Raw genomic sequence first — 70,919 nt, 5'->3', positions numbered from 1 at the left:
GGGAAGTTCAGTGGGTAGCACTGTCCATATCATCGACACAAAATTGGGATGGGGTGCAGGGTCAGTGGCCCTTCCCGCATTAAAAACAGAGAACTCTGCTGGGAAGTTCAGTGGGTAGCGTGGTCCAGGTCATAGACACAAAATTGGGCTGGGAAGGTGAGTGGCGGGCACTTCCCGGGTTAAAAACAAAGAACAGGGCTGGGAAGTTCAGTGGGTAGCGCTGTCCATGTCATAGACACAAAAGTGCGCTGGGAAGCTGGGTGGGCAGTTCTTCCCAAGTTAAAAACAAAGAACGGGGCTGGGAAGTTCAGTGGGTAGCGCTGTCCATGTCTGAGACACAAATTGGAGCTGGTCAGCTGGGGGGGGTGGCGCTTCCCGAGTCAAAAACAACGAAGAGCTGGGAAGTTCAGTGGGTTGTGCTGTCCACGTCATAGACACAAAATGGGGCTGGGAAGCTGAGTGGCTGGCACCTCCTGGGTTAAAAACAAAGAACAGGGCTGGGAAGTTCAGTGGTTACTACTTTCCATGTCATCGACATAAAATGGAGCTGGTCAGCTTGGTGGGTGGCACTTCCATCGTTAAAAACAAAGATCGGGGCTGGGAAGTTCAGTGGGTAGCGCTCTCCACCTCATAGACACAAAATTGGGCTGGGAATCTGAGTGCCTGGCTCTTCTTGTGTTAAAAACAATGAAAGGGGGCTGGGAAGTTAAGTGGGTAGCACTGTCCACGTCATAGACAAAAAAATGGAGCTGGTCAGCTGGGTGGGTGGCGTTTCCGAGGTTAAAAACAAAGAAAGGGGCTGGGAAGTTCAGTGTGTACCACTGTCCACGTCATAGACACACAATGGAGCTGGGCAGCCTGGTGGGTGGTCCTTTCCAAGTTAAATACAAAGAAGAGGGCTGGGTAGGTCAGTGGGTAGCGCTGTTCAAGTCATAGACAAAAAATTTGGCTGGGATGCTCAGTGGCTGGCTCTTCCAGCGTTAAAAACAAAGAACAGACTTCGAAGTCAGTGGGTAGCGCTCTCCACCTCATAGACACAAAATTGGGCTGGGATGCTGAATGGCTGGCTCTTCTTGTGTTAAAAACAATGAAGGGGGCTGGGAAGTTCTGTGGGTAGCGCTGTCCTCGTCATAGACACAAAATTGGGCTGGGCTGCTTGGTGGTAGTCTCTTCCCAAGTTAAAAACAAAGAACGGGACTGGGAAGTTCAGTGGGTTGCCTTGTCCACGTCATAGACAAAAAATTGGGCTGGGCAGCTGGGTGGGCGGCTATTCTCAAGTTAAAAACAAAGGAGCTGGGAAGTTCAGGGGTAGGTTTGTCCACGTCATAGACAAAAAATGGAGCTGGAACGCTGGGTGGGTGGCGTTTCCCACGTTAAAAACAAAGAACGGGGCTGGGAGTTCAGTGGGTATCGCAGTTTAAATCATAGACACAATATTAGGCTGGGAACCTAAGTGGCTGGCGCTTCCGAGGTTAAAAACTGTGAAGGGGGCTGGGAAGTTCAGTGGTTAGCGCAGTTCACATCATACACACAAAGTGGAGCTGGGCAGCTGGTTGGGTGGCCCTTCCCGCGTTAAAAACAAAAAAAGGGGCTGGGAAGTTCAGTGGGTAGCGCAGTCCTCATCATATGCACAAAATAGGGCTGGGCAGCTTGGTGGGCGGCTCTTCCCAAGTAAAAAACAATGATCGGGCCTGAGAAGTCTAGTGGGTAGCGCTGTGCACGTCATAGACAAAAAATTGAGCGTGGCTGCTGTGTGGGCTGCGATTCCCTTGTTTTAAATCAAGAGCAGGGCTGGGAAGTTCATAGGGTAGCGTTGTCCATTTCATAGACACAAAATGGAACTGGGCCGCTGGGTGGTGGTACTTCCCACGTTAAAAACAAAAAAGGGGGCTGGGAAGTTCAGTGGGTAGCAATGCCCACGTCATGGACACAAAATGTAGCTGGTAAGCTGGGTGGGTTGCGCGTCCCCCATTAAAAACAAAGAACGGGGCTGGGAAACTCAGTGGGTTTCGCTGTCCACGTCATAGACACAAAATTGGGATGGGAAGCTGCGTGGATGGCGCTTCACAGGTTAAAAACAAAGAACGGGGCTGGGAAGTTCAGTGGGTAGCGCTTTGCACGTCATAGACACAAAATGGAGCTGGGCTGCTGGGTGGGTGTCTCTTCCCATGTTAAATACAAAGAAGGGAGCTGTGTACTTCATTGGGTAGCGCCATTCACATCATAGACAAAATATTGGGCTGGGAAGCTAAGTGGCTGGCGCTTCCTGCGTTAAAAAAAAAGAACATGGATGGGAAGTTCAGTGAGTAGCGCTGTCCAGGTCATAGACACTAATTTGGGCTGAGAATCTGAGTGGCTGGCGCTTCCCCCGTTAAAAAAAATGAAGGGGGCTGGGAAGTTCAATGGGTAGCACAGTCCACATCACATACACAAAATTGGGCTGGGCAGCTTGGTGGACCGCTCTTCCCAAGTGAAAAGCAAAGATCGGGGCTGGGAAGTTCAGTGGGTAGCGTTGTCCAAGTCATAGACACAAACTGGAGCTGGTCAGCTGGGTGGGTGGCGCTTTCCCCGTTAAAAACAAAGAACCGGGCTGGGAAGTTCAGTGGGTAGCACGTTCAATGTCATAGACACAAAATTCGGCTGGGCTGCTTGGTGGGCGGCACTTCCCAAGCTAAAAACAAAGATAGGGGCTGGGAAGTTCAGTGGGTAGTGCTGTCCAAATCATAGACACAAAATTGGGCTGGGAACCTGAGTGGCTGGTGCTTCCCCCGTTAAAAAAAAGAGGGGGCTGGGAAGTTCACTGGGTAGCGCAGTCCATGTCATAGACAAAAATTGGACTGGTCAACTGGGTGGGCGGTTCTTCCTAAGTTATAAACAAAGAAAGGGGCTGGAAAGTTCAATGGGGAGCACTCTCCAGGTCGTAGACACAAAATTGGGCTGGGAGGCTCAGTGGCTGGTGCTTCTTGCCTTAAAAGCAAAGAACGGGGCTGGGAAGTTCAGTGGGTAGCGCTATCCTGGTCATAGACAAAAAATTGGGCTGGGAAGCTGGGTGGCCGGCTCTTCCCAAGTTAAAAACAAAGAACGGGACTGGGAAGTTCTCTGGGTAGCACTGTTCACGTCATAGACACAAAATGGAGCTGGGCTGCTGGGTGGGTGGCTCTCTCCGCATTACATACAAAGAACGGGGCTGGGAAGTTCAGTGGGTAGCGCTGTTCACATCATAGACAAAAAATTGGGCTGGGAAGGTAAATGGCTGGCTCTTCCCCCGTTAAAAACAAAGAACTGGACTGAGAAGTTCAGTGGGTAACGCAGTCCACGTCATAGACACAAAATGGAGCTGGGCAGAAGTGTGGGAGGCGCTTCCCGCGTTAAAAACGTAGAAAGGGGCTGCGAATTTCAGTGGGTAGCGCTGTGCACATCATAAACACAAAATGGAGCTGGGCCGCTGGATCGGTGGCGCTTCCTGCATTAAAAACAAAGAACTGGGCTGGGAAGTTCAGTGGGTATAACTGTCCACTTCATAGACACAAAATTGGGCTGGGAAGCTGAGTGTCTGGCTTTTCCCGCGTTAAAAACAAAGAATGGGGCTGGGAATTTCAGTGTGTAGCGCTGTCCACGTCATAGACACAAAATTGTGCTGGGAAGCTGAGTGGCTGGCGCTTCCCTGGTTAAAAACTTAGAACCGGGCTGGGATGTTCAGTAGTTACTGCTTTCCATGTCATGGACACAAAATGCAGCTGGTCAGCTGGGTGGGTGGCACTTCCCGAGTTAAAAACAAAGAACGGGTCTGACAAGTTCAGTGGGTAACACTGTCCATGTCATAGACACAAAATGGAGCTGGTCAGCTGGGTGGGTGGCATTTCCCACATTAAAAACAAAGGACGGGGCTGGGAAGTTCAGTGGGTAGCGCTGTCCATGTACTAGACACAAAATAGGCCTGGGAATCTGAGTGGCTGTCACTTCCCTGGTTAAAAACAGAGAACCGGGCTGGGAAGTTCAGTGGTTATTGCTTTCCATGTCATAGACCCAAAATTTTCTGGGAAGCACAGTGGCTGGCGCTTCCTGCGTTAAAGACAAACAACGGGGCTGGAAGTTCAGTGGGTAGTGCTGTCCATGTCATAGACACAAAATGGAGTCGGGCAGCTGGGTATGTGGCGCTTCCCGAGTTAAAAAGTAAGAACAGCGCGGGGAAGTACAGTGGGTAGCGCTCTCCACTTCATAGACACCAAAATGGGCTGGGAAGCTGAGTGGCTGGCACTTCCCGAGTTAAAAACACAGAACTGGGCTGGAAAGTTCAGTGGGTAGCAAGGTCCATGTCATACACACAAAATGGAGCTGGGCCGCTGGGTGGGTGGCGCTTCCCCCGTCAAAAACAAAGAACGGGGCTGGGAAGTTCAGTGGGTAGCGCTGTCCACATCATAGACACAACATTGGACTGGGAAGCTACCGGCTGGCGCTTTCCGCGTTAAAAACAAAGAACAGGGATGGGAAGTTCAATGGGTAGCACTGTCCACGTCCTAGGCACTAGATTGGGCTGGGAAACCGAGTGGCTGGCACATCCCCCGTTAAAAACAATGAAGGGGGCTCGGAATTTCAATGGGTAGCGCAGTCCACATCACATAAACAAAATGGAGCTGGTCAGCTCAGTGGGTGGCGCTTCCCGTGTTAAAAACAAAGAATGGGGTTAGGAACTTCAGTGGGTAATCTGTCCAGGTCATAGAAACAAACTGGGGCTGGGAAGCTGAGTGGCTTTCACTTCCCGGGTTAAAAAGAAAGAACAGGACTGGGAAGTTCAGTGGGTAGCTCTGTCGAAGTCATAGACACAAAATTGAGATGGGAAGCTGAGTGGCTGGTGCGTCCCAAGTTAAAAACTAAGAGCAGGCTGCGAAGTTCAGTGGGTAGTGTTGTCCACAGCATAGACACCAAAATGGGCTGGGAAGCTAAGGGGCTGGCGCTTCCCAAGGTTAAAACAAAGAATGGGGCTGGGAAGTTCAGTGGGTAGCGCTGTTCATATCATAGACACAAAATGGAGCAGGGCAGCAGGTAAGGTGGCGCTTCCCGAGATAAAGACAAAGAACGGGGCTGCGACGTTCAATGGGTAGCGCTCTCCATGTCATAGACAGAAACTGAGGCTGGTCAGCTGGGTGGGTGGCGCTTTCCCAGTTAAAAACAAAGAATGGGGCTGGGAAGTTCAGTAGTTAGCACGTTCCATGTCATAGACACAAAATTGGGCTGGGCTGCTTGGTGGTAGTCTCTTCCCAAGTTAAAAACAAAGAACAGGACTGGGAAGTTCAGTGGGTTGCCTTGTCCACGTCATAGACAAAAAATTGGGCTGGGCAGCTGGGTGGGCGGCTCTTCTCAAGTTAAAAACAAAGGAGCTGGGAAGTTCAGTGGGTAGCACTGTCAGCTCATAGACACAAAATGGAGCTGGGCAGCTGGGTGGGTGGCTCTTCCTGTGTTAAATACAAAGAAGGGGGCTGTGGAGTTCAGTGGGTAGCGCTGTTCACGTCATAGAGAAAAAATTGGGCTGGGAAGCTGAGTGGCTGGTGCTTCCTGCGTTAAAAACAAACTCCAGGGCTGGGAAGTTCAGTGGGTAGCGCTGTCCAGGTCATTGTCACAAAAGTGGGCTGTGAAGCTGAGTGGCTGCCCCTTCCCGGCTTAAAAAAGAAAGTACAGGATGGGAAGTTCAGTGGGTTGTGCTGTCCACGTCATAGACTGTAAATTGGGGGGGAGGGGAAGCTGAGTTGCTGTAGCTTCCCCCATTAAAAAACAAAGAACGGGGCTGGGAAGTTAAATGGTTTGAGCTATCCATGTCATAGACAAAGTTGGGCTGGGAAGCTGAGTGGCTGGCCCTTCCCGGGTTAAAAAAAAAAAAGATCGGGGCTTGGAAGTTCAGTGGGTAGCGCTGACCGAGTCATAGACACAAATGTGGGCAGGGAAGCTGAGTGGCTGGCCCTTCCCGGGTTAAGAAAAAAGATCGGGGCTTGGAAGTTCAGTGGGTAGCGCTGACCGAGTCATAGACACAAATGTGGGCAGGGAAGCTGAGTGACTGGCCTTTCGGCATTAAAAACAAAAAACAAGGCTGGGAAGTTCAGTGGGTACCGCTGTCCATGTCATAGACACTAAATTGGGCTGGCAAGCTGAGTGGCTTGTGCTTCCGATGTTAAAAACCAAGAACGGTGCTGGGATGTTCAGTGGGTAGCGCTGTACACGACGTAGACACAAAATGGAGATGGGCAGCACGATGAGTGGCTTTCCCCAGTTAAAAACAAAGAACGGGGTGGGACCTTCAGTGGGTAGCGCTGTCCAGGTCATAGACAGAAAATTGGGCTGGGAAGCTGAGTGGCTGGCAATTCCCGCGTTTAAAACAAAATGCAGGGCTGGGAATTTCAGTGGGTTGTGCTGTCCTCGTCATAGACACAAAATGGGACTGGGAAGCTGGGTGGGCAGCTCTTTCCAAGTTAAAAACAAAGAACTGGACTGGGAAGTTCAGTGGGTAGCGCTGTCCACATCATTGCCACAAAAGTGGGCTGGGAAGCTGAGTGGCTGGCACTTCACGAGTTAAAAACAAAGAAGAGGGCTGGGAAGTTCAGTGGGTAGCACTGTCCCCATCATAGACACAGAGTTGGGCTGGGAAGCTGAGTGGCTAGCACTTCCCGAGTTAAAAACAAAGAACAGGGCTGGGAAGTCCAGTGGGTAGCACTGTCCACATCATAGACACATTGGGTGCTGGTCAGTTGGGTGGATGGCGCTTCCCGCCATAAAAAAAAAGAACGGGCCTGAGAAGTTCAGTGGGTAGTGCTGTCCACGTCATAGAGACAAAATTGGGCTGGGATGCAGGGTGGGTGGCGCTTCCCGCGTTAAAAACAAGGAACGGGGGGGGGGGGGGGTGGGGGATTTAGCTCAGTGGTAGAGCCCTTGCCTAGGAAGCGCAAGGCCCTGGGTTCGGTCCCCAGCTCCAAAAAAAGAAAACGAAAAAAAAAAAAACAAAAAAACAAAAAAAAACAAGGAACGGGGCTGGGAAGTTCAGTGGGTTGCCCTGTCCAGGTCATAGACACAAAAGTGGGCTGGGAAGCTGAGTGGCTGGCACTTCCCAGGTTTAAAACAAAGAACAAGGCTGGGAAGATCAGTGGGTAGCGCTGTCCACGTCATAGCCACAAAATTGGGCTGGGAAGTTGAGTGGCTGGCACTTCCCGCGATAAAAACAAAATGCAGGGCTGGGAATTTCAGTGGGTTGTGCTGTCCACGTCATAGACACAAAATGGGACTGGGAAGCTGGGTGGGCAGCTCTTTCCAAGTTAAAAACAAAAACTGGGCTGGGAAGTTCAGTAGATAGCGCTGTCCACATCATTGCCACAAAAGTGTGCGGGCAAGATGAGTGTCTGTCGCTTCCCGCACTAAAAAAGAAGAACAGGACTTGGAATTTCAGTGGCTAGCGCTGTCCACGTCATAGACAGAAAATGGACCTGGGCAGCTGGGTGGGTGGCGCTTTCCCAGTTAAAAACAAAGAACGGGGCTGGGAAGTTCAATGGGTAGCGCTGTCCACGGCATAGACACAAAATTGGTCTGAGAAGCTGAGTGGCTGGCACTTCCCTCGTTTAAAACAAATCACAGAGCTGGGGAGTTCAGTTTGTAGCGCTGTCGACGTCATAGACACAAAATTGGGGTGGCAAGCTGAGTGGCTGGCCCTTTCTGGGTTAAAAAAAAAAAAGAACACGGCTGGGAAGGTCAGTGGGTAGCGCTGTCCAGGTCATAGACACAAAAGTGGGCTGGGAAGCTGAGTGGCTGGCACTTCCCAGGTTAAAAACAAATGAAGGGCTGGGAAGTACAGTGGGTAGCGCTGTCCACATCATTGACACAAAAGTGGGCGGGGAAGATGAGTGTCTGTCGCTTCCCGAATTAAAAAAGAACAGGACTTGGAATTTCAGTGGCTAGCGCTGTCCACATCATAGACAGAAAGTGGAGCTGGGCAGCTGGGTGGGTGGCGCTTTCCCAGTTAAAAACAAAGAACGGGGCTGGGAAGTTCAGTGGGTAGCACTGTCCACGTCATAGACAGAAAATTGGGGGGGAGGGGAAGATGAGTGGCTGTCTCTTTCCGCCGTAAAAACAAAGAACGGGCTGGGAAGTTCAGTGGGTTGCGCTGTCCCTGTCATAGACACAAAATTGGGCAGGGAAGATGAGTGGCTGTCGCCTCCCATATTAAAAAAAAAGAAAGGGGCTTGCAAGTTCAGTGGGTAGCGCTGTCCAGGTCAAAGACACAAAATGGAGCTTGGCAGCTGTGTGGGTGGCGATTATCCGTTTAAAAATGAAGGACAGGGCTGGGAAGTTCAATGGGTAGCGCTGTCCACGTCATAGACACAAAATGGAGCTGGTAAGTGGGTGGGCTGCTCTTCCCAAGTTAAAAACTAAGAAAGGGGCTGGGAAGTTCAGTGGGTAGCGCTCTCCACATAATAGACACAAAATTGGGCTGGGAAGCTGAGTGGCTGGCCCTTCCGGAGTTAAAAGCAAGAATGGGGCTTGGAAGTTCAGTGGGGAGCACTGTCCACGTCATAGACACAAAATGGAGCTGGGCAGTTGGGTGGTTTGCTCTTCCCAAGTTAAATACAAAGAAGGGGGCTGTGTAGTTCAGTGGGTAGCGCTATTCACGTCATAGACAAAAAATTGGGCTGGGAAGCTGAGTGGCTGGCGCTTCCCGAGTTAAAACCAAAGAACAGGGATGGGAAGTTCAGTGGGTAGCGCTGTCCTCGTCATAGACACAGAATTGGCCTGGGAAGCTGAGTCCCTGGCGCTTCCCGCATTAAAAACAAAGAACGGGGCTGGGAAGTTCAGTGGGTAGCGCTGTCCACGTCGTAGACACAAACTGGAGATGGTCAGTTGGCTGGGTGGTGCTTTCCCCATTAAAAAGAAGGAACGGGGCTGGGAAGTTCAGTGGGTAGCACGTTCCATGTCATAGACACAAAATTGGACTGGGCTGCTTGGATGGCAGCTCTTCCCAAGTTGAAAACAAAGAACGGAACAGGGAAGTTCAGTGGGTAGCGTTGTCCACGTCGTAGAAAAAATTGGGCTGGGCAGCTGGGTGGGCGGCTCTTCCCAAGTTAAAAACAAAGAAAGGGGCTGGGAAGTTCAATGGGTAGCACTGTCAGCTCATAGACACAAAATGGAGCTGGGCAGCTGGGTGGGTGGCTCTTCCTGTGTTAAATACAAAGAAGGGGGCTGTGTAGTTCAGTGGGTAGCGCTGTTCAGGTCATAGAGAAAAAATTGGGCTGGGAAGCTGAGTGGCTGTCACTTCCCGCGTTGAAAAAAAAGAACAGGGATGGGAATTTCAGTGGGTATCGCTGTCCAGGTCATAGACACTAAATTGGGCTGGGAAGCTGAGTGGCTGGCCCTTCCCGCGTTAAAAGCAAGATCGGGGATGGGAAGTTCAGTGGGGAGCACTGTCCAGGTCATAGACACAAAATGGAGCTGGGCAGCTGGGTGGGTGGCTCTTCCCAAGTTAAATACAAAGAAGGGGCTATGTAGTACAGTGGGGAGTGCTCTCCACGTCATAGACACAAAATTGGGCTGAGAAGCTAAGTGGCTGGCGCTTCCCGAGTTAAAAACAAAGAACAGGGATGAGAAGTTCAGTGGGTAGCACAGTCCACATCATATACACAAAGTGGAGTTGGGCAGCTGGGTGGGTGTCTCTTCCCGAGTTAAAAACAATGAAGGGGGCTGGGAAGTTCAGTGGGTACCGCTGTCCACCTCATAGACACAAAATTTGGCTGGGAAGCTAAGCGGCTGGCGCTTCCCGCGTTAAAAACAAAGAACAGGGATGGGAAGTTCAGTGGGTAGCGCTGTCCACCTCTTAGACACAAAATGGAACTGGGCAGCTGTGTGGGTGGCGCTTCCCCTGTTAGAAACCAAGAACCGGGCTGGGAAGTTCAGTGTGTATCACTGTCCACGTCATAGACACACAATGGAGCTGGGTGCCTGGTGGGTGGCGATTCACGAGTTAAAAACAATGAAGGGGGCTAGGACGTTCAGTGGGTAGCAAGGACCATGTCATAGACACAATATTGGGCTGGGCAGCTTGGTGGGTGTCTCTTCCCAAGTTAAACACAAAGAACAGGGCTGGGAACTTCAGTGGGTAGCGCTGTCCACGTCATTGACAAAAAATGGAGCTGGGCAGCTGTGTTCCTGGCGATTCCCCTGTTAAAAACCAAGAACTGGGCTGGGAACTTCAATGGGTAGCGCTGTCCACATCATAGACACAAAATTGGGCTGGGAAGCAGAGTGGCTGGCGATTCCCACGTTAAAACAATGAAGGGGGCTGGGACTTTCAGTGGGTATCGCAGTCCAGGTCACAGACAAAAAATTGGGCTGGGAAGCTGGGTGGGCGGCTCTTCCCAAGTTAAAAACAAAGAAAGGGGCTGTCATAGACACAAAATGGAGCTGGGCAGCTGGGTGGGTGGTTCTTCCCGAGTTAAATACAAAGAAGGGGGCAGTGAAGTTCAGTGGGTAGCACTGTTCACGTCATAGACACAAAATTGTGCTGTGAAGCTGAGTGGCTGGCGCTTCCCCCATTAAAAACAAAGAAGGGGGCTGTGTAGTTCAGTGGGTATCGCTTTCCACGTCATAGACACAAAATTAGGCTGGGAAGCTCAGTGGCTAGCTCTTCCCACGTTAAAAAAAAATACGGTGCTGGGAAGTTCAGTGGGTAGCACTGTCCACGTCAAAGACTCAAAATGGAGCTGATCAGCTCGGTCGGTGGAGCTTCCCGCGTTAAAAACAAAGAAGGGGGCTGGGAAGTTCAGTGGGTAGCGCTGTCCACGTCAAAGACACAAAATGGAGCTGAGCAGCTGGTTAGGTGGCGTTTCCCGCGTTAAAAACAAAGAACCGGTCTGCGAAGTTCAGTGGGTAGTGCCGTCCACAGCATAGAAACCAAAATTGGCTGGGAAGCTAAGGGGCTGGCGCTTCCCCGTTAAAAACAAAGAACGGGGCTGGGATGTTCAGTGGGTATCGCTGTACACGTCATAGACACAAAATTGGGCTGGGAAGCTGAGCGGCTGGCGCTTCCCCCATTAAAAACAATGAAGGGGGATGGGAAGTTCAGTGCGTAGCGCTGTCCACGTCATGGACACAAACTGGAGATGGTAGTAGTGTGGGTGGCGTTTCCCGAGTTAAAAAAAAGGACGGGGCTGGGAAGTTCAGTCGGTAGTACTGTCCACAGCATAGACACCAAATTGGGCTGGGAAGCTAAGGGGCTGGTGCTTCCCGCGTTAAAAGCCAAGAACGGAGCTGGGAAGTTCAGTGGGTAGCACTGTCCAGGTCATAGACACAAAATGCAGTTGGGCAGCTGGGTGGGTGGCTCTTCCCGCGTTAAATACAAAGAAGGGGGCTGTGTAGTCAGTGGGTAGCGCTATTCACGTCATACACAAAAAATTAGGCTGGGAAGCCGAGTGGCTGGAGCTTCCCGCGTTAAAACAAAGAACAGGGATGGGACGTTCAGTGGGTAGCGCTGTCCACGTCATAGACACAAAATGGACCTGATCAGCTGGGTGGGTGGCGCTTCCCGCGTTAAAACAAAGAACGGGGCTGCCAAGTTCAGTGGGTAGCACTGTCCAGGTCATAGACACAAAATGGAGCTGGGCGGCTAGGTGGTTGGCGCTTCCCAAGTTAAAAACAAAGAACCAGTCTGGGAAGTTAAGTGGGTAGCGCTGCCCACGTCATAGACACAATATTGGGCTGGGAAGATTAGTGGCTGGCGCTTCCCTCGTTGAAAACAAAGAACGGGGCTGGAAAGTTCAGTGGGTTGCGCTGTCCATGTCATAGACCCAAAATGGAGCTGGGCAGCTGGGTGGGCGGCGTTTCCCGTGTTAAAAATAAGGAACGGGGTTGGGAATTTCAGTGGGTAGCACTGTCGATGTCATAGACACAAAATGGAGCTGGTCGGCTTGGTGGGTGGGGCTTCCAAAGTTAAAAACAAAGAACGGGGCTGGGAAGTTCAGTGGGTAGCACTGTCCACGCCATAGACACAAAATGGAGCTGGTCTGCTGGGTTGGTGGCTTTTCCCGTTTTAAAAACAAAGATCGGGGCTTGTAATTTCAGTGGGTAGCGCTGTCATCGTCAAAGAATCAAAATGGAGCTGGGAAGCTGGGTGGGTGGTGCTTCCCCCAAGAGAAACAAAGAATGGGCCTGGGAAGTTCAGTGGGTAGCACTGTCCATGTCATAGACACAAAATGAAGCTGGTCAGCTGGGTGGGTGGCGCTTCCCGCGTTAAAAACAAAGAACGGGGCTGGGAAGTTCAGTAGGTAGCGCTGTAAACCTCATAGAAACAAAATGGAGCTGGGCAGCTGGGTGGGTGGCGCTTCCCCCATTAAAAACAAATAACGGGGCTGGGAAGTTCAGTGGGTAGCGCTGTAAACCTCATAGACACAAAATGGAGCTGGGCAGCTGGGTGGGTGGCGCTTCCCGAGATAAAAACTAGGAACAGGGCTGGGAAATTCAGTGAGTTATGCTGAGCACTTCATAGACACAAAATTGGGCTGGGAAGCTGAGTGGCTGGCGCTCACGCGTTTAAAACAAAGAACAGGGCTGGGACGTTCAGTGGGTAGCGCTGTCCACATCATAGAGAAAAAAATTGGGCTGGGAAGCTGAGTGGCTGGCGATTCCCGCATTACAAAGAAAGAACAGGGTTGCGAATTTCAGTGGGTTGCGCTGTCCATGTCATAGACCCAAAATGGAGCTGGGCAGCTGGGTGGGCGGCGTTTCCCGTGTTAAAAATAAAGAACGGGGCTGGGAATTTCAGTGGGTAGCACTGTCCATGTCATAGACACAAAATGGAGCTGGTCGGCTTGGTGGGTGGGGCTTCCCGCGTTAAAAACAAAGAACAGGGCTAGGAAGTTCAGTGGGTAGCGCTGTGCACCTCATAGACACAAAATGGAGCTGAGCAGCTGGGTGGGTGGCGCTTCCCGCTTTAAAAACAAAGAACCGGGCTGGGAAGTTCAGTAGGTAGCGCTCTCCGTGTCATAGACACAAAAGTGGGCTGGGAAGTTGAGTGGCTGGCGCTCCCCCCGTTAAAAACAATGAAGAGTGCTGGGAAATTCAGTGGGTAGCGCTGTCCACGTCATAGACACCAAATGGACCTGATCAGCTGGGTGGGTGGCGCTTCCCAAGTTAAAAACAAAGAACCGGTCTGGGAAGTTAAGTGGGTAGCGCTGCCCACGTCACAGACACAATATTGGGCTGGGAAGATTAGTGGCTGGCGCCTCCCTCCTTAAAAACAAAGAACGGGGCTGGGAAGTTTAGTGGGTAGGGCTGTCCACGTCATAGACACAAAATGGGGCTGGTCTGCTGGGTTGGTGGCTTTTCCCGCGTTAAAAACAAAGATCGGGGCTTGGAATTCCAGTGGGTAGCGCTGTCATTATCAGAAAAACAAAATGGAGCTGGGCGTCTGTGTGGGTGGCGCTTCCCCCGTTAAAAGGAAAGAACGGGGCTGGGAAGATCAGTGGGTAGAGCTGTAAACCTCATAGACACAAAATGGAGCTGGGCAGCTGGGTGGGTAGCGCTTCCCGCGTTAAAAACAGAGAACGGGGCTGGGAAGTTCAGTGGGTAGCGCTGTCCACGTCATAGACACAATATTGGGCTGGGAATCTGAGTGGCTGGCTCTTCCCGCCTTAAAAACAAACAAGGGGCCTGGGAAGTTCAGTGGGTAGCGCTGTCCACATCATAGACACAAAATGGAGCTGGTCAGCTGTGTGGGTGGCGCTTCCCCCATTAAAACAAATAACGTGGCTGGGAAGTTCAGTGGGTAGCGCTGTAAACCTCATAGACACAAAATGGAGCTGGGCAGCTGGGTGGGTAGCGCTTCCCGTGTTAAAAACAGAGAACGGCGCTGGGAAGTTCAGGGCGGTTGCTCAGTGGTGGTGCACCTGGGGATAGGACTGTGGCTGAGTGGTCAGAACAGCACCTAGGACTGGGGAGGGTGGTTCAGTGGTGAGAGCAGCACCGACTGCGGGGCGGTGGGTGGCTCAGTAGTCAGAGTACCCGGGGCTGCCGTGGGTGTCTCAGTGGTTGGAGCAACACCTACTGAGTAGCGATTGGTGGGTATGTTGACAGAGCACCCGGGGCTGGGGGGTGTGGGTCAGTAGTCAGAGCAGTACCTGGGGCGAGGGAGGGTGGCAAAGTGGTCGGAGCAGTAGCTTGGTCTGTGGAGGGTGGATCAGTGGTCAGAGCTCCCGGGGCTGGGTAGCGTGGGAGCAGCACCGACTGGGAGGCGGTGGGTGGCTCAGTGGTCAGAGCAGTACCTGGGGATGGGGATCGTGGCTCAGTGGTGAGAGCACCCGGGGCTGTGGCTATGGTGGTAGCTCAATGATCAAGGCAGGACCAATTGCGGGCCGCTGGGTGGCTCAGTGGTTAGAGCACCCGGGGTTGGGGAGTGTGACGCAGTGGTTGGGGCAACAACGACTGGGGGCGGTGGGTGGCTCAGTTGTGAGAGCACCCGGGGCTGGGGAGGGTGGCTCCGTAATCAGAGCAGTACCTGGGGCTGGGGATCGTGGCTCAGTGGTGAGAGCACCCGGGCTGGGGCTGGGGTGGTAGCTCAGTGGTCAAGGCAGCACTGACTGTGGGGCGATGGTTTGCACAGTGGTTAGAGCACCCGGGGCTGGGGAAGGTGGCTCAGTGGTCAGAGCATTATCTGGCGCTGGGGATCGTGGTTCAGTGGTCAGAGCAGTACCTAGGGCTGGGGAGGGTTGCTCAGTGGTCAGAACAGTACCCAGGGCTGGGGAGTGTGACTCAGTGGTCAGTGCAGTACCCGGGGCTAGGGAGGGTGGCTCAGTGGTCAGAGTAGTACCTGAGACTGGGGATCTTAGCTCAGTCATGATAGCACCTGAGGCTGGGGCTGGTGGTGGTAGCTCAGTGGTCAAGGCAGCACCGACGGTGGAGCGATGGGTGGCTCAGTAGTTAAAGCACCCGGGGCTGGGGAGGGTGGTGGAGTGGTGAGAGCAGTACCTAGTGCTCGGTAGGGTGACCCAGTGGTCAGAGCAGTACCCCCGGCTGGGGAACTTGGCTCAGTGGTGAGAGAATCCGGGACTGTGGCTGGGGATGTTCGCTCAGTGGTCAGAGCAGTACCTGCGGTTGGGGAGGGTGGTTCAGTGGTTAGAGTACCTGGGGTTGGGGAGGGTTGCTCAATGGTCAGAGCAGTACCTGGGGCTGGAGAGGGTGGCTCAATGGTCAGAGCAGTACCCGGGGCTGGGGATCGTGGCTCAGTGGTGGGAGCACCAGGGACTGGGACTGGGGAGGGTGGCTCAGTGGTCAGAGCACCTGGGGCTGGGGAGGGTGGATCAGTGGTCACAGCACCCGGGTGGGTTGCTCAGTTGTCAGAGCATCACCGACTGCAGTGGTGCGTGGCTCAGTGGTGAGAGCAGCACCTACTGCGGGGCGGTTAGTTGCTCAGTAGTCATAGCACCTGGGGCTGGGGAGGGTGGCTCACTGGTCAGAGCAGTACCCGGGGCTGAGGATCGTGGTTCAGTGGTTAGAGCACCCGGGGCTGGGGGTGTTGCTCAGTGGTTGGGGAAACACCGACTGCGGGACAGTGGGTTGCTCAGTGGTGAGAGCACCCAGGGCTGGGGAGGGTGACTCAGTACTCAGAGCAGTACCTGGGGCTAGGGACGGTGGCTCAGTGGTCGGAGCAGTACCTGGATCTGGGAAGGGTTGCTCAGTGGTCAGATCACTCGGGGCTGGGTGGGGTGGGAGCAGAAGCGACTCCTGGGCGGTGGGTGGCTCAGTGGTTACAGCAGTACCCGGGGCTGGGGATGGTAGCTCAGTGGTCAAGGCAGCACTGAGTGTGGTGCGATGGGTTGCTCAGTGGTTAGAGAACCCGGGGCTGGGGAGGGTGGCTCAGTAGTCAGAGCAGTACCTGGGGCTGGGAAGGGTGGGTCAGTGGTCAGAGCAGTACCTGGGGCTGGGGAGGGTGGCTCAGTAGTCAGAGCATTACCGGGGACTGGGGAGGGTGGCTCAGTGGTCAGAGTGGTACCTGAGGCTGGGGATCGTGGCTCAGTGGTGAGAGAACCCGGGCCTGGGGCTGTGGTAGCTCAGTGGTTAAGACAACACCGACTGTGGGCCAATGGGTTGCTCAGTGGTTAGAGCACCCGGGGCTGGAGAGGGTGGCTCAGTGGCCAGAGCAGTCCCTAGGGCTGGGGAGGGTGGGTCAGTGGTCAGAGCACTATGGGGGGCTGGGGATCGTGGTTCAGTTGTGAGAGCACCCGGGACTGGGGCTGGGGATCATGGCTCAGGGTTCAGAGCAGTACCTGGGGCTGGGGAGGGTTGCTCAGTGGTCAGAGCAGTACCTGGGGCTGGGGAGGGTTGCTCAGTGGACAGAACTGTACCTGGGTCTGGTGAGGGTGGTTCAGTGGTCAGACCACCCGGGGCTGGGTAGCATGGGAGCAGCAACGACTGGGGGCGGTGGGTGACTCACTGGTTAGAGCAGTACCCGGGGCTGGGGTGGGCGGCTGAGTGGTCAGTGCAGTACCTGGGGCTGGGGATCGTGGCTCAGTGGTGAGAGCACCCAGGGCTGTGGCTCATTGGTCAAGGCAGCCCCGACTGCGGGCCGATGGGTGGTTCAGTGGTTAGAACACCTGGGGCTGGGGAGTGTGGACCAGTGGTTGGGGCAACAACGACTGCGGGGCGGTGGGTAGCTCAGTGGTGAGGGCACCCGGGGCTGGGGAGGGTGGCTCCGTATTCAGTGCAGGACCTGGGGCTAGGGAGAATGGCTCAATGGTCAGAGCAGTACCTGGATGCCTCAATGGTTAGAGCAGTACCCGGAGCTGGGGAGGGTGGCTAGTGGTCAATGCAGTACCTGGGGCTGGGGATCGAAGCTCAGTGGTGAGAGCACCCCGGACTGGGGCTGGGGTGGCTCAGTAGTCAGAGCACCCGTAACTGGGGAGGGTGGCTCAGTGGTTGGGGCAACAGTGACTGCAGGGCAATGGGTGGGTCAGTCGTCAGAGCACCCGGGCCTGGGGAGGGTGGCTCAGTGGTCAAAGTACCCACGGGTTGGGTAGGGTGGGAGCAGCACGGACTCTGGGGTGGTGGGTTTCTCAGTGGTCAGAGCAGAACCTGGGGCTGGGGAGGGTGCCTCAGTGGTCAGAGCAGTACCTGGGGCTGGGGAGGGTGGCTCAGTTGTCAGAGTAGTACCTGGAACTGGGGATCATCGCTCAGTGGTGAGAGCACCCAGAGCTTGGGAGGGTGCCTCAGTGGTCAGAGCAGTACCTGGGGCTGGAGAGGGTGGCTCAGTGGTCAGAGCAGTACCTGGGGCTGGGGGAGGGTTGCTCAAGGTTCTGGGCAGCACCGACTGCGGGGCGGTGGGTGGCTCAGTGGTCAGAGGACCAGGGCTGGGGAGTGTCGCTCAGTGGTCAGAGCCCGGGACATAAGGATGGAGAGTGGTGGCTCAGTGGTCAGAGCGTGGGACACCATGATTATTATTAAAGCCAGGTGGGGGATGTGCTCAGTGGTTAGAGTAGGGGACACCATAATTATTATTAAGGAGGGGGCGTGCCGCTCAGTGGTTAGAGCAGGTGACGCCATTATTATTAAGGATGGAGAGAGGTGGTTCAGTGGTCAGAGCGCAGGACACCATGATTATTATTAAGGCTGGGGCGAGTGGCTCAGTGATTAGAGTGGTGGGGGGCGCAATTACTATTAAGGCGGAGGACTGGGTAGCTCAACGATCAGGGGTCCCGACCCCCACCCTCGATCCCAAAGGAGAGGGTGGGGTAGGTCAGTGGTGAGAGCAGGAGACGCTATTATTATTAAAGGTGGGAGGGGCGTGGGGTGGGCTGAGTGGTCAGAACTGGGGGACGCCATTACTATCAAGGCCGAGGACTGGGTACTCAGTAGTTAGAAAGGGAGTGGTATGCCATGATTATTAAGGATGGGGGGTGTGGCTCAGTGGTCAGAGCACCCGGGGCTGGGCAGTGTTGCTCAGTGGTTGGGGCAACACCGACTGCGGGGCGGTGGGTGGCTCAGTGGTGGGAGCTCCCGGTGCTGGGGAGGGTGGCTCAGTAGTCAGAGCAGTACCTGGGGCTAGGGAGCGTGGCTCAGTGGTCGGAGCAGTACCTTGGTCTGGGGAGGGTGGCTAAGTTTTCAGACCACCCGGGGCTGGGTAGGGTGGGAGCAGCACCGCCTAGGGGGGCGGTGGGTGGCTCAGTGGTCAGAGCAGTACCTGAGGCTGGGGATAGCTGCTCAGTGGTGAGAGCACCCGGAGCTGGGTAGGGTGTGAGCAACACCGACTGTGGGGCCGTGGGTTAATCAGTGGACAGAGCAGTACACAGGCTGGGGAGGGTGGCTCAGTGGTCAGAGCAGTACCTGGGGCTGGGGAGGGTGGGTCAGTGGTCAGAGCAATACCTGCGGCTGGGGATCGTGTCTCAGTGGTCAGAGCAGTTCGTGGAGCTGGGGATGGAAGCTCAGTGGTCAGAGCAGTACCTGTGACTGAGCAGTGGTCTGGGCAGCACCGACTGCGGGGCGGTGGGTGGCTCAGTGGTGAGAGCAGCACGGTCTGCGGGGCGGTGGTTGGCTAAGTAGTCAGAGCGCCTGTGGCTGGGGAGGGTGGCTCAATGGTTGGGGCAACAGCGACTGCGTGGCGATGGGTGGGCCAGTGGTCAGAGCATCCAGGGCTGCGGAGGGTTTCTCAGTGGTCAGAGCAGTACCAGGGGCTGGGGATCGTGGCTCAGTGGTTAGAGCAGTACCCGGGGCTGGGGATCGTGGCTCAGTGGTCAGAGCAGTACCTGTGACTGAGCAGTGGTCTGGGCAGCACCGACTGCGGGGCGGTGGGTGGCTCAGTGGTGAGAGCAGCACGGTCTGCGGGGCGGTGGTTGGCTAAGTAGTCAGAGCGCCTGTGGCTGGGGAGGGTGGCTCAATGGTTGGGGCAACAGCGACTGCGTGGCGATGGGTGGGCCAGTGGTCAGAGCATCCAGGGCTGCGGAGGGTTTCTCAGTGGTCAGAGCAGTACCAGGGGCTGGGGATCGTGGCTCAGTGGTTAGAGCAGTACCCGGGGCTGGGGATCGTGGCTCAGTGGTCAGAGCAGTACCTGGAGTTGGAGAGGGTGGCTCAGTGGTCAGAGCAGTACCCGGGGCTGGGGAGGGTGGCTCAGTAGTCAGAGCAGTACCCCGGGATGGCGAGGGTGGCTCAGTGGTCAGACCACCCGGGGCTGGGTAGGGTGGGAGCAGCAGCGACTGGGGGGCGGTGGGTGGGTCAGTGGTTAGAGCAGTACCCGGGGCTGGGGAGGGTGGCTCAGTGGTCAATGCAGTAGATGGGGCTGGGGATTGTGGCTCAGTGATGAGAGCTCCCGGGGCTGGGTAGCGTGGGAGCAGCACCGACTGGGAGGCGGTGGGTGGCTCAGTGGTCAGAGCAGTACCTGGGGCTGGAGAGGGTGGCTCAGTGGTAAGAGCACCCGGGGCTGTGGCTATGGTGGTAGCTCAATGATCAAGGCAGGACCAATTGCGGGCCGCTGGGTGGCTCAGTGGTTAGAGCACCCGGGGTTGGGTAGTATGACGCAGTGGTTGGGGCAACAACGACTGGGGGGCGGTGGGTGGCTCAGTTGTGAGCGCACACGAGGTTGGGGAGGGTGGCTCGGTAATCAGAGCAGTACCTGGGGCTAGGGAGGGTGGGTCAGTTGTCAGAGCAGTACCTAGGGCTAGGGAGGGTAGCTCAGTGGTCGGAGCAGTACCTGGATCTAGGGAGGGTGGCTCAGTGGTCAGACCATCAGGGGCTGGGTAGGGTGGGAGCAGCAGCGACTGGGGGGCGGTGGGTGGGTCAGTGTTTAGAGCAGTACCCGGGGCTGGGGAGGGTGGCCCAGTGGTCAATGCAGTACCTGGGACTGGGGATCGTGGCTCAGTGGTGAGAGCACCCGGGGCTGGGCCTGGGATGGTAGCTTAGTGGTCAAGGCGGCACTGACTGTGGGGCGATGGGTTGCACAGTGGTTAGAGCACCCGGGGCTGGGGAAGGTGGCTCAGTGGTCAGAACAGTACCCGGGGTTGGTGAGTGTGACTCAGTAGTCAGAGCAGTACCCGGGGCTGGGGAGGGTCGCTCAGTGGTCAGAGCAGAACCTGGGGCTGGAGAGGGTGGCTCAGTGGTCAGAGCAGTACCCGGAGCTGGGGAGGGTGGCTCAGTGGTCAGAGCAGTACCTGGGGAGCAGAACCTGAGGCTGGGGAGGGTGGCTCAGTGGTTGGGGCAACACTGTGGGTCAGTGGGTGGATCAGTGGTCACTGCAGTACCTGGGGCTGGGGAGGGTTGTTCAGTGGTCAGAGCACTACCTGGGGCTGAGGATCGTTTCTCAGTGGTCAGAGCAGTACCAGGGGCTGGGGAGCTTGGCTCAGTGGTCAGAGCAGAACCTGGGGCTGGGGAGCTTGGCTCAGTGGTCAGAGCAGAACCTGGGGCTGGAGATGGGGGCTCAGTGGTCAGAGCAGTACCTGGGGCTTGGGAGGGTGGCTCAGTGGTCAGGGCAGCACCTATGACCCGCCCCTCACTGCCCTCTGGACCCTGATCCCTGCAGAGCCGGGCGTGACTTTCTGGAACCTTCCACGCAGGACACAGCCTCACTGAGACTCACACTCAGACTCACACTGAGACTCAGGGACACTGACACTCAGACACACACTCACAGACACGCTCAGACTCACTCAAGACACTCATAACACTCACACTCAAACACTCACACACTCATATATTCAGACACTCACACTCAGACTCACTCAGGCAGACACTCACCCACACAGAACACTCCGCTTCGCACACCAAACACGAGCAGCCTCGCGGAGTCGGATAAACCGGGTTTATTTTTTTTCCTTTTTTTTTTTTTTTAACAAACTTTTCTTAAAAAAATGGAGGGCAGGCCAGGGCCGTCTGCGGTGTCGCTCAACATGGCCTCCGGCGAATCGCCGCGGGCGGTCGTCGGGGGCTCAAGTGAGTGGAGGGGTCAGTGGTGGAGACCCCGTTCCTACGCCTCGCGTCCTTAAAACAGGACGGGATGGTCGCCGCGTGGGGGTCGGGGGTAGTCGCTAACCACTGAGCTCCTCTGCCGCCCTTGCCTTCTTCTTCTTTTTCTTCCTTGTGGCGTCGCCGTCCTTGGGGGTAAGGGGGAGAGGTGGGAAAGCTCAGTGCATGGAACACGCGCACCGGCGCAGCTCCCAAGGTCGTTCTAGGTAATGGCGACCGAGTGTGTTCAGAGTGTGAGTCACACGCATCTTGCACACTCACCCTACCCCTCCCACACTCACCCCTTGCACACTCACCCCGTCCTCCGCAGCCTCCTCCCCGCCGTCCGCCTTCTCCTTTTTCTTCTTCTTCTCCTTCTTCACCCGGGGCGTGGTAGTGGGCGTCGCCTCGTCGGCGTCGCTGTCGCTATCGCGTTTCCTCTGCGGGGGTTGGGGGGACACGAGTGTCACACACACACACACGCTCACCTGGGTGATCACAGCCCGCGCAACCCACTAGGCTGCACCGCCTCACACGCCTGTGCAACTCACAGTGAGCTGCGCCGCACACCAGGCTACCCTGCCCCTATCCCCCCAACTCCCTCACTGCACACCAGACTACCCTGCCCCTGCCCCAGGCCTCTCACAAGGACTACACTGCACACCAGGCTACCGTGCCGCTACCCTATGACTCTTGCACGGACTGCACTGCACACCAGGCTACCCTGCCCCTGCCCCACGCCTCCCCCACAGACCGCACTGCACACCAGGCTACCCTGCCGCCGCCCTATACCTCTTGCATGGACCACACTTCCCACTAGGCTACCCTGCCCCTGGCTCCACGCCTCTCGCACAGACCACGCCACTCACTTTCACGATGCTGGCGGCGTCCGCGGTGACCCCAGGGCCCGGCGTGGCTTCGGCGGCCGTCGCTTTCTTGCTGGAGTCACTGAAAGAGGGGGATGGGTGCGAGGTTAGACCTCCCTGCGGCGGCCATGTTATTTCCCATCAGGTCCCGGAGTCTGGGTGGGCGGGGCGATTTCAGGAGGAATCGATAAACCCCGCCCTCACCCGCAAACCCCACCCACCATCACACCAAGCCCCGCCCACACACATGAGCTCCACCCCTGCCCCATAAGCCCCGCCCTTACCTGAGAACCCGTCCCATAAACCCCACCCTCTTTAAGCACTGCCCTCCTCTTTGAACCACGCCCACAAGCCCCACCCACCCTACCCAGACCTTTCTAGTCACTCCCGCCTCCCCAAGCCCCACCCACACATGTAACCCCTCCCACCCCGTAAGTCCTGTCCTCTCCTTTGAACCATGCCCACCTCCATAAGTCCCACCCACCCCACCCAGACCTTTCTAGTCACGCCCACCTCGGTAGGCCCCGCCCAAACCTGAGCCCCATCCAACCCTTTAAGTCCCACCCTCTCCTTTGAGCCCCACCCACCCTGCTCAGACCTCTTTCCAATTCTGCCCACCTCTGTAAGTCCCGCCCACACCTGAGCCCCACCCTGGTCTGCAAGCCCCACCCTCTCTGAACCACACCCACCCCATAAGCCCCACCCAGACCTCTTTCTGGCCACGCCCACCTGTGTATGCCCCGCCCACTTTTTACCCCACCCGCCCCAACTACAAGTCCTGCCCACCCCTAAGCCCCGCCCCTCACCTGTAGTCCACGTAGTCGCGCGTCCAGGAGGCGGGGGTGCCGTCCGTGGGTCGGCCATGTTTGTCCAGGAGGCCCTGCTTGATCAGCTGCTTCTTCTGGCTTGCCTGGGGGGAGGGGGGACAGGGGCGGGGCCGGTGTCACTCAATGTGTCATTGATAACCATTACAAATCAATAAAAATTAGTGACCAATCATTGCATCAATAACCATTATGTCGTCGATGATCAATGAACATCATCAGAAATGTCATCAAAGATCAATAATCAACAATTAATGTGTTATCGGCCACCTTAATTGCCCATCAATATGTTATCAACGATCGATTATAAGATCGTCAATAATTAAATCATTACATCACTGGTAATCAGTACGTCATCAGTGAATAATCAATAAACAGGGGGGTGGCCATGTTGATTACCAATCGATACGTCACCAATCACTAATCAATCATCGATCCACACGGGAGGCAGCCATGCTGATTGCCAATCAATACCTCACCAATCACTAATCAATCATCGATCAACACGGGAGGTGGCCATGTTGATTACCAATCAATACCTCACCAATCACTAATCAATCATCGATCAATACGGGAGGCGGCCATGTTGATTATTGACCCATGTCACCTCCAACAAATCAGTCGATGATTGATCATTGTTCAATGCAGCAGTGGCCGCCCCCCTGACCTCTGATCCCCCACCCACCCCACCTCTCCGCCGACCTCTGACCCCCTCCAGCCTGACCGACCTTCGGCCCCAGGCCCCACTTGCGGGGGTAGGTGTCCCGCTCCATGATGACGCGCTTGATCTTCGCTACTACCCCGTGGTCGCACGTGGAGATCACAGCCGTCGTCATCAGTGCGATGGCTGCCGGGGAGAGGGGTGGGTGGGTCAGTGGTCAGAGCAGGGGGCATAAGGATGGAGAGGGGTGGTTCAGTGGTCAGAGCCGGGGACACCGTGATTATTATTAAGGATGGAGAGGGGTGGGTCAGTGGTCAGAGCCAGGGACGCCATGATTATTAAGGTTGGGGCGAGTGGCTCAGTGGTCAGAGCGGGGGGGGGGGAATGCAATGACTATTAAGGCTGGGGGTGGGGGGGGGCTCAGTGGTCAGAGTGGGGGGGGACGCCGTGATTAAGGATGGAGAGGGGTAGCTCAGTGGTCAGAGCCGCGAAACGCCATGATTATTATTAAGGATGGAGAGAAGTGGCTCAGTGGTCAGAGCAGCAAGGGACGCCATTATTATTAAGGATGGAGAGGGGTGGCTCAGTGTCAGAGCAGTAGGGGACGCCATGATATTATTCAGGCCGGGGGGGAGGGGGCAGTGTGTGCAGCTCAGTGGTTAGAGCAGGTGACGCCATGATTATTATTAAGACTGGGTGGGGGGTGCGGGTCAGTGGTTAGAGCAGGTGACGCCATTATTATTAAGGATAGGGAGCTGGCTCAGTGGTCAGAGCGGTGGACGTCATGATTATTAAGGCTGGGGGAGCGGCTTAGTGGTGAGAGACGGGGACACCGTGATTATTAAGGATGGAGAGGGGTGGCTCAGTGGTTAGAGTTGCGGGGGGACACCCCACTGTCATTAGGGCTGGGGGTGTGGCTCAGTGGTCAGGGGCCCTGACCCCCACCCTCGACCCCAAAGGAGAAGGTGGGGTGGTTCAGTGGTGAGAGCAGGGGACATTATTATTAAGGCTGGAGGGTGGGGTGGGGTGCGGCTCAGTTGTCAGAGCGGGGGGGGGGGTGGGGGGGATGCCCTTACTATTAAAGCCGAGGACTGGGTAGCTCAGTGGTCAGAGCGGGAGGGGTACGCCATGATTATTAAGGATAGCGGGGTGGGTGGCTCAGTGGTCAGGGGCCCCGACCCTACCCACCCCCCCCCAGACCAAGATGGCGCCGCCCCGCCCGGCCCTCACCCACGCAGACGGCCTCGCCCTTGGTGGTGATGACCACGACCTCCTGGTTGACCTCGATGCCGTCCTCGTAGCGCAGGAGGCCGGGGAGCATGATCTTCGCGCCGTAGCAGATGGCGTTGACCTGCGGGGGTGGGGGGAGACGGGGGGTAACGTGAGGGTCTGGACGCTGACCGCTACCCGACCTGGGCGCTAAATTCCCCACCTGGGTGCTAACCACTGCCCCGCCTGGGCGCGAACCATTGCCCTGTGTTCCCTCCTTCTATGCTGGGATGGGGGACGGCTGATCGCACCGGGCGTTAACCACTGTCCTGCCTGAGCGCTAACCACTTCCCCACCTGGGCGCTAACCACTGCCCGGTCTATCCCTCCTTCCATGCTGGGATGGGGGTCGGCTGATCGCACCGGGCGCTAACCACTGCCCCGCCTGAGCGCTAACCACTTCCCCACCTGGGCGCTAACCACTGCCCGGTCTATCCCTCCTTCCATGCTGGGATAGGGGAGATGGCTGATCGCGCCAAGCGCTAACCACTGCCCCATCTGGGCGCTAACCATTGCCCCGTCTGCCCTCCTCTGGTGCCGGGGCGGAGGAAGGGCGCTAACCACTACCCTTCCTGTCCCTTCTTCAATACCGGAATGGGGGACGGTATGGCAGTTCGCACCAGGCGCTAACCACTACCCCACCTGGACGCTAACCATTACCCTGTCTATCCTTCTTCCATACTGGGACTGGTGAAGAACAACCGCATTGGACGATGACCACTGCCCCGCCTGGACGGTAACCATTGCCCTATCTGCCCTCCTCCCATTTCGGGATGGAGGAAGAGCGCTAACCACTACAATGTCTGTCCCTTCTTCAATACCAGGATGGGGGACCGGCCAGCCGTTCGCACCGGGCGCTAACCACTACCCCGTCTGTCCCTCCTTCCGTGCTGGGATTGGGGGTGGGGGGTTGGCTGATCACACCCAGCGCTAACCACTGCCCCACCTGGGCGCTAACCATTGCCCTGTCTGCCCTCCTCCTGTTCCAGGATGGAGGAAGAGCACTAACCACTACACTGCCTGTCCCTTCTTCCATTCCAGGATGGGGGATGGCCGTTCGCATCAGGTGCTAACCAGTGCCCCACCTGGGCGCTAATCACTGCCCCGTCTGGGCTCTAACCACTGCCCCGTCTATCCTCCTTCCATACTGGGACTGGTGAAGGCCAACCGCATTGGACGATGACCACTGCCCCGCCTGGGCGCTAACCACTGCCCTGTCTGCCCTCCTCACGTGTCGGGATTAAGGAAGAGCGCTAACCACTACACTGCCTGTCCCTTCTCCAATACCGGGATGCGGGACAGGACGGCAGTTCGCACCGGGCGCTAACCATTGTCCCGTCTGCCCTTCTTTCATGCCAGCTAATCGCATTGGACGCTAACCACTGCCCCGTCTGTCCCTCCTTCCGTGCTGGGATGGGGCACAGCCGTTCGCACCGGGCGCTAACCACTACCCCACCTAGGCGCTAACCACTGCCCTGCCTGGGCGCTAACCACTGTCCCATCTATCCTCCTTCCATACTGGGACTGGTGAAGGCCAACCGCAATGGACGATGACCACTGCCCCGCCTGGGCGCTAACCACTGCCCGGTCCGGCCCTCCTTCCGTGCCGGGATGGGGAACGGCTGATGGCACCAGGCGCTAACCACTGTCCCACCTGGGCGCTAACCACTACCCCGCCTGGGCGCTAACCACTGCCCCGTCTGTCCTCCTCCCGTTCCGGGATGGAGGAAGAGCGCTAACCACTACCCTGTCTGTCCCTTCTTCAATACCCGAATGGGGGACGGCTGATCGCACTGGGCGCTAACCACTATTCTGCCTGGGTGCTAACCACTGCCCTGCCTGGGCGCTAACCATTGCCCCATCTGCCCTTCTTCCATACTGGGACTGGTGAAGGCCAACCGCATTGGACGATGATCACTGCCCCGCCTGGGCACTAACCATTGCCCTGTCTGCCCTCCTCCCGTGCCAGGATGGAGGAAGAGCGCTAACTACTACCCTGTCTGTCCCTGCTTCAATACCGGGATCGGGGACGGGACGGCCATTCGCACCGGGCGCTAACCACTGTCCCATGTGCCCTTCTTTCATGCCAGCTAATCAAATTGGACGCTAACCACTGCCCCATCCGTCCCTACTTCCGTGCCGGGATGGGGACGGCTGATGGCACCGGGCGCTAACCACTGCCCCGCCTGGACGCTAACCACTGCCCCATCTGTCCTTCCATACTGGGACTGGTGAAGGCCAACCGCATTGGACGATGACCACTGCCCCGCCTGGGCGCTAACCATTGCCCCGTCTGCCCTCCTCCTGTGCCGGGGTGGAGGAAGGGCGCCAACCACTACCCTGTCTGTCCCTTCTCCAATACCGGGACGGGGCACAGGACGGCCGTTCACACTGGGCGCTAACCACTATCCTGCCTGGGCGCTAACCACTGCCCCATCTGGGTGCTAACCATTGCCCCGTCTGGCCTCCTCCCGTGCCGGGATTGAGGAAGGGCGCTAACCACTACCGTATCTGTCCCTTCTTCAATACCGGGATAGGGGACGGGACGGCCGTTCGCACCGGGTGCTAACTATACCCCGCCTGGGCGCTGACCACTGCCCCGTCCGTCCCTCCGTACCGGATTCCCATACATCCTGTTCTATACGCCGCCCCCTATACGTTAACCATACGTCCCTGTTCCCATAGTGCAGGGGGGAACGTATAGAATGAGCGGGGAACATAGACAACTAATGGCACAGAGAGAACGTATGGAACCAACGTACAGAACTACTGACACAGAATCAGCGACGTAGGAACGCATAGGACAGGCAGGGAATGTACGGAATCAACGCCATCATAAAGGGGGCCTATACGGTTAGCGGGGAACCTATGGAACCATATACAATTAACGGTGTAGCGGGGAATGTATAGAAGAGGAAGGGAACGTGTGGAATCAGTGAGAAATGTATAGAATTAGTGGGGAATGTATAGAATCAGTAGCACTGTAAGGAGAATGCATACAATTAACAAGAAAAAGGGAATGTATAGAACTGGCAGGGAACATATAGGATGAGCAGGTGATGTACAGAATCAGGGGTAACATATAGAATCAGGGGTAACTTAATGTATGCATGGGATATATGGGATCGGGGATGACATATGGAATGGGGGACGATGTAAAGGGATCATACAGAATCAATGCCATCCTAAAGGAACCTATATAATTAGCAGGGAACCTATGGAATTGGCAGGAAATGTGTAGAATCAGTGAGTTAAGAATGTATAGGGCAGGTAGGGAACGTATGGAATCAACACCATCATAAAGGGGGCCTATACAATTAGTGGGGAACCTAAGGAAACAGCGGGGATCGTATATAATTAATGGTACATCGGGGAATGTATAAGACAGATAGGGAACATATGGAATCAGTGGACAGTGTATAGAATTAGTGTGGAATGTACAGAACCAGCGGGGAACATATAGAAGGAAACATATCGTAAAGAGAATGCATACAATTAGCAAAAATGGAACATATAGAACAGGCAGGGAGCATATAGAATAGGTGCCATATGGAATCAGTGATGTAAAGGGAACATGTAGAATGGGGGAATCATAAAGGGAACGTATAGAATCAATCAGGCGTGACGTATAGAATCAGGGACAAATTTAAGGGAACATATGGAACCGGCAGGGAACGTATAGAACGGGTGGGTAATGTATGGCACCGGAAGCACCATATGGAACGGGCAGGTGACATATAGAACATATAGAACTAGCAGGTAATATATGGAATTGGGGTGACATAAAGGGAACATATAGACCGGGCGCTGGCTGCGCCACCCACCGCACTGTCCTTCATCACCAGGCGCTTGTGCGACGTCAGCAGCTTCTCCAGTGGGAAAACCACGCGGCGCAGGTAGCTCTCGTCCCGGTGGTGGTCGTATAGATACTGCGCGTCCAGGACGTCGTGCATGGTCACCATGTGGTCCTGGGGGGCGGGGCGGGGACCAATGCTGTCATTACGTACGTTCCGTCCCCCATGTGACGTATAGCTATACATCAGACCGCCACCAAAAATAACATATATCTATACATTGGGCCCTCAAATACTTCATTCTATGTCTGACCCCCCCACATACTGCATATCTATACGTCCAACCCCCACTTAATGTATGTCTATACATCAGACCACCAGATACTATGTCACTCCCCCAAAAACAATGTATATGTATACATTCAACCCCCCTCAAAAATACTGTATTTCTATATGTCCCATCCCCACATACTGTGTATCTATACATCTGACCCTCAAATGCTGTGGTTCTATACGTCAGGCCTTCATATTTCTATACATCACACCTTCAAATACTTGACACATAACATATATCTGTACGTCAGGTCGCCCCAAAATATTGTATTTCTATACGTCAGACTCTCAGATACCATATATAAACATGTTGGACACCCAAATACCGTACATCTGTCAGTATTAACTACACATTGTCTTCTATACGTTGTCTGCTACACTCAGCGTGAACTACACACTGTCTCCTATGATGCCACCCATACATCGTGCCATACATACATTGTCCCCATACATTAACTATGAATTTTCTTCTATATGCTGTCTCCGCATTTCCCCCCATACATTGCATCCCATATCACCCTACATTCCCTCCCATACACTGTCCTCACATTTTCTCCTATACATTGACTCCCATATGCTGCCTCCCATGTTGCCTGCCATACATTGCCGCCCACATATCCTCCCCTATACATCATGTTGTATATTCTTCCCATACATTGACCTCTACACACTGCACCCATAAATCCTGTTCCATACATCGTCCCCCATATACCTATACATTAACTACAACATATCTTATTTTTGCCTATACGCTGTCCCCTATACTTCCTGCTCTATATGCCATCCCCTACGTATCATACTCTATACGTTGACCTCTATATGCCATTCCCTATACATTAACTATACATCACGTCCTATACATTTTCCTCATACACTCTGCTCTACTCGCCGCCCCCTTATGTTAACCATACGTCGTCCCCTCCCGCACTATACGTCGCCCCTTAGATCACATTCTACACGTCACCCCCTATACATTGTTCCATATGTTGACCCCTGCACGCCACCCCCCATACGTTGTCCCTGTCCCCTGCTCACCCGCTCGCCCACGACCCCCGAGCGCACGCGCCGCAGCTCCTGCATCTGCCCCCCGACGCCCAGCAGCAGCCCCAGGTGCACGCACAGCGTCCGGATGTAGGTGCCAGCCTCGCAGCTCACCCAGAACACACCTGGAGGGGTCACGGGGAGGTCAGGGGTCACGGCGAGGTCAGGGGTCACGGTGAGGTCAGGGGTCATGGGATGGACGGGATGGGGAGAGAAGGGGAAAGAGAATGAACACGGAGAGGTCGGGGGTCACGGGGTAGTCGGGGGTCACGGGGAGGTCGGGGGTTATGGGATGGATGGACGGACGGGGATGGAGACGGGAAAATAAATACGGAGAGGTCAGGGGTCACGGAGAGATCAGAGGAGGTCACAGACACCACATCCAAAACAAGCACACGGGGTGGTCAGGAGTCACAGGATGGACGGGAAAAATAGAGGTCAGGGATCATGGAAGTGTCAGGAGTCACAGGACAGATGGACGGGGGAGAGGGGGGAAGAGAATGGAAGTCACGGGGAAGTCAGGGGTTACGGGACAGATGGACAGAGATGGGAAAAATAAATAAGAGGTCAGGGGTCACAGAGAGATCAGAGTTCTTGGGACGGACAGATAAAATATGGGGAGGTCACAGTTCACAGATATGGGGCGTGAGGTCAGAGGTCACACTGCAACCCCGACGGCAGCCATAGCTACATACGGAACGGTCAGAGCTCACAGACACGGGTTGAAAAGGTCACACTTCCCAGAAAGGTCAAGGTTCCCAGACCATGACCCCCCCCCAACAGGGGATCCCCGGGAACGCACCCTCCCTCTCGCCCATGACCCCACCGTGACCCCGGCCTCACCCAGCCTGCGCTCAGGGTCATACTCGACAACACGGCTCTCATAGATTGTGCGCACGCGCAGCTGCCGCTTCACTGCTGCGATGAGCGGGGGACGCTGGAACAGGGCGCCTGTCAGGGTCTCCAGGGCCTGGGGGCAGGGGCAGGGAAAGATGGCGGCCAGGGTCACATGAGGTAACGGGGGCGGGGAGAAATTAACATTCGAATCCGTGAAATATTCAAATTTATGAGGCAATGTAATTAATATGCAGATTCCAGAAATTAATTCCAATATGTGAAATGACTATGCAAATCCAATAAATTAATATTTAAATTCTCAAAATTAATATGCAGCTTCACAGAGGTTATAAGATCCATAAAATTAACTCAAAATAAAACTTATTAACTTAATATTCACAAAGTCTAATATTTAAATCTGCAGTTATATTCAAATTTACCAATTAATATGTTTAATATGCAAGCATACATTTATATATATAACGTATATTCAAATCCAAAAAATTAATTCAAACTCAAGCTTGTAAACTTAATGCAAATTAAAGAAATCAATTCCAATCCGTAAACTTAGTATTCAAATCCATAAAATTTAATATTTAAATCCCCAAAAATCAATATTCAGATTTATAAAACAATGTAATTAACATGCAAATTCATACCAGTTATAAAGTTCACATAATTGAAATTCATAAGATCTAATATTTAAACATGCAAGTTAATATTCAAATTTACGCGTTAATGTTTCAATATGCAAACTTATATATTTACATATTCAAATCCAAAAATTAATTCAAACTCGAGCTTGTAAAGTTAATTCAAATTCAAGAAATTAATTCCAATTCTTAATTTAATATTCAAATCCATAAAATCTAATATTTAAATTACCAAAATCAATAGTCAGGTTTATGAATAATGTAGTATGCAAATTCATAAATTTAACTAAATGTATATTCGAGTCCATAAAATTTCATCCCAACTCAAGTTCGCCAAATTAATCCAAGATCCAGAAAAGAATCCTGATTCGTAAAATTAATATTCAAATGTGTAAAATGAATACACAATTCCATTAAAATTAATATTCAAACCTGTGAAATTAATATGTAAATGCATAGAAGTCATAAATATCCATAAAATCAACTCAGGGCAAAATTCGGGAAATTACTATGCATATGCAAATTCATAGTTAATATTCAAAGCCATAAAAATTAACATTCAAACCCGTAAAATTAATATTAATTCAAACTTAACGTTTGGTCCCGTAATCGCCCCTAAAGCCGCGCCTGAAACCGTAATCTCCCTGAAACTGCGCATCACTGAGTCCCGTAATCTCTTTAAAACCCCCGCACTCTGTACCGTAATATCTGTAAAATCGCGCAGTTTTCCCGTAATCTCCCTAACACCGCGCAGTACTGCGTACTGTAATCTCCCTGACAGCGCGCAGTGTCCCATAGTCTGTCTAAAACCCTGCAGCACTGCGTACCGTAATCCCCCTTAAAAAACCGTACTGTCCTGTAATCTCTCTAATGCAATGGACGGTACCGTAATTCCTCCAAAGCCGCTAACTGTCGTACTCTCCTTAAAGACTCGCACTCATTACCGTAATCTCTCTAATACCGCGTACGGTACCGTAATTCCTGTAAAGCCGCTCACTCTGACCCGTAATCTCCTTAAAGGCGCGCACTCGGTACCGTGATCTCCCTGACAGCGAGCAGCAATGTGTACTGTCATCTCCATAAAACCGCGCACTCGGCACCACCGTAATATCCCCAATAACTCCCGGGTGACCCAGGCCGTGAGGCCACCTGCTTAAGTGACCCCAACTCACCCTGGAGAGCTGGGCGGTCCCCTCGATAGCATTGTGCAGCCGCACGACCCCGACATACTCTTTGCCTGCAGGGAGGACACACAGGGGCGGTCAGGGCAGGGACGCGAGGGGGTGGTAGGCTCTACATTAGTGACCTCAGGAAGGGGGTTCGGGAACTGAGGACGCTTTGTGTCTAAGAAGGGCTATGTCATAGTGAACGGCGCAATGACATCACCCCGAACTGGAAGTGTGGAGGCTGAGATCTTCTGTGTGAAATAAGTCCTGTCCCGCGCCCCTCCCTCCTGCCCCTCCCCGTCCTCCATCTGTCCCAGCCCCTGCCTCACTCACAGAAGCCCCCTCCCACCTGCGCACCCCCCCCCCCGTTGCAACTGCCCCGTGTCCTCCATACGCACCCTCCTTCCTGCCCCTCCTCCCTACCCCTTCCCCCCTCCCTTCCCCCACTACCCCCTCTACCCCCCTCACCTGAACTACCCACCCCTCCATTCTGCCCCTCCACCCCTCCCCCACTACCCACTCTACCCCTCACCTGCACTACCCAACCCTCCCTCCTGCCCCTCCTTCCACCTTCCCCTACCCCCTCCCCCGCACTACCCATCGCTCCCACCCCTTGCTCACGCACCCCTCCCTCTTTCACTGCCCCTCCCCTCCCCCTGTACACCCCCCCTCACCCGCGCTCTGCTGTGACTTGACCAGGCGCGTGGCGCGCTCGATGCAGACGATGAGGCACCCGGTGACCTTGGGGTCAAGTGTCCCGCTGTGCCCCGTCTTCTCCACGCGCAGGATGCGGCGGATCCAGGCCACGACCTCGTGCGAAGAGGGGTTGGATGGCTTGTCCAGGTTGATGAAGCCGGTCCTGGGGGGGGGGGGGGATATATACATCACGTGTAGGCCAATGTCACACATGTCACTTATATAACATATATGCTACATATAGGCTACACGTCATATACATACCATATATATATACCATGTGTACGTAACATATAGAACATACGTCATATATGCATCATACACGTGTCACATATACATTATATATACATCGTGTATAGGTTATATGTTCTATATACATCATGTGTGCAGATGCAGCCGGTCCTGGGGGGGATATGTATACGACACATGTACTCTATACGTCACACATGTCACACACGTCACATATACATCATATATGCATGACATATACATCATGTATACATAACATAAAGGCCAGGGTTGGGGGATTTAGCTCAGCGGTAGAGCGCTTGCCTAGCAAGCGCAAGGCCGTGGGTTCGGTCCCCAGCTCCGAAAAGAAGATGCATCACACACGTCACACATACATTATAAACACACTATGCATAGGTTATGTGTTCTATATATGTCATGTGTTCAGACAAAGTTGGTCCTGGGGCGGGGGAGGGATGGATAAGTCATGTGTAGGCCATACATCACCCACCTGTCATATATACGTCATATATATGTTATGTATGGGCTACACATCATATATGTATTATATATACATCATGTATACATAACAGATAGGCCATACATCATATATGTGACACACATATGTCACAGATACATTATGTACACATGATGCATAGGTTATATGTTCTATATACATCATGTGTACAGATGAAGCTGGTCCTGGGGAGGCGGGAGGTACATTCGTTATACGGTGTATATATACACGCTATATATAGGTTGTGTGTTTTATATATGCTACATATCCTATGTATACACATTATACATAGGTTACATATGCAGCAGATCGCCTATATGTATACATACAGGTGATAATTGGAGCAAATTACATACACATAGGATATGATATGGTGATATATATATAACCTATATATATATGTAGGCTATATACATTATATGCTCACCCAACCATGTGTATGTATGTATGTGTATATATATATATATGTATATACAGGTCATACAGTATACAAGTGTGTACCTACAGGTCACGTACTCAGATCACATATATACACATAGATTAGGATGTAGATACTATGATATACATACATATAAATATATAGGTTAAACGTCCGGGTCTCCCCGTCCCGCCTACCTGACGTACTCCCCGATCTCCCTCTTCAGCGGGTTGGAGCCGCACGGGATGGGCGTGTAGTGGGTCGTCCGCACGTTCAGTCTGTCAAAGTTCTGGGGAGGCGATGGCGGGGTGGGGGGTGGGGGGTGTCAAAGGTCACCCACAGTAAAGATGGCCACCAAGCTGACTCACCCACGCCGCCCAAATCAAAGATGGCTACCAACTCTCTTCGCTCAGGCCGCCCACCTTGAAGATGGCGCTCTAACCACTCACCCACCTCTACGGTTCCTCCCCAGCCCAGTTTTGAGGAAGGGTCTCTCTCTACCTAGGCGAGGCTAGCCAAGCCCACTGGTGTCGAAGGGGTGGAGCAGGACATGGCCTCCCAGTGGTCAGCGACCTTTACGATTAGGGTTTTAGATGGGAACTGGTATGGAATCCACGCATCCCGTGACGTGGGTGGGGCGGGACCTACCTTGAGCAGCAGGGGCCACTGGGAGGTGTCCAACTGAGCCGCCTTGGACTCCGGTTTGATCAGGAAATCTTCCGCGTGCTGGATCTCCTGCGGGGGGGGGGGGGGGGTGACAGGAAGTGGGGGGATGACAGGAAGTGAGGGGTGACAGGAAAGGACGAGCCATGGGGGGGGGGCGTCGAGCCATGGGGGGGGGGGCGTCGGGTCCGTTAACTTGGGCCATGTCAGGCTGGACCCAAATATTTAAATATTTTAGCATATATTAATATTAATGTCCTAATAAAGCCTGGGGCCCGAAGTGGAATCTCGGGATGACGTCATCGGCCGTTCACTGTGACATCACACACGCGACATATAGTCCAGAAAGGTCGGGGATGATGTCATCGCACACTTCATTGACATCATACGTGGGACGGGTCACAGGGTCGGGGATGACGCCATGGCTCCGTGTGCTGTGTTGTCACACGTCAGAAAAATAAGAATGAAGAAAAAAAAAAAAACCCCACGGCCACTCACAGCCACGTCAGCTTCCGGCAGCGGCTTCCGCTCTTTCTTCTTCTTGTGCTTCTTCGGGAACGTCATGGCGGCTGCGGGGGAGACAAACGCAGGGACCTGAGCAGTGCCTGCTCAGACTGAGAGGTTTAAAGTCGGCTCTGATGTCGGGGCCCAAAGAAAGCCTGATGTCACCGAAAACCCATTCGTTTGAAAGCCTGATGTCACCGAAAACCCATTCGTTTGAAAGCCTGATGTCACCGAAAAAATAAATGTATTCTAAAGTCTGGCGTCACCAAAAATTAGGCCTGACATAACCGAAAACCGTTCATTTTAAACTCTGAAGTCACCCAAAGTTTATTCTTAAGTCTGAAAAACGTGAAAGTCTCACGACACCAAAAGTTTTAAAGTGTGACATCACCAAAATTAGGTCTGACGTCACAGAAAACCATATATTTTGAGCTCTGACGTAACCCAAACTTTATTCTTAGGTCTGACGTCACCGAAAAAACTTTAAAGTCTGATGTCACCAAAAGTTAATTTTAATGTTTTACGTAAAAGTAATACTCCAGTCGCTGACGTCATCAAAAATTATTCTAAGGCCTGACGTAAAAATAAACAGACATTTTAAAGTCTGACGTCAGCGGAGGGGGAACCACGTTCCTAAAGCACAACCTGGCAGAAAATCGGCCCCAGAACAGATGCTGACCAGCGCCGCCCACCCCCCCCCCCCCCCCGTCACGGCTCCCGGGCTCTTAAAACGTCCCAGCGTCAACTTCCCTCGGGCGACTTCTTATGACGACAAAATCGCCTCTATGACGCCCTCGGGACCAGACTCGAGTCGTGTTTGGCGCGAGGCAGGGAGCTAAGAAAGTCACGCGGGTCTAAAACGCGCGCGTGTGGCCCCGACATGGACTCTCCGCGCCTCCTTATGACGACACAGTCTGGCCAGCCTCTATGACGCACTCGGGAGGCGACCCGGGTCATGTTTGGCCCGGGACCCAGAGCCAAGGTAGTCACGCGGGTCCGCGCTCGGCCCCGGCACACATAAAGGCCAGCGGCGCAGCGGTCAGACCGCGGGACGGGAATCGCGCGGGCCACGCGGGTCGCGCAAGCGCAGCGCCGCGCGACTGCCTCCGGGTCACTGAGCGACCGCGCTGGAACTCGCTCCGGGTTACGGATCGCGCCGCGCAGTGCCTATTCGGCGCTGCGGTCCTTACCTTCCGCGTCCGCCATGTCGCAGGCAGACAACCCGGCCAACCGCCGCTAACCGCCGCCGCGAGCCGAGAACCGCGCACGCCAACGGTCACCACGCGCCGCCGGGACACGCCCACCGCTGCTCGCACCGCCCCGGATGCAGGAAAACGGAAATAGCAGCCCGGAAGTCAAGGGGCGGGGACGGCCGAGAATGGCAGACTCCTACCGCCCGACACCACTGCGGCTACAGCAAAACGGAAGTAGCTGCCAGGAAGGCAGCCCGGAAGTGCGTAGAGGGTGGGGCCCGCACGTGCGCCGGGACGCTCTCCCGCGCTCCTCCGGGCCCCCCACACAGCCACCGCTCCGCTTAGCGGAGCTATGGAGAAGCGATCGTTGCGGCGGGTTGGAGTGGGTGGGCATAGCCTTCGCTCTCCCCCATCAGCCTTCGCTCGCCCCCATCAGCGTGGAGCGGGTGGGCGTGGCCTGCGCTGTCCTCCCTCAGACTGGAGCAGGTGGGCATGGCCTTCGCTGCCCGCCATCAGCGTGGGGCGGGTGGGCGTGTCCTGCGCTGTCCGCCTTCAGCGGGTGGGCGTGGCCTGCGCTGTCCCCCCCCCCCCTCGGCCTGGAGCAGGTGGCCGTGGCCTTCTCTGGCCCCATAGCGTGAGTGGGTGGGCGTGGCCTGCGATGTCTCCCATCACCCCTGAGCGGGTGGGCGTGGCCTGCGCTACCAGCCATCAGCCTTGAGCGGGTGGGCGTGGCCTGTGCTGTCCCCCATCTGCAAGTAGCGGGTGGGCGGGGCCTGCGCTGTCCTCCCTCTGTGTAGAGCGGGTGGGCGGGGCCTGTACAGTCTCCCTTAAGTGTAGGGAGTGGGCGTGGTCTGGGCTGTTCCTCTTTGGCGCCAACGCTCCTGGGCGTGGCCTTCAGGGCCCTAAAGTGTAGTGCGGGTGGGCGTGGCCCGCAGTGTCCTAAAGAGGGTGAGTTGGTCTTGGAGCAGGTGGGCGTGCCCCAGGCTGTCCGTCTTGCGCGTCACCCTCAGTCTAAAGCTTTGCCAAGGCCTAGGGAGGGTAGGCGTGGCCTACAACCAGTGGGCGTGGCCTGCTCGACCTGTCATCGATGGTAGGCGTAGCCTGTGCCTTCTGTTGGCTTGGTCTGCGCTGTCCATCTTCAGTGTCACCCGCTGTCTAAACCATTGTCTGGGCTTAGGGAGTGTGGGCGTGGCCTAGAGAGGGTGGGCGTGGTCGGTACTGTCTATGGGCGTGGCCCGCGCTGTCGGTCTTCAGCGTCACCAGCTGTCTAAACCGGTGCCCGCCTTAATGGACACCGACCTTTCCCTCCGCCCGCCGCGACGTCCGTTCCCGTTGAAAATAGTTTCTCTCTCTTACCCGACGCGGACGTCGTGGCCGGCAACGGTCCGCGCGGAGGGCGGCCGCCTCTGTGAAGAACGCGAGGAGGGAGCGGGGCCCTAAGATGCCTCCCGCTCTTCTATACGTTTACGGGAAACCGAGTCACGGACGCCGTGTGTGCGGTGTGCAAATGAGTCGTAAGGGGCTGGGGAGTGTGTGTCGTGTTTTCCCCGACCTGTGTGCAGTGCTCATCTCCCATATGTGTATATACGTGTGTCTATATTTCTATATATGTATATATAGCATATATTATATATTCTATTATATATGTATATGTACACTACAGTGGAGCTTCCATTTCTACCTGATCGGTGATCCCCATTTCCTTAGAACGGACTCTATGCCCAAGCTATCATATTGTGTGTGTGTGTGTGTATACATGGCATATATAGTAACTTGCATGTTTCATATTTATATATATACACACATACATACACTGTATGTATTTATATAAATATATATACATACATATACATATTGTATATATATAGTATATATCATAACTTGTATGTTTCATATATATACACACACATGTACAATACAATATGTATTTATATAAATACATATACATATATACATATATATCTGTATGAGAGATAACCATTGAACACAGGTTGGGGAAAATACGACACACACTCACCAGGCCCCTTATGCCAATGCACACGTATGTACATCTCACACACACACACAGACACACACACATAGACACACACACACACACATCACACATGCATGTACATCACACACACACGCATATACACACACATGCCCATGCACACTCATGCAACACACACACACATACTTGCAGTAAAAAATAGACTCAAGATGTTTTACAGACAGACAGACAGACACAGATACATGCGTGTGCACACATATGCATTTATTAACAGTCCTGATTAAAGAAGTCATGAGTGTGAGCAGGAGTTTCAGGGCAGGAGATGAAGGGGTCATCACGTGTTCTTTTAAAAATTATAAATAATAGTGGGATCCCATCTTAAAAACACAAATCTGGGCTGGAGAGATGGCTCAGTGGTTAAGAGCACCCGACTGCTCTTCCAGAGATCATGAGTTCAATTCCCAGCAACCACATGGTGGCTCACAACCATCTGTAAAGAGATCCAATGCCCTCTTCTGGTGTGTCTGAAGACAGCTACAGTGTACTTATATATAATAAATAAATAAATCTTTAAAAAAAACACAAATCTGAAATAAAAATAATATAAAATATACATATAAAGTGTAAAATAAATTTTTTATATATGTAAATTTTTTGTGCTCCTGAGACAGGGCTTCACTGTGTAGCCCAGGCTGTCCTAGAACTCAGAGATTCTCTCACCTCTGCCTCCTGGGTCCCAGGATTAAAGATGTAAAGGAAGCCGCACCACACCTGGCTGCTTTGTGATTCTTTAAGATAATCAATGGATGATAATTGATTATTAATTATTAATTGATAATGATTTAATCGAATGAAATAAAAATTAAAAATAAAAAAATAAATAAAAATAAAAGTCGAGGTCAGTGTCCGTGCACGTGTACAAGTTAATGTGTGATAAGAAGCAGATCAGAAGATGAAGTTATAAGGAGAAACGGATGAATAAATATTTTTCACACTCACAGACACTCACACTCACACACATATATATTACATTACAGTTCAGGAGCAAAGCCACAAAATATATATATATGATGTGTGTGTGTGTGTGTGTGTGTGTGTGTGTGTGTTTGATGATCTCAGCGCCATGTTGTATTTTACACGTAACCTGATGTTTCCTTCTCATTCATCAAACACCGTCTGGTTTGTAGATTTCTGTGGCCTACGATTCCTCCAAAAACTCATTGGACCCAAAAACTCATTCCAAATAAAAGAGCCGTTCAGTGCACTGGGCTCTCGCCAGTTCAAGGCACTTAGAATTCATGGTCAGGACTGCGCCATCGACGTCACTTATGTTCACATTTATTTATTTTATTTATTTTTTACTCCTTAGTTTTTTTCCACATTTGCACGATCGGGTTTATTTACAATTTTTCGGGGAAGGAGATGGACTCGTATAGTTTTTACACATGAAATGTATAAATTCTATACGTCCCTGAAGCATGTGACTGCCAGGCGTGTTATAGCGAAGAGGCAATGCTTCATATCTCTCTCCTTCTGTCAACCCGTTACTCAAGTCCACATATACCATGATGTACGTCACTCAATGTATAAATTCTATAAGTCCCTGAAGCAAGCACATGACTGCTGGGCAGGCTATAGCACCCTCCCCCCAAAAAAAGTAAAAATGCAAAAGAAAATTCCAAATCACGCTGTTCAGGGACGAATAGAATTTATAAATTTGGATTAAAAAAACTCAAAGGGAAGAATCAACTGGAAGGGGGGAAAGAAAATAATATAAAGAGAGGAAAATAAGGAAATTGATACAAGACGTCAGCAGAACGATGAGCCTGCTGGGAAACGTGAAAAAATATATAAATATATACATATGTATATTTTATTTATTGTATATTTATATATTTTATTTATTTATATATCATTTATTATATACATATTCAAGAAAACTATATATATTAAAAAATATATATGCAAAGTCCTTAAGTATCTCAACCTCTGTCCAAGTTTATTTCCTCATTGTCTTGGGACAACAAAAGAATGAATGAAATAAAATTAAAAAAAATAGAAAATAAATAAAATAAAATAAAAATAAGTAAATAAGATAAAATAAAAAGTAATAAAAAATAGATAAAAAATAAAATAAACCAAAAATAAAATAAAATAAATAAAATAAAAAAATAAGTAGAAAAATAAAATAAAATAAAAATAAATAAAAAATAAAAAAATAAAAAATATAAATTCTCCTCTCGCAGAAGCAGATCCCTCGCTGTCCCAGTTCAGCACAGAGCGGGTGGGCGTGGCCCCTACTGTCTGTGGGCGTGGCCTGCACTGTCCGTCTTCAGCGCCATCCCCTGTACAAACCCTTTTGGCGGCCTAGGGAGGGTGGGCGTGGCCTAGGGAGGGTGGGCGTGGCCTAGAAAGGGTGGGCGTTGCCCGCACTGTCAGTCTTCATCGTCTTCAAGGGACACCTGCATGTTTTCCCGCTCGCTGTAACGTCCGTCTTCCTTCTCTCTCCTCCTCAGTTCCGGTTTGAGGTCGCGTCCGGTCGGACGTGACGGGGGCCGCGGCGGCCTCATCTCGGGTTCCGGCTTCCTGCAGAGAGGATGAAGGGTCCTGATCTAGAGTCAGGGAAACTGTGGTGTCCGGAATATGCGTGTATACAAAGTCTTGTTATAGTGTTATATATTAATATATATTGAAACAATATAAATTTGTATAATGTATTGGTCATATTGTTAAATGTTTATTAGCATATATTAAAATAATATAAATATGTAACATATTATTATACTTATATATTAATATAAATATACATATACATGTTATTGTTATATATTAATATATTGAAATAATATAAATATACAGTGTACATTATTATATTTATACTAATATATATTAAAATAATATAAATATATAATATGTCTATCATTACATTATTATATATTTTATATTAAAATGATATAAATATGCATCATATATCTACTGTCATATTATTACATATTAATATATATATAAAATAATAGGGGTTGGGGATTTAGCTCAGTGGTAGAGCGCTTGCCTAGGAAGCGCAAGGCCCTGGGTTCGGTCCCCAGCTCCGGAAAAAAAGAACCAAAAAAAAAAAAAAATCTCATGCTTTCTTTGCTTATCATTCTTTGGGGCTGGGGATTTAGCTCAGTGGTAGAGCGCTTACCTAGGAAGCGCAAGGCCCTGGGTTCGGTCCCCAGCTCGGAAAAAAAAGAACCAAAAATAATAATAATAATACAAACATGTGTAATATACCATTATTATATTTTCATGTACTAATATATATTAAAATAACATAAATGTATATGACATATGTATTATATTAATATATATGTATAATATATGTTAATGTAAGTATATATCATTAGTATGATATATGCTGATATATGTTACAATATAAATACATATTTTATTATTATTTTATTATATGTATTAATATGTGTATTAAGAAGCGGCTGAGTGTGTGAAGAAGACCTCTGGTTCTTTTTTTTTTTTTTTCTTTTTTTCTTTTTCGGAGCTGGGGACCGAACCCAGGGCCTTGCGCTTCCTAGGCAAGCGCTCTACCACTGAGCTAAATCCCCAACCCTGAAGAAGACCTCTGGATCCAGCAATCAGTGTGTGTGCATGTGTGAGAGTGAGTGTGAATGATTGTCTGAGTGTGACTGTGAGTGTGTGTGTGAGTATGAGTGTGTGTGAGTGTCAGAGTGTGTCTGAGTGCAACTGTAAGTGTGAGTGTGACAGTGAGTGTGAGAGTGAGTGTGAGTGTCTGAGTATGAGTGTCTGAGTGCAAGTGTGAGTGTGTGTGAGAATGTGAGTGTCTGAGTGAGTGTGACTGTGAGAGAGTGAGTGTGAGTGTGTGTGACTGCGAGTGAATGTGAGTGTCGGATTGTGAGAGCAAGTATGAGTGCGAGTGTCTCAGTGTGAAACTGCGAGTGCGAGTGTGAGTGTGAGTGCATCTGATCTGATCCTTGACACTTTTCATTCTTATATTTAAGCACCTGATTAAAAACTTGCTGATCCATATTTTGCAGGAAAAGAAATGAAAATATAAATGAAATGTTTAGAATGAGAATGTATAGAAGAGCCGCTTCAATGCACTGGGCTCTCGCCAGTTAAAGGCGCTTAGAATTCACGGCCGGGACTGCACCATTCCATGTTTATGTTTATTTATTTTGTTTATATTTACTCATTTCTTTTTTTCCCACATTTGCACAATCGGGTTTATTTACAATTTTTCGGGGGAGGAGATGCACTCGTATAGTTACTTGAGTCCCTATATTCCGTGACGTAGGTCATTCAATGTATAAATTCTATATGTCCCCAAAGCACGTGACTGCCGGGCAGGTTATAGCAAAACCAAACCAAAACAAAACAAAACAAAAAACAAAAACAAATCCAAAAAAAGTAAAATTGCAAAAGAAAATTCCAAGTCACGCGGTTCAGGGACGTATAGAATTTATACATTTGGATTCAAGAAACTCAAAGGGAAGAATCAACTGGAAGCGGGAGTGGGGGGAGATGAAATAAAGGGAGGAAAATGAGGAAATCGATACAAGACGTCAGCAGAGCGATGAGCCCGCAGGGAAACGTGAAAAATATATAAATATATAAATATGTATATTTTATTTATTATGTATTTATATATTTTATTTATTTCTATATCATTTATTTTATACATATTCAAGAAAACTTTATGTCTATTAAATATATATATACACATATATGTATATATATATATATATATTAAAAGTCCTAAAGTATCTCAACCTCTGTCCAAGTTTATTTCCTCAGTGTCTTGGGACAACAAGAGAATGAATGAAATAAAATAAAATAAAAATGAATAGAAAATAAATTAAATAAAATAAAAATAAGTAATATAAGATAAAATAAAAATGAATATGAATAAAATAAAAAATAATAAAAAATATATAAAAAATAAACTATACCAAATATAAATAAAATAAAATAAGTAGGAAAATAAAATAAAATAAAATAAATAATAAATAAGTAGAAAATAAAATAAAATAAAAATAAATAAAGAATTAAAAAATAAAATAAATTCTCCTCTGGCAGAAGCAGAACCCGCGCTGTCCCGGTTCAGCATGGAGCGGGTGGGCGTGGCCCGTACTGTCTGTGGGCGTGGCGTGCACTGTCCGTCTTCAGCGCCATCCCCTGTACAAACCGTTGCGGCGGACTAGGGAGGGTGGGCGTGGCCTAGGGAGGGTGGGTGTGGCCCGCACTGTCTGTGGGCGTGGCGTGCACCGTAGGTCATCCATATCACCCGCTGTCTATACCGTTGCCGCTGGCCGTTAATGGACACCGACGTGTTTTCTGCCCGCTGTAACGTCCGTCTTCCTTCTCCTCGTCAGTTCCGGTTTGAGGCCGCGTCCGATCGGCCGTGACGGGGGCCGCGGCGGCTTCGTCTCGGTTTCCTGCAGAGAGGATGAAGGGTCCTGATCTAGAGTCCAGGAAACTGCGTGTACACAAACCCTTCTTATAGTGTAATATATATGTATTAATTTATGTTAAATAATATAAATATGCAATATATGTGTTACTATATTGTTATGTATATTTGTTAATTTATTTTAAAATAATGTACATAATGTATTATTACATTGTTATATATATTTATTAATATATGCTAAAATAATATCAATACATATATTATTATATTTATATATTAAAATATATATAATATATATTATACTTATATATTAATATTTATTAAAAATATAAACACATCAAGTATATCTATTATATCATTATATTAATATATAATAAAATAATATAAACATATATGATATATCTATGATTATTACATTATATATTTATATATTAAAATGATATAAATATATACCATATATCTATTATATTGTATAGTAATATATTGAAATAAATATATAAAATATGTTCATATTATGATATATTAATATATATTACAATAATATAAATATATAATATATATTATTATATTATGCTGTATATTGTCTTATATATTAATGTTTATTAAGTTAAAATATGTTATTATTCTATTATATTAATATAGATATATTATTCTTATATTATGATATATTAATATATATCTCGTTTGCATCACTGCAGCCGCAGGACGAAGCCTCCATGCAATGGAGGAAACATTAGTTGAATCCGCGTGTCTTGTGTCTTTAGGAGGAAAAGGGACAAACAGGACTTGAACTGATATGGGGGTGACTTCCTCTCATAAAGCCACGCCCACTCCAGGTTCACCTTTGACCTTTAACACAGAGAACCCTGGGTCAGGGTCACACAACGACAAGCAGGCGGTATTGTATTCAGTTCTCAGAACCGCTTAAGATATGTGATAATGATGACAATAATGATGATGATGATAATAATATAATGTATATAATATATGTATAATAATCTAGTAATATAATAACACACATATATAATCTAATAACATATATATGTAAATATAGCAGCTGGATGGAGGAGAACCGAGTTTTCCGTTCCCTCCTGGGCTTCATGTGATGTCACAGAAAAAGCAAAATACACATTTGTTCACGCGTTGGTTAATTACGTGTTATATATGGAAATACTCTTAAATATCGTCTGTGAAGAGTGTATAGGTGAGTCGGAAAAATGGGTTTACACTTAGTGCCGACTACATTTGGGAGAGAAAGGTGCTGGGATGGCTCTGGGCAGACTCGGATCCAATAATGTAGGACGTGCCCTGCTAATTCTATATGTTCTCTTTACGGTGCCATTAGTTCTATACATTTTTCTGTGCCATTAATTATAGTGGAACAATTTACATTTGTTAAGTTCCTACCCCGTTAATTCTATACATTCTTTCTCTGCCGTTAATAACGGCCTAGATCAGTTAACTTAGGTTCAGTTCGTATCCTGTTGTATAAATCTGTATTTTCCATATTATTTATCATACACGGAAGCGCGGGAGGCGGGGCAGGGGGGTGGGGAAGGGACCGTTGGAGTCCTCAGTTCTTAGCTCTTGGTGGTTGACTGGTAGTCTTTGGCAGCCGTTGGCGGCAGTTGGCCAGGCACCATAATTTCTAGTGCAGTCTGGTTCACACATAACAAGAGACAAAACCGTAATTCTAAAATGTGCCAAGTGGGGAAAAATGTATTCTGTTTAGAATATACCTTTTTGGGGAAAAAAGATACACACGTTTTGTCGTCGTATGTCTGCCATCTGGGGTCCGGGCCAAGCAGAAGATAGGAAGAAAGAAAGATAAGAAGAAAGGAAGGAAGGAGGAAAGAAGGAAAATAGAAAGAAAGAAAAGAAGGAAGGAAAGAAGGAATTAAGGAAAGAAGAAAGGAAGATAGAAAGAAATAAAGGAAGGAAAGAAGGCAGGCAGGAAGCAAGATAGAAAGGAAGGAAGGAAGAAATAGAAAGAAAGGGAGGAAGGAAAGAAGGAAGGAAGATAGAAAGAAAAGAAGGAAGATAGAAAGAATGAAAAGAAGGAAGGAAGGAAAGAAGGAATTAAGGAAAGAAGAAGATGGAAAGAAAGATAGAAAAGGAAGGAATGAAAGAAGGAAGGCAGGCAGGAAGCAAGATAGAAAGAAAGGAAGGAAGGAGGAAAGAAAATAGAAAGGAAGAAAGGAAGAAAGGAAGGAAAGAAGATAGAGGAAGGAAGAAAGAAACAGAAAGGAAGAAGATAGGAAGAAGGAAAGGAAGACAAGAAGAAAGGAAGGAAGGAACAAACAAATAGAAAGGAAGGCAGGAATAAACAAATATAAGAAGGAAGGTAGGAAGAAAAAGGAAGGAAGGGAGAAAGAAAAGAAAGAAAAGAAGGAGGGAGGGAAGGGAGGAAGAAACAAAGAAACAGAAAAGGAGGAAGAAAGGAAGATAGAAAGAGGAAGGAAGAAACAGAAAGGAAAAGGGAAGGAAGATAGGAAGAAAGAAAGAAGAAAAAAGGAAGAAAGGAAGAAACAAACATAGAAAGGAAGGAAGGGAGGAAGAAACAAAGAAACAGAAAAGGAGGAAGGAAGGAAGGAGGAAAGAAAAGAAACAGAAAAGGAGGGAAGGAAGGAAGGAAGGAAGGAAGGAAGGAAGGAAGGAAACTACAAAGTTAATAGGAGCTGAATGATTCCCAACATTTGCACATGGAAAGAGTCACGTTTTCTTGAGCAGTGGAGCTGCAGGGACACTGTAAAATGCCTGCAGAAGTAATTAGCCGCGATCTTATGAGGAGGCTTCGTCAAAGGGCTCGTCTGTGTCAGCTTTTCAAGCCAAGAATGGTCTGACGGAGAGAAGGTGGTGCCGGTGGCGAGGTCGATGTCCTGTCGCCTCCCTGGAAGGAAAGTTGCCCTTTCTGAATTCCGCCGAGCCGGTACCCCAAATGGTCCCAAATGGTCGCACCGAGAGCCGAGCCGTGATCTTCTGACAAGAGACGGCACAGAAATTTTACTCACCGCGAGGAGATCCTCGCTTAAGCTTCAGAGCCACCGAACTTTCAGCCGATCATCCTCAGCCCATCCGATCTCTATCGGAACAGGCACGCTCTTCTGTACCGGTCACCCAATTGCTGAATCCTGTCCCATATTCTGGACGCTCGATGAAACTGCTATTGCAGGAAAATCTCATCCTCGGTGCCTTCATCCGGTTCTTTTTATTCTTTCAATAGCGATCATCGGCTATTTTGGACAGTAGCAGTAAGAGCCCCCTTTACAATCTCTCTATTAAATTCTCATACGGAAAGAGTCCTCAGTGCCCGCAACGCGCACGCAGGTCGCGACCCTTTCCCGGATCACCCACGGAGTCAAAAGGGGCTCCTCACTAGGCCACATTAACCGCCACCATGAGGTCACGCCTGCCTGGGGAAGAACGGGGAGCTTCCTTGTAGAAGAGGGCATTCCCAGACCAAAGGGCCGATTTTGGTGGAGAAGGTGACCGGAACCGTCTGTCAGTGTCTTAACATCTCAGACAAGACCCGTCCGCAAGGCACTCTGAATAACCCCTGGGTCATACGGTAACCCACGAATGATGCCACGCTGGGGGCTTCTGTGGTCCTCGGAATGGGGGGGGAATGCGGGTGTGACGGCTCAGAGGAAATCCATATTGAAGGGTTCCATTTGTATCAGTTTGAAAAGTGAGGCTGAATCAGCACTGGAAGCATACGTTAAATGTCCCAGCAGCATTTGCTGCATATCTTCTCCATTGCATTAAATTTCTCTCTCTCTCTCTCTCTCTCTCTCTCTCTCTCTCTCTCTCACACACACACACACACACACACACACACACACTCTCACACACACACACTCTCTACCTCGCGCACGCACGCGCGCACACAGACACGCACACACACACACCAAAGGCCAAATTTTTAGGGTTATTATTTCCTCCCATGATTCCCTGACATGCGAGCTCACAAATGTCTGCTTTAGCCTATGCTCCTGTAGTCCCTTGCACGGGGTGTCCTACGAAAGGTGACGACCCCGGGGGTCGACCTGTAGTTGTCCGGGCGCCTCCACTGTCGATACCCGGGGAAGGACAGCTCCCTCCTCGGCTGCTACTCCCGACCCCACAGGGGTCCTTATGCTGAGGCCGTCAGGAAAAACCCGGCAACCGGTGTCTTCTCGGCCATTCGCACAGACGGAACTGCCACAGCCACCCTCGAGTGCAGAACGCCCTGAGCTAGACCGCCGGGGGGGAGGGGTGGTGGTGGCTCGAGGCCTAAAACGCATCCTTGTCTTCTTCACCGTCTGCTCTCCCATCTGGGTCCATACATCAGAGCGGGGATCCCGTGGCTCCCTGGCCTTTCGGATTAGTGTGGAGCAGCAGTGGGGTAATTGTCTGTGTTTGCGAAGTGGTGCCTGCCTGTGCCCAAACAGCCTGCATGCAAGAGTCTTGCTAAACTCACTCACTGGTTCTTGTGACTCTTTGATAGGCCCCCTATGTGTGTGTGTGTGTGTGTGTACACGCGCACACGCGCGCATGTGTGTGTGTGAGAGAGAAAGGAGTCCTGCGTGATGACACTAGTTTTCCTCTCAGCACCCACCTCCAACAGAACTGCACCACTTACCCTCTCTTGACTGACTGAATTGAAAGGCTCCATCCAGCCTTTATATACGGAGCTTACTTCGTGAAGCCCACCGCTGTCTGCGCAGACGGGATCTTGGGAGGGTCGGTTCCCGCCGAGTCTCAACTCCCGCTAGGCCTTGCGGATCTAGGGACCTCTCTGAGAGCCGGACGACCTCGCCTCCCCGACTCGGCCCTCGTCCCGGGACCGTGCACAGACGGGATGTAACCGCCCTACCCGACCGAGACGGGAGCCCGAGTCCGCGCCCATCCGTCTGCGCACGAAGCCTCTTCGGGAGGAAGCAGGCGGGCGGGGCTCTCGGAGATACCGGGCGTCCACCGGAGACAGACAGATAGAGGGATTGGGGACATCCAGGACAAACCAGAGAAAGCAGCAAATGAAAAAACGGTATCAGATCCAAAAGAAGTAAAACCGTCTTTACTGACTTTCAGCCATATGTGTAGAAATCCTCGTTACTAAACATACTCTCAGTTTTCATACTACTCGAATCTCAGAACCCCTTGCTCGCTACGTGAGCACATAATTACTGTGCCACGACTCGATCTCCAAATTTTCTTTCTTTGAAAATTGATCAGATTTAGGGACTTGAGTCAACTTGCTTAAAGTTCTTGCTGCATATTATGAGGTTGTGGGTTCAATTCCCCGTTCTGAGAAAGAAGCTGGAGATGGCGTCGGTACATTTTCACATCAGTGCTAGTGAGGACAAGAAAGGAAAATTCCTATAGCCAGCTGTCCTGTGATTCCAGCCAAATTGGCAAGCTTTAATCACTGAGAGATCCTCAAACGAAACAAACGAACGAACGAACAGACAAATATACAGGCCCCAAGAGTAGACATTGCTAGTCGACATCTGGCCTCCATGTACAAGCCGTGCACGTGCGTATAAGCGTAAACACACGCATGCGTAAACACGTGACCCTTACAGAATCAACGCGTGCATACGCAGGCACCCGCATTTCCAAAATATCGTCAGTAATCTGTGTTGCGTGACCGAACTTACGTAATTTGAGTTTCCTTCCGTTTGAGAGAGTTTTCTTCCCGGACCGTCTTAAATTTCTTTGGACCACTCAACCATTCAGATCCCAGAACTTCTGCTCCGCAGAAGCACACGGATGAGAAGATCTGGAGGTCTCTGCCGTGTTAAAGTAAGATCAGATGAAAGATATTTGCCGTTTTTTATTTTGTTCCATAACACGTAAACGCCCGTTCCTTCGGCGGCCGAGAGACGATGCGACCGAGAGACCGGCGCGAGGCGTACGGCGTCGAAGGAGCGCTGAGGTCCCAGTTCGGAATGATGTTCGTTCGAGACGGGAAAGGCTTCTGACTTTTCCGGTATCCGGTGATGCGTTAGGATTCGCGACTCCTTCCTCGTCCCCGTTTGACGATGGCCACGAACTCCAGGCGCTGAATGTTTCTCATCACCAGGGAGAGCTGGTCGAGGAAACTGTTGATGGAGATGCGGAAGAGGACGGGGTCTTCGGTGGTCCACCTACTGCGATCGAGAAAGAGACCGTCGGAGAACGAGGACGGATCCGTTCGGGTCCCGCCCCGCGCCTTCCTGCTTACATTTCATCCTCCAGGGTCTCTCTCCCTTAGGGCACCGCCAGGGTGCGCACTGCCTCCCGACCCCGAGGCCATCCCCTCAGACTTTTGGGATACTGACACGGCCAGGATACTATCATTCACTGTGAACTCCTGCTGAACCATCACTTGCTGGCGACGGGCGTTGGCGACCAGGGACCTGCGGGCCATGTCCGCCTCCACCGCGGTCCGGAAAGGCACCGTCACGGAGCTGGGAGGAGGTGACGTCAAGGCGCCACCCGCCACGTACCGTACCTTTGCCCGGAGAGACCCACCGGTCCTGCCCGGCAGTGAACCTCCCTGGAACCCGAGCCCGGTCGTCACCTCCTCCTAGCTCCCGGTGGTTCCGGTCTTGTTCTAAGCTCTTCAGCCTCCCGCCTCAGGCCAGGGGTCTCCTCGTCCGGTCGTGACCGCCCACCCCGCACCTGTCCGTCCTCGCCCTGGTCAGCCGCGCACCACGCCCCGAGAGCCTTCCGTGGACGCCTTATCCTCCCTGGCTTCCCGCGGCCCCTGCCGCGGTCTCTAGGAAAGGATACAACTCCAGGAGCCGACTCCCGGTCGCCGACGCGGTGTCTCCGCTGGGTCCCGGGCCGAGCGGCGCCTGCTCGCCGTGGGCGATGACGGCGGCCTCTGCAGCCGCCGCTCCGGACCCTGCGGCACTCCCCGGGCCCGGCCCACCCAGAGCGGCCTGGCCGCTCGCGGCCGGGGTCCTAGGAGCGGCCAGCCTCCCGGAGTCCTGTGGGCAACTCCGAGGGAAGTTGCCATGGTCACCTTCAGTCGCTGAACTTCGAGAGCCAGCCTGGGCATCCGGAGCTTGAGGCCTCCGTTGGCCATCCTCGCCTTCTTCGACCCCCGCTCTCCCACCTAAGCCCTCAACGGGGTCCCGCATGACTACTCCGGCTTTCCCCTCGGCGCCCCGATCCCCATCACTGGCACGACTCCACCGCTCTCCGTTCCACTGAGAAAAGGGAGTCCTCGTGCCGGGCGTACACGTGGAACGGCACGAGAGGTCCACTGCGTATGAGCGAACGAGATCTCGCGAGGGTTGGTCCCTTTTGACCTGGCGTTCTGTCCCTACTCTGTGCGGGGCGTAGGTGTGGGGCGGGCACCTCTGAGCCAGGGAAGTACGGCTGTTTCACAAGGCTCCTTCCCGGGGCACGAGATGGGTCGTTTAGGGACTTATTCCGGAACCTTCGATGTAGGTCTCCCCCGAGCTGCCCCACCCACGGACCTTACGGATCTTAACAGACTCCAGGCTCCGGGAAGCTCGGTCCGGCGGCAGCAGGGGTGGGTGTTCGGAGGACCGGTGCGTGCTGACCGACCAGCGTTCCCGACGCCCTGACGTGTTGAGACCCCGCCGTGTTGGTTCCGACCTTCCGCTCCGCCCAGACGTCTCTGCCTCGACCCGCGACGCCCTCGCATCCGCGCCCGGGTAGGGTATCGGGCGTGCGCGCCGGCCGCTGCCTCATCGCGCGACCCCCGGATGCTGGATCGCATCGACCCCCCTGGGTTTTCCATCCGGTCGTTGCTTCGTCGAAAGAGGGAGGCCGTGAAAGAAGGAGGCGGTGAGACGTTTGTTAACTCGGAAAACGAGGCCGGGCCGCTCGACTCCACCTCGGTTCGTCGCCTGCCTATGGATCCCACCCTCTCAGCTGGGCTGCGGGCCTCGGCGGGAGGGGATGCGACGGGTTCTGCGGTGACTCAATGCGTCGGGGTCGGGTGCTGTCCGTGGGGGGCTCTCCCCTCTCAGAGACGGACAGGGCTGCGTGACAGGGGACGGCGGGGACAGGACGCAAAGCGAGCAGACGAACAGATTGACGAAGAAAGGCGGGACGGGAAATTCCCGAAGCGGAAACCTAAGGGTTCTCTGGAAAGTCGGTTGTGTCGGACGGTGTTCTGCTGGGGCGGACAGGCGAAGGAGTGTTTTCCCGAAGCGGACACGGGAGAGAGGATGTCCTGCTAAAGCAGGCGCGCGAAAGGACGCACACTGAAGGATTCTTTATTGACCACGCGCGTGTATCGGTCTGCCTCACACCGTGATGTTGAGCTCCTTCTGTCAGGACCCCACAGAGAGAAACGCGGCAGAAGACTTCCGGCGGTGTGCGGTGGCTTCTGGCCGCTCCGTCGGACTCTGGCAGAGCGATGTGGACCGACGCACACTCACATGCAGTTTTGCTAGGACAGATCCGTGTGCCGAGGCGGAGCACATAGTGAGACAAGATCTGTATCTGTAGAGGACGCACGACGTTCGGAGGGATTACGACTAGGACCCAACACACAATGAGATCTGAGACGGGCCTGCCGGTGGAGGTGGCTGCTCAACACTCCTCGGTCTCAAGTCTCCGCTTCTCCTGAGGTTTCTCATGGTCCAAACCCCTCCCGCTGACTCGCGCTGATTCCGCAGAGGCCCGAGTGACCCAGTCGGGTCGAGCCACCTCTACTGCGGTCCGAGGTCACTGAACCGGACCGCCGACGTCACCGAACCGGACCACCGATTTCCCGACGACAGAGATGGGGTCTGCTCGGAAGAACCATTTCTAAGCAGGTTCGCTTCCCCCCTTATCATAGTACCCTTTCTTTCCCTTTACCTCTGGCAGGTGTCGTGCTGGAAGGGAACTTAAAGCCTTCGAGAACCATCGTTAAACGTAGGCTTCGAAGAAATTAAAGTCACAGATTCCCAGTTTTTACAAATTAAAACACTAAGGCTTCAGTCCCTTTACAATAAGCAATCTTCTCAGTTATTTCAGGAAGTGCAATATAAGCAGCTTTTATAATGGCTGCTTTTAATCCATCAGTGGGAGAAACAGGAGGCCCTGAGACTCCGTGGCCAGGAAGCAGAGCCTGCTTAATGAGCCAATGATCTCTTCTGCCTTCATGAGAGTGTGCACACGTGCACACACGCACCATCATCGATGACGCTCTCGAAGTATTTGAAGACGACTCTGAGAAAGGTCAGTGGATTGATTGGCTCATCTACCAACTCTGAACAATTTTCGCTAAAAGTGTAAAATCTGAACTAAAAGCTCAGCATACAAATTAGACACAGGGAAACTGAGTTAGACCACGTTACATACACAGCATGGGAATAAGCCATTTAGAATAGAATTAGAAGGCTAAATACATCTCCATCGGAAAATGAGGGGAATTGTGGAAATGACAGAAGCATAGAGATTAATGACTGGAACTTTACCACAATTCTTACTTTTTAATTAAAAAAGTACTCAACTCTCAGATCCACAAAAACAATCTTTTTCCTTCCTCTTTTCTATAGAAAAAAAAAAAAATCAAACGATATATCCTGATCACAGTTTCACCTCCTTCAGCTCCTCCCAAAACCTCCCCTGCCTCTCTACCCACACAGATCCGTCCCATTTCTTTCTCTCTATCATTAGGACACAACCAGACAAACAAACAAACACCAAATTTCTTCTTCTTTTTTTTCTTTTTTCTTTTTTTCGGAGCTGGGGACCGAACCCAGGGCCTTGCGCTCGCTAGGCAAGCGCTCTACCGCTGAGCTAAATCCCCAACCCCAAATTTTTTCTTAAATGGGGGAAAAGACAGAAGAAACACAGACACACACACACATACACACACTCCATAGAAACACAAAATTAGAAACTGTAATATGCAAGCAAAAAGACCAGTAAAACAAACAAACAAATAAAAGTACCCACCCAATACTGTATGAGACAAAAAGCCTAACGAAATACAACTGGGTATTTTTTTCCCCCTTGGTTATCTATTTTTAGGCACGAGGCTTGCCTATTCTTAGTTGTGGTTTCTCAACTAGGCTGACAATGACTCCATAGACTATCTGGTAAAAACCCCAACTCTAGGTGTGAGAAAATCTTTTTGTGAGTTGTTCGTGGTGGTTGTCATAACTCCACTTACTAATTTCTGTTTCATTTTCTCCAAACCAGACATTTTTCCTTGTTTATCTTTTCAAAAAATCTTTTTATTCTCCCACTTAAAGTATCAGTAACTATTATTAATGCATTTAAAAATACTTGAGTTAATTTCTCAGAAACGGTCAGAAATGCAAATCTCCAACAGTACAAAGGAACCAAATTCGAGAGACACTTTGCGTGAACTCGAATTCTTATAGACATGTTCATCACAAATAACGTAGAAGAAAAAACTCAAAGTTGATCATCGTAAAGCTCTCCAGGAGTTTTTACATCGATGGTGTGATCAACAATACGTTTCTTCTGAAGCGACTAACAGCACTGCTAACCTTCCAAAGTGGAATTTTTCTTCTGAAGCAACTAACAGCACTGCTAACCTTCCAAAGTGGAAGTTTCCGTATTTCAAACGCACAGCGTTAAGAATGAAAGAAGTGTCACTAAACTTATATTATTCATCTTAGTCGCACATTAAAAAAGAGATTTTTGGCAAGTACCGATACAACTATGTAGCAGGGAGATAAATGGAGAGCAAATCGCGGAGTGATTAATCGCGCTGCATACGAAAGTGAAAAGAAGAAACAGAGATGCAGGGTTTGACGGGGAAATTCTAAGCTCTCTGTACTTGGGACTAGTCAAAAGAAAGAAAGAAAGAAAGAAAGAAAGAAAGGAAGGAAGGAAGGAAGGAAGGAAGGAAGGAAGGAGGCATAATAGGGCTGAGAAGCTCATGAATATGCTCCAGGTAATCTGTATGTGCACCGAAATGCTTTTTAGTTTGGTTCATTTAAGTCTGAAATTCCCTTCCCCACTGATGTCAGCCAAGATTATAGGGAAACAGAAAAGTGTAATGAACAGAAGGGTAAGATAATTTTGGAAAACCATCAGTGACAATAATCTTTAGCTGACCTCTTCTTTCACGGACTCCTCTCATGCATCTCTGACCGCCAGGTTTTTCAAGCGAAGCAAAGTAGCAACTTGGTATAAACCACATGGTAAGGCAGGATTGGAATGATGCCCTGACAGGCAGGACAGGAGGGTGACAGAGACCCTGTTCACAGATATGAATGATTCCGTTTCAAAGGGAAAATTAAGGTTCTAGAAAACAGAAATCCTACTGCTTGGCGGCACTGCCTTATGCACTGGTTGTAGGTAACTCAGATAAACAACAGTGTCCGTGAGTGAGCCATGGAAGTTGCCTGAATTTCAAGATGTGTTCTGAGGAAAGCAGGACAATCAAATCTTTGACAAGGGCAGAGGTCCTTTGTGGAGGCACGGCCCACTCGGCCTCGTGCTCCAAACGGTACAGGTAAAGAAGCACACACGTGTGGAAACATTAGTTTGCTACTAACAAGAGTGTCTACAAAGATGAATCCATAATAATCGGCCCAAGCTATGTCTTCTGAAAACCTTGAAGGAAACATAAAGATCACTGGGGGTCTTAACAGGTATTTCCAAAATGAAGGCCAACTGAACAAACACTATTAAGGAAAGCTGAACTAATGCTAAAAATAAAAGTACACACACTGGGTATTGGGAGAAGTTTGTCCTTTAAGAGGGTTAAGGTGGTACAGAAAAAGATTTAGCCCAAGGACAGACAGGCCAAGAATTGCATGGAGGACACCCGAGGAGGGGAGGAAACTGAAAAAAAAATCCTTTCACTTAAAAAAAAAAGATGTGATCTATCTTCCTAGTGCCAGTTCTGGACATTTTGTAATCAGAATATTTATCTTCTCTCTCCTCTCCTGCCCTGCCCTCTCTCCTCTTTTCTCTATTCTTCTTCTCTTCCTCCTCTTCCTATTGATCCTCTTCTTCCTCTTTCCCCTTCTCCTTTAGCTATGGTATTTCTGCATTATATAATTCTGTCTACCTGGAAGCTCATTAAGTCAATTAGGCTGGCCTAGATCTCTAGATCTGCCTGCCTCTGCCTCCTGGGGTTCTGGAATTAGATATCTGCCAAGTCAGAGCTTTTCTTATTGATGTTTCAATTTTTTTGTACACATTTACAGATCTTCCAGACCCCTCAGAGGAGCACAGGCACAGTGATAACGAAGGGTCACAGGGGTGGGGGATGGAGGACTTTTATCCTGACTGACTGGCAGTCAGAGTGATTATTTATACAGAACTCATTAGGCAAGGATTTATCCATGTTGTTCCGAGCCATAGACCATATAATTTTTGTCCCCAGACGTGTCTTTTAACTTCTTCTTGGTCATAAGTTTAGACATTATTGATAAACAGCGACACAACAGAGTTACCTTACACAGTCATTTTTCCTCATCGAGCCCACAACCCCCAAGAATCTTGTGTTTTCAAGGGCACTAGACAGAAAGAAAATCTCCAGGCCAGCCTGGGCAGATTGCCATGTCTTAAGCACTGTGTTATCAAATTCTAATGGTCAGAATGTTAATTGTCATCAGGACCAAGAAAGATCTTCAGGCCAAGGCTGCTGCAGCTATCATTCAATTTCTGCCATAATACAATGTTTATATTTTATATCTCTGTAAAATTTATGTATATGTCTAATTTTGGTATCCTTTTGTTCCTAGATCGTATGACATCACACTAGTCCTACACAAACTAACTTTTCTGAGAAAGGAAGGTCTTAACACTTCATTCTTTTATCGTGTATCCACACCATTCTTTGTCCATCAATTTGAGCCCCTGTGTAAGGCAGAGATAACCCCAGCCAATCTAACTTTGTCGCTGTGTCTTTTTGCAGAGGGGCGTGTCATATGCAGCCCTCTATCTTACATGCCACATAATTGCCTGAGTGTACAGTAAGAAGAGGTCTTTAACACGATCTGCTGCCAATTTCTCTACCCACCAAATCTTGTTTTAAGTTGACTTTGTTCAGATTATCCTGTTCCTGAGGCAGATGTTCCATGAGTTATCTTGTAGTTGGAGCCTCATGTGTGATTCCTTTATTTGAGTCACCCTCGAGGGTGTAAGGTTAATCTTCAAGGAGGGCCAAGCAAGGACATCTCCCTGGAGGATGGAGGGATAGTGTGCTCAGGACTTTCTTGAGGAAGCTTAGAAGCAGCACTCCTGGGAAAGACATAAATGACTCCTAAAATTTTCATGAATCCAATATCCCAAGTTGTACAGATATTAAAAGCCCCATCCGTGCATGCAGCGTATTGGGATCAAGACCGAAAGTAGAAGACTGTAAGACATCTCCTGGCTCAGCCTCGCAGGTTTTTGTCAAGCAGCTGCACTGGCTTTATGACATTGAGTGTTCCCATTAGATACGGGTGTGCCATAGAAGCCTATAAATTATCTTGTCTTGGTTTAGTTTCTGCAGGTTACTTGCATCTGAAAATCTATTCTTTCCTTTTAACCTCTTTTGGTTAAGTGAGGTGTAAGATAAGGTATATTCTAATACATTCCCGAATTTAATTAGTATCTTTGTTTCCCTCTTCACCTTCAATTTTATCAATTTATGTGTTGTCTCTTACTTTTGGTTAGTTTGGTTAGATTTACGGGAATGGTTTATATTTTCAAAGAATAAAATCTTTGTTTTACTGATTTTTTTTCTATTCCACGAATTTCTGTACTACTATTAACTATTCCTCTTCATCTTCTGAAGGTCAGGTCGGTCAACATGGGAACCATGACTGGGGGAGCAAGGACGATTGTAGGAAAAGAAGATGAAAGAGATAGAGAAGAGAGGACTGCTGGTGAAGACCATGCCAGAGAGAAAATTATTTTTCAGTGCCTTTTGAAGGCAAGTAACACAAAGCACGGCCAATTTCTGGAAGATAAACAATGACCATAAATCCTTATGTGGTGAATTTATGGTGAACAGTATTTACATTTGACTGAGGCCATTTCCTTCAGGCTAGAACAATCCTTCAAGGATGTATGGGCAAGAAGAGGAACTTGTCAGGGTATAAAAGCAATTCATTTTCGATTGGGTTGTCTGGTTTCTTGGTGGTTATCTTCTTGAGTTCTTTCTATATTTTGGATATTGGCCCTCTATTGAATGTGGGGTTAATGAAGACTTTTTCCCAATCTGTGGTATGCTGGTTTGTTCTACAGGCTACGTCCTTTGCCTTACAGAAGCTTTGCAGTTCCATGAGGTCCCATTTATCAATTCTTCATCTAACATGAGAACTCTCCAATCATTTTACGTTGGAGCTCAACGCTATGCGTTTTCCTCTTAGCACTGCTTTCTCCGTGTCCCATAAATTTGGGTATGTTGTGCCTTCATTTTCATTGAACTCTAGAAAATCTTTGGTTTTTTTCTTTATTTCTCCCTTAATCCAGTGGTCATCAAGTTCCAGGAATTGTTCGGTTTCCATGTGTTTGTAGGCCTTCTGTTATTTCTGTTGTTGGAAGTCTAGCTTTAAGCCGTGGTGGTCTAAAAAGGTGCAGAGGGTTATTTCAATTTTCTTGTGTCTGTTGATATTTGTTCTGTGACTGATGGTACGGTCAGTTTTAGAGAAGGTTCTATGAGGGGCTGAGAAGGAGGTATTCTTTTGTGTTAGGATGAAATGTTCTGTGGATGTCTGCTAGGTCCATTTGAGTCATAATATCTGTTAGTTTCATTATTTCTTTGTTCACATTTGGTCTGGATGACCTGTCCACGGGTGAGAGTGGAGTGGTGAAGATTCACTCTCCCTATTGTTTGTAAAATGCCCCAAATCTTCGCAACCCACCAAAAAGGGATTGTCCTCCTCCCCACCACCACAGTAAGTTGTGTCTCATGTTCCCATGTTCTATCTCTTGTTCCCCCCTTCATCCCCCCCCCAAAAAAAACAAAGAGAATTGTCAAAAAAGGCTTCCAGGCTTTGCCATAACTGGGGTCCATCAAGACGAGGCTGTCTAGGAACAGAAACAGTATCTGGTGTAAAGTGGCAATTTCTGTTTCCTTTGGAGACTTGGGTTATAACGATCTTTTGCTAGGGAAGACAGGTGAAAAACATTTTGTTAAAGCAGACACGTGAAAGAATGATTTCCCAAAGCAGACCCAGGTGAGAGGATGCTTTGCTACAGCAGACAAGTGAAAGGATGCGCGATGTCTACAAAGAATATAAACATAACCCACAGACAGTGGGAACTGGAACATTGGTTTGCCTTGCTCTGCCTTTCTATGCTTTGCTGGTGACACACATGTATTGGTTTGCTTTATATTGCTTTGCTAAGCTTCACTCGTGGAGACTCTTTTCAAACATCATGTGTCCTCTCAAACGTCTGCCTCAGTAAAACATCCTCTCGCATCCGCTTTAGCAAAACATCCTCTCATCAGTCAGCTTCCAGAAAAATATCACACGACACAACCGAGTCTCCAAAGAAACCCAGGAATTTCACTTCAATAATACATGTTCGTTATAGTTACAGTAAGTGACAAGAGGATGGTGGATTTTCCATTCTTTTCCACAGTCGTCCCTATTCTTATGTCTAACATGCATTACGCTTGTAAGCAAAACGAAATTTAAAGTTATTTGCCAATTATTGAGAAAAACTTCTAATTAGTTCCCAAGTGATCTACTTTGCTGAAGCTTTAATTATCCTGTATAATTTATTGAAGGCCGAAAGTTCTTCTAATTGGTACCCTGTTGCCCATGCAGTGAGGATGGCTATACCATAATGAAGTCCCTGAAGCCACTGAACATTGAGTCCAGGGCTGGATACTACAGGGCCTGAACACCTTGGAGATCTTTTTCTGTTTCTGTGTTCTTAAGCTATTTCCAAAAAGCAACATATGGTCATCTCTTCTTGAAAATTATCCTCGAGAGAGCCCCTGAGAGCTTGCTTCATCAACATTTTGTCAATATTTCATGATGGCATTTGTACTCTGTTTTTTTTTTTTTTTTTTTTTTTTTTTTGGTTCTTTTTTTCGGAGCTGGGGACCGAACCCAGGGCCTTGCGCTTCCTAGGTAAGCGCTCTACCACTGAGCTAAATCCCCAGCCCCCCGTACTCTGTTTCTTCAAATACTCACATATAGACACACATGCTTAAACACGGAAATATATGCGTGCGTGCAAGGCATGCATATAGAAGACGTGTTTAGAATATAATAAACATTTGAAAAATCAACCTGTAATAAGTTAAGCCTAAGAAATAAAAGGGACAGCAGGGGGCATAAATTTGAGGAAAGTGGAAATTAAACGAAAAACCTATTTTTCTGACACTCGAGATATTTCTTGGAATGCTAAAATTCAAAATTCCATTTATCCCTTAGCATCTGTGAGAGATTGGTTCCAGGGCTTTCTTAGAAGCCTAAATTCTCACATTCACACCCTTTATATAAAATGGCATATTATTTGCATATAACCTGTCCTGCCAGCAGCACTGTAAATGGTTTCTGGAATATTTTTAGTTTCTAACACAATGTAAAGTTCACGCAAACAGTTGGTGTATTATTTAGAGAGTAAGGTTAGGAATGTCTGTTTTCTTATTTTAGTACAGTTTTTTTTTTCAAATAATTTCCTTTTGATGTCAGTTTTCTCTAAAGAATCTGGATGACCAAGGATATATAGCACATGAATTTGGATAACCTGTGCTAGAATAGATATCAACCTGTAACCAACTCACTGCGCATCGTTTTCAGTTCCCAAATGTGTGTCTGTCATTTGTTCTCTGTCTTAGCATTGTGCATTTCCAGAAACTGTGAGCTCCCCTTCTATCTGACCAATTGCCTTAGCTGTGTCCCATCTAATATCCCTAGGTATCAGAAGCCAAGGAGACAATTGATCTTTCCACTACGGGAGGGCAAAGTCTTCCCTTCGTTCATTTCAGATTTTGAGAATTTTTCCTGTAAAGATGTGGCCTAAGCTGAACTCTCCCTCTTGGAAGGGACATGCGACTAGCATAGGATCGACTTAGACTAGGGCAGGCCCAGCTGCACCTGACAGGGCTGGTGGGTCTGGTCTTGTTTTTTCCTTCCGGGGCCACCTTCCATAGACGGTCCTTTCAGTGCTATCTTTTTCTTTTCTGTCCCCGTGACCTGACCTATTTACTACTTCTGATGGGGACTCTGGGTAATACCCGAAACCTGACCTCCCTCACTGGTCGTGGCCTGATTACATTCCAGCCTGCCCTATCCCCAAAATATGTGAATCTATGGGAGAGAGACAGAGAGTGGTGGGGGAGAGGGAGAGAGAGACAGGAAGAGAGACAGAGACAGACAGAGAGACAGGGAGAGGGAGAGAGAGACAGGGAGGGAGGTAGGGAGAGGGAGAGAGAGAGAGACAGGGAGGTAGGTTGGGAGAGAGGTAGGGGGAGAGAGAGACAGGGAGAGGGAGAGACAGGAAGAGAGAGACAGAGACAGAGAGACAAGGAGAGGGAGAGAGAGGGAGGGAGGTAGGGAGAGACAGGGAGAGGGAGAGACAGGGAGAGAGACAGAGACAGAGAGAGACAGGGAGAGGGAGAGAGGGAGAGAGAGACAGAGGGAGAGAGAGACAGGGAGGTAGGTTGGGAGAGAGGTAGGGGGAGAGAGAGACAGGGAGAGGGAGAGACAGGGAGAGAGAGACAGAGACAGACAGAGAGACAAGGAGAGGGAGAGAGAGGGAGGGAGGTAGGGAGAGAGACAGGGAGAGGGAGAGACAGAGAGAGAGAGACAGAGACAGAGAGATGGAGAGGGAGAGAGACAGGGAGAGGGAGAGAGAGACAGGGAGGGAGGTAGAGAGAGAGGTAGGGGGAGAGAGAGAGAGAGGGAGAGAGAGACAGGGAAGGGAGGTAGGGAGAGAGGTAGGGGGAGACAGAGACAGACAGAGACAGACAGGGCGAGAGAGATAGAGAGGGAGAAAGAGGGAGAAAATGGTGGTGAGGAAAAGACATTCTAAGCAATCAGACTGCTCAGACTAAGGGGTCCGGTCAGTAATCCCTTAACTTTTAAAATGTTTTTTTATTACGCACATTATTTCTACACAAAAGTTTAGAAAAGAACATTTTACTTCTATGCTTCGAAGAGCTGAATTGTCAGTATTTAATAAGTTCATTGTGAAAGAAAGGATTTATCACCTTTGTGTCTGTTACCACAGTCGCGATACTGAGTAATTCCACCACTATAGTCCCTCATGTTGGTCCCTTATGATCATAGCCGTCACCTCCAGTCACAAATATGGGAGCCTCTCCGTCAGGAATGTGCTTCTTGAAGGAATAAAAGGAGAAGAACCTACATTACCTTAGTCAAGTGTGATTGCCCATCATGGCTATGAGGGTTTTGCATGTCCCTTGAAACATCAAAGCCATGTGGGGTTGGAGTAGAATGTCAGCTACTATTTTGGCCACTGTTTCTTCCATCATTAACATTTCTCTGCCTTTATTTTTTCTCTCCAGAGCTGTATGGATTTCACGTGGCTACTCCTCCAATTCTCTTCCAAAGGAACTTATTTGCCTCAGGTTCCCAGTAGACTTCATGGTAATCATGTGTGCCAAATCCAGGCTCTACTCTCAAACGAAGGACAGCCCAGAACTTCCCAAGCTATGGAAAATCCCCATTGTCACCCAGATGCTGTTTTGGCACCCAGATGCTGGGTCCCTATCTACCTCACCTTATGAGAGATGGGCAACTCGAACAACATGGGGTACTAAAAATGTGCCAATACCCCAGAAGACTTTTTTTTTCTTTCTTTTTTTTTCGGAGCTGAGGACCGAACCCAGGGCCTTGCGTTTTCTAGGCAAGTGCTCTAACACTGAGCTAAATCCCCAACCCCACCCCAGAAGTCTTAGAAGCAACATCCACCAATTGTTTTACGTTCATTGGTAAGGCTGCTGCAAAACTTTCCTCAATGACTTTTTTAGATGTCATGGATGTTTTACCGTAAAACTCCCTAAAATTGTACAGCTACGTCAGGCCTTTGTACGTTATGGGGAATGGCTCCTCTATCTCTTCAGGTCTTATTATATGTCTTCCAGATTTTTTTCTAAATCTATAAGATACTCGTGGGTTTACACGATTTTATGTATATAACTATTCTAGTTAGGTTTTTCTTGTGAAGTTGACACAAGTTAGATGAGAAAAGGTAACCGCGGTTGAGTAAATGCATCCATAGGATTGGCCTATAAACAAGATTTTGGGAACATTTCCTTGATTAAGGATGGAAGTGGGAGGCCCCTAGCTCACTGTAGGTTCTTCTAAGTCTCTTCTGAGACCCATCCGATCACTTAACTGTAATCCCCAAATCAAGACAGGAAACCAACTGGCAAGCTCTAAACTCTTCATCTCCACGTCTGATGTCAAAGCCGGGTCTTCAGATCTCCAACTCCTTTTTTCATCTTTGTTGACTGCAACAGACTTCTTTTTCCGGGCTGGTTCCACTCCCTGTCAGCAGCTTTCCTCAGCAGATAGCCCACGGCTCTGAAATCTTGAACATCTGGGGTCTCCAAGGCAACCTCAATGTTACAGCCTCTCATTCCAATGTCTGGGATCCTCACATGATCTTCTGGGCTCCTCCAAAGGGCTGATGTCACTTCTCCAGCTCTGCCCTCTGTGGCGCTCTAAGCTCAGGTTGATCCACTCCACTGCCGCTGCTGTTCTTGGTGATCACCCCATGGTACTGGCATCTCCAATGCACTGGGGTCTTTGCTGCAACTAGGCTTCACCAATAGCCTCTCATAGGCTCTCTTTATGGTGCCAAGCCTCAACTCCCTTGCGTGACCCCTTCAGTCCTGGGTCATCAACTGCAACTGAGGCTGCACCTTCACCAGTGGCTCTCCATGGCCTCTCACAGTGCCAAGCCTCAGCTGTTCTTCATGACCCCTTCATGCCTTCAGAACCAGTACCACCTGGGTGGCTCTTACACATTACCAAGTACAGCTATAGCATGAGGTACAACCTTGGCTATCTCTGGAACGCAGCTTCTTTGTGCCCTCGGCAAACACTTCCCAGAAGATTTCACCTCAGTGATGCTGGTCTCTTCTTAATCACCAATAATCTCTTAGCTCCAGCTGACCAGCATCAATTGTCCCAGTAGTCCCTTTTATTCTGGACTATAAAGCCAGAGCCACATGGCCAAAGCTGCAGAGTTCTGCTGTTTGCTGGGGCTGGAACATGGCCCCTCTTGTTCTATTACATTATTACCAGCTTCCTCTTTTCCAACTCCTTCACTGCCTAAGCTTGGCTGTCCTGGAATTTGCTCTGTAGGTAGACCTTGAACTCAGAGATTAAACTCCCGTCTCCTGGGATTAAAGGTGTGTGCCATGACACCTGGATTTAAGGTTTTCTCCACCTAGAACTTGCTCGGTCTCAGGCTAGCCTCGAACTCAGAGATCCGCTTGGCTTTATCTCCTAAGATTAAAGATGTGCACCACCATGCCTAGATCTAAACCCAGCTAGGTGGGATCTTGCCCCAAGGTCACCACTCCCTTAATTCAAATTAATATCTTTGTACACAGGATTCCGCTCCATTTCACTTCCTGGTTGTTCCTCCTTTCTAAGCTTGCTATGCTTATCCAAAATGCTCTTCACGAGACTTACACAGAGAATAAAATCTGTGGTGTGCATTTCTGAGACTTCCTTGGTTAATGCAATTAATCCAAGTCCCTTCACCTTAGTCTCAGGTGGACTCTTTGGACAAGGGCAAAAAGTAGCCATTGTCTTCACCAAAAAAAACCCCCCACAAAAACAGCCTCTAGACCACATACTTGAGTTCTTTCCCACTGAGACCTCTTGGACCAGGTGTGCACAATTCAAATCACTCTCAGCAACAAAGTCTTCCATATTCCTACTAGGACGGCTCATTAAAGCCCATTTAAAACTTCCACCGCTTTCCAAACCCAAAGTTCCCCCATCCACATTCTTCCAAAGAAAAGCATGGTCCGGCCCATCACAGTGATACCCCAGTCCTGGTACCAACTTCTGTCTTAGTTAGGGTTTTATTGCTGTGAGCAGACGCCATGACCAAGGTAAGTTTTATTATTTTTTTCTTTTTTCTTTTTTTCGGAGCTGGGGACCGAACCCAGGGCCTTGCGCTTGCTAGGCAAGCGCTCTACCACTGAGCTAAATCCCCAACCCCCCAAGGTGAGTTTTATAAAGGACAGCATTTAATTGAGGCTGGCTTACAGGTTGAGAGGTTTGGTCCATTTATCATCAAGGTGGGAGCATGGCAGCATCCAGGCAGGATGGTGCAGGAGGAGCTGAGAGTTCTACATCTTCATCTGAAGGCTGCCAGGAACAGACTGAGCATCCCCAGGCAGCTAGGAGGAGGTCTCCAAGCCCACCCCTACAGTGACACACCTCCTCCAACAAGGCCACACCTCCTAATAGTGCCACTCCCTGGGACAAGCATATGCAAACCATGACAGAGGTACATTTTCTCCTAGTGTATTTTCTTTCGGGGAATAAATAGACGCCACATACTCCTTGAAGAGAATAGCTGCTTGGCCTTCTTGTACTATTCCGTGTCTGTATCCATCTACATGTGTCTATCACCCTCTCTATTTTATAAAATTGACACAAGCTATGGTGTGCTATGCTCATATCCGCCATATCCCATGTGGTCTGCATATTAGAAGGGGACTAATATATTTACGTTTCAGTGCGAAACTTCCGGTCACCCTGAATGGCCCTTACTTGTAGGAAACCTTTGCCAGTCTATCAACGGACTTACTGTGAAGGCTCCTACTCCATGACATTCTATGCTCTGAATTTATACTGCTCTCAGATGTAAACAAGACCCAGAAGGGAACCATCTGGGGAGGTATACTAGATCTTTGTCTTCATCAGAAATCTCTAATGTCTCAGTATACACTACCAAACTATTACACAATTATCTTTGTTTGCTGAAGTCTACACACAGCCTCAGTAAACAAAACAACTAAATGATGACCTGCTGCAAAATGCTGTGACTTTGGCTGGGATGGGGATGATTGTTTTCCCTACAAAGCTACCCTGTTCATTGTCATTTTCCTTCCAGATATACTCTTTCTCTGACTCTTTGGCGCTTCTGAGGGCAGACTCATCATTTAGGCATTACGACAGAGGTAGCAGGAGGAATAAACTGAAAAGGTTGAGCAAGAATGTAGATAGATGGTATGCACAGACTCTCTGTTCCATGTCTTATTTAGAAATGCACCCTCAGTTCAAATTTTTGAATACAAAACTTAATCGCCGGTCCCCAGCTCCGAAAAAAAAAAGAACCAAAAAAAAAAATTAATCGCTGATTGAATACAGAGTCCAGAGAGAGGTGTCCATGGTCATGTTTATTTGTTCCATGAAGGGTCCGTCAAGGGACAAAGCTCTGTCATACTTGACATAAGTGAGAGTTAGTGATTTCTTGGGATGAATGAACAAATAGGAAGTAACTATTGTATTAAAATGGATTGTTTCAGTGTCTAATAGCCCAGGCTTATTTGTCAGCTCCTTGAGAAGAGGGACCTTGTCTTCAGCTTTTCTATTTCCAGCATTGAATCCAGTGCCTAGAAATCTGAGAGCTCGTTCATTCAAATTATGTCTCTTTCCGAGCGTATGGCAGAGGAACTTATGCCATCTATAACATGGCATGCAGTCTGTGGGGTAGAAATGGAATCAACAAATACTTTTTCATAATCAGTACACCTAAGCTTTGTCTCTGAACTATGAGCACAGAATAGGTGACGTCTCAATCAATCGCATAGGTTATTTAAAAGTTTTAGAGGCAGGAGGGATAGCTTAGTTAATAAAGTACATGAGTGCAAGGACCTTTAAGATTGCAAACATATTGATATGTGCTTGTAGCCCCAGAACTGGTGAGATACAGACAGGTGGATCACTAGGGCTTATTGGACATCCAGCCTAGCTGACTTGGTGAGCTCAACGTCAGTGAGACCTTTTCTCAAAAAAAGAAAAAAAAAAGATGATAAAATAAAAAATAGACAGCACATGAGGAAAATGGCATGATGATACCAAGGTTATTGTCTGACCTCTACATGCACGTAAATGCATGTAGTCACCCCCACCCCGCATGCATGCACCTTCACATGCACATATGCACACAAACACATCTTTACACAAACAAACACACACGAAGGCAACACACACACACACACACACACACACACACACACACACACACACGAGTTTATAATCAGTTAGCATCTGAAGACATCCCTGTTCCAAAGGTCATAGGATTTCACAGTTCAGCCAAATAACCATTTCCATTTCTTAGGTACCTGGTATGTCTAGGTGCTAGGATAATAGAAATTAATCATAGCTTTCACCTTCAAGGGGCCCTCAGTATGGTAATGGAGACATACAAACAATTATAGCTCTAAAAATTCGTAAGCATGTGTGGTCACAGAGAAGGGACCCTTCCTTCATGTGCTAGGTCAGGTGTGGGCAGCCTGAATGGCTTTAAAATCAGGTTGGCCCTTTACCAAGATGTGAGCAGTGGAGTATCATTTAGCCCAGAGTGAAAGAAAAGAAATCCAATACTGAGGTGCCCTAGGTGGGTGGGGGGAAGTTGAGGGTAGATCTTATTGTGGGCAGATTGCGGATCCTCAATACTGCCATTGGTAATATTAGTGCTGCCGCTTTTAATCGTTTCTCAAGCAATGTCTATACCATCGTTTGGTGGCACAGGAATTCAACTCCCACGCTGCTTATTTATTCCCAATTCTTCACTTGGCCTAGTTTTGATCCGGAAGTTTCTTACATTTATATAAGAAGTTTCTTATATTTATATTCTCCTTGTTATTCAGCCAGAGAGGCTTTACTTGGGTCATCCTATCAACTCGTTTATCAGTGTTAATATCTCTGGTAGTGTTCCCGGTGGTGGATGAAATTGTCCATTGTGGGGAGCAGAAAAGCATCTAAAAATGCAAAGGAGTCTAGTGACTCTCCAAGCCATAGAAAATTCTGAAACACCTAAAAGCAAAACAAAAAAGCTACAAGAAATTCTAAGATTCTTTTCATCTTTCCAAATACAGAAAAGTGAATGGTAAATTCCACGTGAACCAAGAACCACGGAGATGTCTCAGAAGAAGGCATGGGCATACAGAGCGTTCAGGGAGATGACTGAATTGTTGGGAAAGGGCCTGGTTAGTGTTGCTGGGTCATGCCTTCCCTTTCAACTTGTATTGGGCTGGGCTGCTACCTTACCGGTTGCGGTTCACCAGGAGTCTTCTGAGGGCACCTTTGACTTCTTTGTTCCTCAAGCTATAGATCATAGGATAGAGCATTGGGGTTATATTAGTATAGATTAAGGACACAATTTTGTCCTGTTCTGGTGCGTAGCAGGACTTGGGACGAATGTAGATGAATATTGCACAGCCATAGTGCATAACAGAGACCAGCAGGTGGCCCGCACAGGTGGAGAAAGCTTTGCTCCTGCCTTCTGCGGAATGGATTCTAAGGATGGCAGTAATAATGAATCCGTAGGAAAACAGGATCAGCAAGAAGGGAATCAACAGGATCAGCGTGCACACAAGGAAGACTGCGATTTCATTGGCCTGTGTATCAGAGCAGGCTAAGAACAGGACGGCAGGAATGTCACAAAAGAAATGGTTGATGACATGGGACTGACAGAAGGGCAGGAGGAATATCAGTGTGGTAAGAGTAAGTGAAAGTGTGAAACCACTGATGCATGCCAGAGCCAACATCTGCAGACAGAGTGCCCGGGTGATGATGAGTGTGTAACGCAGGGGGTTACAGATGGCCACAAAACGGTCGTATGCCATCGCAGCGAGGAGGAAACATTCTGCTCCACCCAGAGCAATGAAAAGGTGCATTTGCAGAGCGCATCCCAGGAAGGACATCCGTTGTTTTTTGGACAGGAAGTTGGCCAGCATGTTAGGCACGATAACTAATATGTAGCAAATCTCAATGGCAGATAGGTTCCGAAGGAAGAAATACATAGGTGTCTGGAGGCAGGTGTCAATCAGGGTGATGAGCACAATAGTTGCATGGCCCGCTAGGGTGACGAGATGCATAATTAGAAAGAGTCCAAAAAAGAGGATCTGTAGTTCAGCCAGGTCCCCGAAGCCTAAAATAATGAATCCAGAGCTTAAGGTGTGGTTTTTCTTCAACAGTTCCATCTTTTGTTCTCCTTTGTAGAACTATAACACTGGAAAGGAGATTTTTCTAGCAATTGTCTCATCCTTGAGAAATACTAGAGCTCTTTTGATAGATGAGAATTTTAGTCCGACCTTCCAGGCACATTCCTTGCTCTCACTCTACTAGCTTTTAAAACTCTAACCTTTCTTGGTATAGGATGAAAGACTGCTGGTATTAGAGTACTTTAATTCATCTGCTGAGCTGTGAAGATCAACTGGCACACCCAGCCTCTAAGCACAAAGTTGTTCTTTTTGACCTCAACGCAATGCTTCTAACAGAGATGCTGTAGTAAATTTTGAAGAGTTGGCCGAGGTAGGAGCAGAAGCTGAGCTGGATGTATTAAGTAAGATTAAAATGGAGACTAGGCCTGGAAGGTCACTGCTTGGAACCCTGTAGGAAGTAAAGCGTAGTGAGTTAACCTTAGATACCTTTGAATTTTTGTATCAGTCATACTGTTATCTCTTTATTACCACCTCCAGCTCCCCAGGATCTCAGCAGTCAGTGGGTTGTGAACAGGGCGCCAGAGAGGAAGGCCACATAACTTGCAGTAGCTGCTCTCTTTCCCATGCCTTACCTACTTGTGGATACCCCAACTCTGCGTCACCCTCTTCCAGATGTCTCATCCAACCTCTTGGTTGAATTAGTTCCCTCCTTATGCTCCCACATCCCTCCAGGCTTCCGTAACCACGTTGTCCATCACTGACTTCTACAATTCTTTGACTATCCTTCCGTCCACATCACCCATCTATGGGCTCCAGAATGGCAAGAACGGTGTCCTATTCTTCTCCTCAAACAATGGCTGGTACACATCAGGAGCCTGTTCACCCTGTGAGTTTCTGAATACATGCCAATCTCTCATGTGCGCATGTTCCATAGTTGGCACCAGGTCTGGCCTTGAGAAGAACGGGGCAAAAGGCTGGACTAGGTCACATAGTAGGAGCAGGAACTATATAGGACAGAACTGGAACAGACTCGGGGGCAGTGAGTTGTTGAATGAACAACATCTTGTCTGATATGTTTCCTGAACTTCAGAGAAATTTACTTTCTCCTTGCATTGATCCAAAATAGAAACAAAAAGCTTTATTGTTAGTCTCTGATTTCTTCCTATGCCCCCTTCCATCACAGGAACGAGAAAAGGGGGAGATTTTCAAGGAGTCGAGGTGTTCAGAAAATCACAAATCAACAAGAGGTAACTCAGAGATTAAGAGCACTGGTTGTTTTTACAGAGAACCCAGGTTTCATTCTCAGCACCTGCATGGCAAGTCATAACCATCCATAACTCCAGTTCCACGGGATATAGCACTGTTTTCTGGCCGCAGTGGATACCGGGCATGTGTATAGTACGTGCATACACATGCAGACAAAATCCCCATACATATAAAACAAAATCGATTAATCTTAAATTTTTTTTTTCTTTTTTTCGGAGCTGGGGACCGAACCCAGGGCCTTGCGGTTGCTAGGCAAGCGCTCTACCACTGAGCCAAATCCCCAACCCCAATCTTAAAATTTTTAAGCGGTAAAAAGTTTGTGAGAGTCGAATTGTTACTTAAAGATGTCATTTGGGGGAATGTGACTTTTCTGGGCCCAAAGTAACATTGGTGAAATAAGAAAGCCGATTATGATTACAGCTTTGTTCGACATGGATAGTTGTCATAATTGTGGTTTCACAACCACTTATACTCCACGTTGACAAGTATTTTGGCATGTATTTACCTAACAGGTGCATGAGATGGAGCAACATGCCAAGTTTTTACTCCAAAATAGGGTATTGCGGTTTTCTCCTCTGAGTGACC

The 70,919-nt window shown here is 49.6% G+C and overlaps 3 protein-coding genes across 3 annotated transcripts; all 3 read right to left on the bottom strand.

Annotated features, from left to right (window-relative positions):
• Nucleotides 1-20,846: 20,846 nt before the first annotated feature.
• Nucleotides 20,847-36,711, bottom strand: Dkc1 (dyskerin pseudouridine synthase 1). The gene is made up of 15 exons (NM_133419.1): nt 36,606-36,711; nt 35,410-35,480; nt 34,897-34,983; nt 34,446-34,537; nt 33,064-33,248; nt 32,396-32,460; nt 30,577-30,703; nt 29,728-29,858; nt 28,390-28,533; nt 24,528-24,648; nt 23,365-23,483; nt 22,619-22,722; nt 21,816-21,894; nt 21,264-21,386; nt 20,847-21,095 (listed from the first exon to the last, which is right to left on the bottom strand). Exons 1-15 carry the CDS (start codon nt 36,619-36,621, stop codon nt 21,030-21,032), a joined length of 1,530 nt encoding a protein of 509 aa, NP_596910.1. The 5' UTR covers nt 36,622-36,711; the 3' UTR covers nt 20,847-21,029.
• Nucleotides 36,712-49,061: 12,350 nt separating this feature from the next.
• On the bottom strand, nt 49,062-51,378 carry Ctag2l1 (cancer/testis antigen 2 like 1). Its single transcript, XM_087601094.1, has 3 exons — nt 50,783-51,378; nt 50,329-50,457; nt 49,062-50,157 (listed from the first exon to the last, which is right to left on the bottom strand). Exons 1-3 carry the CDS (start codon nt 51,133-51,135, stop codon nt 50,013-50,015), a joined length of 627 nt encoding a protein of 208 aa, XP_087457220.1. The 5' UTR covers nt 51,136-51,378; the 3' UTR covers nt 49,062-50,012.
• Nucleotides 51,379-67,788: 16,410 nt separating this feature from the next.
• Nucleotides 67,789-69,231, bottom strand: LOC134484036 (olfactory receptor 10K1-like). The gene has a single exon (XM_087601256.1). It carries the CDS (start codon nt 69,105-69,107, stop codon nt 68,169-68,171), a length of 939 nt encoding a protein of 312 aa, XP_087457382.1. The 5' UTR covers nt 69,108-69,231; the 3' UTR covers nt 67,789-68,168.
• Between the last annotated feature and the right edge of the window lie 1,688 nt (nt 69,232-70,919).

The sequence above is a fragment of the Rattus norvegicus genome, chromosome X, assembly GCF_021556685.1.
Source record: "Rattus norvegicus strain SHRSP/BbbUtx chromosome X, alternate assembly SHRSP_T2T, whole genome shotgun sequence".
Classification (NCBI taxonomy): Eukaryota; Metazoa; Chordata; class Mammalia; order Rodentia; family Muridae; genus Rattus; species Rattus norvegicus.
This window is presented reverse-complemented; position numbering and strand designations above follow the sequence as displayed.

Bases quoted from the DNA above. Each gene is read 5' to 3' on its own strand.
- LOC134484036 (XM_087601256.1), bottom strand. From the start codon at position 69,107: ATGGAACTGTTGAAGAAAAACCACACCTTAAGCTCTGGATTCATTATT.
- Ctag2l1 (XM_087601094.1), bottom strand. From the start codon at position 51,135: ATGCGGGACCCCGTTGAGGGCTTAGGTGGGAGAGCGGGGGTCGAAGAA. The intron at 50,458-50,782 runs GTATCCTTTCCT...ACCTCCTCCCAG, and splicing joins GGGAGTCGGCTCCTGGAGTT to CTCCGTGACGGTGCCTTTCC. The intron at 50,158-50,328 runs GTCAGTATCCCA...TCTCGATCGCAG, and splicing joins AATGATAGTATCCTGGCCGT to TAGGTGGACCACCGAAGACC.
- Dkc1 (NM_133419.1), bottom strand. The intron at 34,538-34,896 runs GTAGGTCCCGCC...TCGCCTCCCCAG, and splicing joins AGTGGCCCCTGCTGCTCAAG to AACTTTGACAGACTGAACGT. The intron at 23,484-24,527 runs GTGAGGGCCGGG...TCTCCCCGGCAG, and splicing joins GGGCGAGGCCGTCTGCGTGG to CCATCGCACTGATGACGACG.